At 33.6% G+C, this 72089-nt stretch overlaps 2 protein-coding genes and 1 pseudogene across 4 annotated transcripts in view; 1 reads left to right on the forward strand and 2 right to left on the reverse strand.

Annotated features, from left to right (window-relative positions):
- Window positions 1-19506: 19506 nt before the first annotated feature.
- LOC117907308 lies at window positions 19507-52829 on the reverse strand (annotated as a pseudogene).
- A 1018-nt stretch (window positions 52830-53847) lies between these two features.
- LOC117905703 (SKP1-like protein 1B) lies at window positions 53848-54303 on the reverse strand. Its single transcript, XM_034818589.1, has one exon. The coding sequence runs from the start codon at window positions 54301-54303 to the stop codon at window positions 53848-53850; it is 456 nt and encodes a 151-aa protein (XP_034674480.1).
- A 15261-nt stretch (window positions 54304-69564) lies between these two features.
- LOC117906228 (TMV resistance protein N-like) overlaps window positions 69565-72089 on the forward strand; it is a 10339-nt gene continuing 7814 nt past the window's right edge. For 2 of the 3 annotated variants that reach the window (XM_034819203.1, XM_034819201.1), the window contains exons 1-2: window positions 69565-70101; window positions 71326-72089. The exon at window positions 71326-72089 is cut by the window's right edge and continues 329 nt beyond it. In XM_034819203.1, coding sequence (XP_034675094.1) covers window positions 69596-70101; window positions 71326-72089 — 1270 coding nt within the window. In that variant the 5' untranslated portion in view covers window positions 69565-69595. The remainder of the gene's footprint in view (window positions 70102-71325) is intronic. The other variant, XM_034819202.1, reaches the window with a different exon arrangement.

A 72089-nucleotide genomic window follows, 5' to 3' on the forward strand; every position in this document is an offset into this window, starting at 1 on the left:
TTTTTTCTTAGAAAAGAATAAGGTAGGCTTGCAAAAGTGGAAAATATTCAGGGAAAATTGAGAGTGCATTTAGGAGATTTATTTTTTAGATTAGCAGAGGTCTTTTAGGAAGGTCCAACAACATCTTTAAGGAGTAAAAGGAAAAATTTGATGGCATTCTGAAAAAGAGGAAGGAGTTTCAGATGAGAGATCATGACTTAGATATGAATGTTGATGCATTTTGGGTAAGAAGAAGGCGGTTTTTGGAAAGAAATTAAAGGGGAAGATTCTGGAAGAAAAACATTCAACATTATTATGGGAAAGGGATCAACATTTTTAGAGAATATCTTTTGCTTGATTTTAGGCTGGATTGAGCATGAAGAAAAATTCAACATTTTGAGGAAGGGAATAATATTCAGGCTGTGTCCGGATATGGGAGAGAGGAAAAGAGAAAATGAGAGATTTTTGGAAAGACTAAGAGGCCATATGGAAGAGGGTTCAGGTGTTTTTTTGAGGAGTTTGGATTGGTGAAAGTGGAGTAGAGTCTAGAGGTTTTTCAATAAATCCTTTTTTTTTAATATTTGATTATTTGTCATTCTCTTTAAAGATTAATAAATTCCCATTGTAACAAGGGAGAAAAAGGAAACATCATATGATATTGATCATTTGAAGATAAAAATTTGCAAATATTAAACAAAGGTCCTCAACAATTAATATAGCAGACACATTGGTAGCCCTCTTTCCGATTAGCCAAACAGACTCCATTTCCATTTTTTTGTTGAAGGCAACGTTGCTTGCATGATGACAGATTACATCCATTTGGGTCCATCACTGCCATGCACCTCCCTCCATTGCCATTCTCTGCCTTAATATGCTTCATCTCCACTCCTTTTTTTTTCAAACAATACAAAAATAAAAATAAAAATAGGTATTATAAACAATATAGAACTAATCCAAAAATAATTAAGGCATGATATTGTGCATATACATACATTATATCAAATCATAAAAAAAATAGAAACAGTTATTTATATTTTCTATATTTTTATATAATTATGCAAATACAAGATAAAATATGATTATTAATTTATTTTACTTTATTTTTTTCCTTTAAGTTGAGTTTAGTTCCCAAAAAGTTTGAAGAAAAATGTAAGGGAAAGAAAATAAAAAAGAGAAATAAAAGGAAAGAAAAATCGAAAGAAAATTAAAAATAGATTTAAAGTCAATAAATTATTTTAATATATTACTTTAAACTTTTTTCATTTGTTTAACTTTTTTATATAAAAATTAAATAATTTAAATATATAAAAAATTCTTAATAATTTTAATTATATTTGACTTTCTTTCCCATTTTCCATAGCAAAACCAAACATTAAAAAATCATTTTTTTTAACATTTTTTTTCTTTCCTAATATTTTTTGGAAGCCAAACATAATCTTTCCTCTCCTTTTTCCTTTTTACTTTCTTTTGTTGGTACTTTTCTTCAAATTTATTATAATTCCAACAGGGCAAAAATGTTGAACAAATCGCCAAAATTCAATATAATTTGCAATAGAAAAGTTGGAAAGAAAAATAATTAGAATTTAGAGGAAAAAACCTAGTTAAAAAGAAACAATTTAAACTAATATTGAAAAAGAGTCATATTTGATTATCTTATAAGATACCATATATAACATATGGAGCACACATTTCCTTAATTTAAAAGAAAAAATTACATTACATGCATTTTGTATTAAAAAAAAATGCATTCAATTAAATTCAATATAGTAATGATACCTGAAGAGACCAAGAGAAACATAGCTAAGATGCAACAATAAAGGTTCATCCTTCAAAAAATCAGTCTGCTTCATCTATCTACCTATCTGTTAATATATATACATATAAATTTTGTTAGAGAAAAAAGCATGAAAAAGGATGTTTGAGTCTGCAAAAAAACGTATATGCTATTAAAATTAAAATAATTAAGGTGGGATTTCACTAAATTTTGTCTTTATTTCCAAAAATTTTGCTTTATCAAAATATATAGCAAGTGGGGTTGGAGAAACATATCTTGGAGCCAAGTTGAAATTGTTAAAGCAGTAAGCATGATTAGTGGGAGTTGCATAATTGAATTAAGATAAAATTGGTTTAGTTGGATTTCCACTATACACGGCTGGCGGTGTCTACTACCCACCACAGCTGAACCAAGCACGATTATGAGACGAGCTTTTTTGTCATACATGTCTAATGCCAAATAGAGATCATCCCATAACAAAGTACTTTAAGGTAAGCTAATCATTAGAGGAACATATGCACAAGCAAACAATTTATTTAGTAGTCATATTCTATATATCAATTTTTTTTTTCTTTTCAGCCACCATAAGGGCATGGACATATGGATGCAAAGTCAGAAATGTATGGAAGGTGAGGAGTGGAAAAGAAGGGAGAAGGGTTGAGATCAAGCCCCTGATTGATTTATTTATTTATTTATTTATTATTATTATTATTACTTTGCCTTTTTTCTTCTTCTTTTTAAAGTTTATTTTATTTTTAGATATTTTATAAATTTAAATATAAAACATTAAAACTTTCAACTTTTATCTTAAATTTAAAATTCGAATGATGTTCTTACATCAACTTCTATTTAAATTCAAACAAATTTATTCATATTTATATTTTAATTAGATTAAAAACAAATATCGTGTGGTGTCTTATGTCATCTGAAGATTAAGTAGTGAAGAGTCATATATAGAAGGCTTTTAAAATGCAATATTGAGGTTTTTTCTTGAGAGTATAAGCCCAATAAAAAAGCAGAGCCAATTGGAAAGCCTTATGTACACCATTATAACCCTAAACCAAACAACATCAGGTGAAAAGTGGAAAGATGATTAAATAATATCATAGCCTAATTTCTCATAAAAAAACGTGCAAATGAGGCTGCTAGGTCCCCAAGGGGGTGGAATGTGGTGTCCCACATTGCCTAGGGAGTGAGGTTGTGACATGTCATCTAAGCATAACACTAGTATGATACACCAATATTATATATTTATGTATCCAACAATTTGCTATTTATGATTTGTACATTTTTATTTTAAATAGGCCTAAGAGGGACTAAGGGGGTCTATGATAAGATTAAAAATTAAGTATTAAGTACTTTATTACTATACTATAAGTGTTGCATTTATATAACTTGAGATATTTCTTCCAAATACTAAATAAATAATATATTAATTATTAAGAATATGAATTGATATTTTCTTTCAAATCTATATAAATAATATATTATTATTAAGAATATAAGCTAACATAAAATATTATATGGATCATTTTCTAAAAAATAGTTAAAACAAGGAGGTAATAAAAAATAACTATGATACCTCAAAAAAATCTTATAAATACTTCATAATGAAAAATAAAATAAAATAAAATTGTGGAATAATGGGATATTCTACAAAATACTCTAGATTGGGTAGCTTGGAGATGGAGGAGTTGTTTATTTTATTTTATTTTATTTAAGTCTTAAAATCAAATTACTATAAAATTTAATATTAAAAAATAATTTTTCATTAAAATTTTGTCTTAAAAAATAATTAATTGAAAATAATTAATTTTAAAAATAATTGAAGTCTTAAAAAAAGTTACTTTAAATAATTTAAATTTCTCCGATAACAAATTTCCAACACGTTTTTAGATTTCCTAGATTGAACTCGAACTTTTAATGTTTGGGCTGGGCTCTAGCCCAAAACTCTTAAGTGGGCCTATGTTGGGTTTCAATCCATGGGCCAAATTTTACACCCTTAAGCAGATGGATGACTATAGATATTTTAGAATTATTTCCCTGTTGAGGAAGTCTTCAGTTAAATTTGAGTATTTATTTTTTTTTAAAGCACTATTTTTGGATCACACCCACTTCATTTATATTAGGCTTTTGTATATATTAATTTTTTTTTATATTGGTATATTACAATATTTCAAGGTTATAATCTTTTAAATTAAACTTAAAATGTGAAATGACTTCCAAATTGAGTTTATGGTCATGACATGGCACAATTAGTGCCAAATAATGAGAAATTAAGTTACTTTTTTAAATACACTTTTTGTTTTTTTATTAATTAAAAAATAAAAAATAGTAATAACTTTAATATAATATATAAGATTTTTTAAAAGACTTATCTTAAAAAAAAAATAGTGATTTTTAAAAACTATTTAAAAAATTAGGATATTAAAAAAAAAATTGCCATTTTAAAATTTTTAAAAGTTATTTTAAGAAGATAAGGGTAAGTTCATAATTTTTTTTATATATAAGAATTAATTACTACCATTTTCTCTTTTTAAAAACAAAAATAAAAGGTATAGTCAAATAAGTACTAAAAAGTATAACATAAATAATAACTAGCCTAATTTAAAAAGAAAAAATAAAAAATAAAAAATAAAACTTTTAAGATGGATTTCACAATGTTTTTTTAAGGGTTAGAACAATTTTTAAAAATAATTATTTTCAATTATTTTTAGGAATAAAATTATATTTCTGAAATGTTTTCCATCTTTTTAATTATGAAATAAAACATTCTATAAAAAATAATGCATTTTACAACAAATTTCAAAAGAATTTTTCAATGGAAGAAACTGTTTTATTCTCAGCAACATAAGGTGTTTTCATGAATAGGAAGGAGAGAGGGCCCTGAATCTTCTTCCAATTCACCAATCAACTCAGTCTAACGCAACTTGGCATAGCCAATTTACAATGAATAGAATTCTGAAGAGCAAAAACTTAAAGATAAAAAACCATATACACTGACACTAGAATTACTATTAAGTGTTAAGCACGTTTAAATATGCAAAGGGAGCCACAGCTGATTACATTAAGATATTAAGTTGAATATACAAAGAAAAACTTTGGAAAAGGGACCATATATTCTGCAGATCTTAAAAGGAATTTCTCTGTGAATCTTATTATCATCATCATCACCACTCCCACTTCCAAACAAAAAAGAAAGAAAATCAAAACTAAAATCCAAAGAGGCGCCTACAGGCTTTAAGGATCTTGCTCTTCTTCTTCTTAGATCTTCTCTGCTGTGCCCCCAAGCCTCCTCCATCATCACAACCACACTGATGATGAATCCTTGAGTACCCGTCTGAGACTGAAGATGATCTCCTCATTGAAAATGCCCTCTTCACAGCACAACCCTCAGCTGCTGCTGGTACTGCTGCTTCACTGTGCTTCTCACAGCCACTCAGCCCACGAAAAGATGCAGAAGCGGCTGAGTACCTTCTCCCCAGAATCACTCCAAATATCTCACCAACCCCATCCTCAGGGTCCTGGCTCTGATGCAAATCATGGGTGTTGCAGTTGATCATGGCGGGGTTTTGGGTGGGCTGTTGGGACTTGGGGGCCGTGTGGTTTGGGATGAAGACCAGGCCTGAAAATTCCGAGGACCTTGATTTTTGCAGGCCAGTATTGGTGATTCTGGAATACCCATTCATTTTTTTTCTCTGACTTTTCTTCTTTGGTGCGCTAGATATTGGGGTTCTGGACTAGATTTAGAGACATTTCTAGGAGTTAAAAAGGGAGGAAGGTCAATGGAAAAAGCTTATGGAGGGCAATGAAAATCAATAATGTTTGGTTTTCGTAGTGCGTGAATATATAGCCCAATACAAGTCAAAAGAGAAAACAAAAAAAAATTAAGGTAAAAATGAAGTGGTGCAAGAAGCTTTGGAGGCTATCATACATAACAACTAGAAGAGAAAATGCCAAAAACCCTTGCATGCAAAACCACAATTTTACCCCCTTTTTTTTTTTCTTTCTTTCCCTAAACCTCATAAATCACCATGGAAGACACATATCATTTGCATATTCATGCTTTTATTAATTAAGAGATTATTAACTATCATTTTTTATTCTTTTCTAATTTGGGTCAAGATATAGTATCAAAATATACTTCTTTTATATCCATAAAAAATGTCTCAATAATCAAACGGTATCATATACATACTTTTTTATCATATTTTTTATAATTTAATTTTATTTATTTAAATTGTCATAATTAATTCTTATTTATTTATATCCTTATTTCAAGTTTCATAATGTATATTCACCTATTCGAATTCTTATTCTATAGCTATCATAAAGGTACTATAATATTTTCCTTTTATAGCTACCATAAGGGTATTATAATTTTTTTTATAAATAAAATTACATTATAAATCATGTATTTTTATATAATTATAATATAAATATATATATATATATATATATATATATATATATATATATATATTTTTTTTTTTTTTTTTTTTTTTTTTTGGGGTATAAAGATGAGAGTAAATATATTGAAGATAAGATTTGACGTTTTGTCATGGAGCTGACAGAACAATTATGAATGGGTTGCAATTTGAAAAAGGATTGTGATTGAATTGGGGGACTGGAGCGGGTTTCCAATGGGTAGAGTAAATAGGGAGGCCACATGGGTCAGTGTCAGTGTCAGAATAGGTTTAGGATTTATGTCAAGTCTAGACAACCTTCACTCCTACGCTGGGGTTCCCCGAAAGGATTCCTTTTCCAAATTCCCTTACAAATATAAAGTTATAATAATTTTTTTTGTCGTATTATTTTTTGTGGGGGCATTTGTATCGTTTTTTCCCCTTTTTTGATGTACATGAACTTCAACTTAAAGTGCCTTTTTTATATATTACACAAAAATATTATTTAAATTTTATTTTTATATATTATTTTAAAAGTAATTTCTATAAATAAAAAAATGTATACAAAGATGAAAAAGTTAGAATTTGAAATTTTATATGTATTATGTAGAAGTTTATACCTCAAAATTTTAGTCTCAATGCCCTTTACCCATGAATCATGATGGCATCAAAGACTCCTACACACCATTTTTCCTGTCACTCTGCTGTGAAAATGGTTTCCAACCCAAAAAGCGTGGATGAATTCAAAGGCAACACTATAGTGGTATAGTGGTAAGTGAAGAAAATTTAAAATTTTCAGGGTTGACTAAGGAGGATGAAACTCAATGTGGGGAGGTGGGTTGGTGGCTTTTAGTGGTGTGGAACATTAAATTTCCTTTTATTCTCCACTTTTGATGTTGATATGATAATGACAATGGTTTTCCAAACCCTATAAAATATGTAAATGGGCAAGAACTTTCAAAAAAATTAATCTAAAGGAGAAAATAAAATTATTTTGTTAATGATGCAAGTTTAAAATATATTAAAACCATTTTTTTTTAAGAGATGGTCTTAAATCAAATGCTAAAATCCTTTTATATCAGGCTTGCAAATCGTGTTGATGGATTGTATTTGTATTATATCAAAACTTATATATCATATATAGCTCAATCCGGTCCAACACAAATAATAATCGTATAAAAAATATAAACTCAAATACCATCGATCTAATTATTAAACAAGTAATACGATGTGTAACCTATTTAATTTATTTAATAATCATATATTCTAGGTAATTAATAAGATTATTAAATATGTCAATTCAAATCGAATTTGTGTTATATAAATTGACTCAAAAAATATTTATTTATTAATCAAAATTTATACAAATCAACACAAATTTTATCAAACTCATTATATTCAATTTAAACCCATAAAAAACATATCAGGTTTTGTGCCGTGTTAATGGCAAATTGTAACAAACTTTGTCATCCATGGTGTTTATTATGAGATGTTATTTTCTATGTATGGTAATATAAGTATTGTGTTTCTTTAATATTTTTTTTGTGTTATTATTATTATTATTTGCAAATTTTACTTTAAAGTGATCGTACAAATATTAAACATGCCCAAATTAATGGGCCTTTTCTCATGTTGAGAGTCAATGATTTTAGTAATGGAATTGTAAAGTCTCTTAGAAGTCATTGTCCTTCAGTTTGAAATCTAGATATGGAAGTGAGGTTGATTGATGTTGCTACTTAATTCAAAGCCCAAATAGTAAAATCCCACTTTCCCATCAAGTCACATGTTATTGTATGTGGTTTATATTATTATTAAAATTTCGTCCATGATTTTCAATCAACTCTTTTAACTTTTATTTTTTATTTTTTTTAGAATTTTTTTGAGCAGAAGCATATGCATAAATATTATTTGATAATAAAAAGGAAAAACCATTTCCATTTTTGAAACAATAAAAATGAATACATTGGAGATAATTAAAAATTTCTTGGATAGTGAAATGAGAATTGATTTCTACTTTTGAAACAATAAAAAATGAATACAACATATGTTTTAGAATATTCTTGAACTATTTTAACAAACATTTCTAGAATTGAATTATTTTCCCAAAAATATTAGGGCATTATTTATTTATTTATTTATTTATTTATTTATTTATTTTTGTAGTAATAGACTTCAAATGTTTAATTATAATTTGTTTTGAGGATTAATTTCATTCATATTCCTTAGATTTAATATAAATATATCAAATCATTATTAGTTTCAAAATTTTTTTATTAGCATCTTTAATGATGTATTTTATATATAAATTTTACTTTTTAGAGAATAAAATTTATTTTTAAACAATAAAATTTAATTTTAGAGAATTCTTAAACATACTTGCTTAAAACTTTTTTACCTAAAATTTCTCTCAAATATAAAGTTTACAAATAGAATTAATTTATAGGATGCTGACATTCGAAATTTGACACCAACAATGATTAAATATATTTACACAAATGTTAGAGGTTTGAATTGAATATTCTTATTATAAGGTACTTTAGCTAAATAAATAAATTAAAAAATTTTAAATTTCATAAAAAAATCTGAAATCAAAATTAATGACTTTTTTATTAATTTCTTTTTAAGTTCAAGACAAATTCAAACTTATTCTAAAGAGAGAGAAACAAAACAAATTTTGGTCAAATGTTTTAGGAATTTAAAGATAAAACTACTTTAATAAATTAAAACAACTCACTAAATATCTCTTTATTTTGAAAAAAAATTACTTTTACTTGAAAGATTTCCAAAGCTAACAATCAAAATAATTAATTTCATTTTTTAACCATGCTAAAAGTTGATTGATAGACATAAGTAGTGAGTGTATGAGGGCAAATTAATATTAAAGTGGATAGAAAAATATAATCAAAATTACAAAAATAAAATAAAATAAAATAAAAAATTGTGATTTGAAACTTTTGAATTGGTTCCTTTGTGGGAATATTCTCTATAATAATGTCTTGGACACATACAATTGGAATAGCATATTTTATATTCAAGCAATACAACAAACACTATGCCCTAATATCATCAAATGTGGTTTAAATACATACACATATATAAACCTCTACACCTAGCTAAATATAATGAAATTAATAATTCCTTTACAGCATATTGGCCATAATAATATTCAAAAATAGTATTAATAATTGATTATTTTTATATAGCATATAAGCTATAATAGTTACATTTTTATCATCATTATATTAATACTTATCCTAGGAGCTAAAAAAATTCCCCTCATAATAAATAAAATATCAAATAAATAAAACAAAATATGACTCTCTATGGGAGGCTAAAGGTGTGCTGTTCTTTCAACCCTTTATTGTATTTATACTAATGAGGTGGTTACAAATATATGGAATTTTAAAAAACATATATCCTTAATTTTCAAGTATAGAAAGGTACCCTATGACAATTACGAGATCAATGACAGATTTTTTATCTACAATTAAAAATTTGTTACTAATGATAAACTTACACAAAATAATGGAGATTTTATCATAAAATATTTTACCATAAGTTTTTTTTTCTATGAACTCTTTCTTCACTAAAATTTATCACTAGAGAGTTTACCATAAAAAATGCCGTTTCTACCTTACAAAGGGAATTTTTTTTATGAAAAAATACGTATATTTATGATGAAATTGATTATCATTATATTTTTCAATGAGGAATGATTTTGGTCACTACTTCAATTGTTGGAAAATATATTTACTATTCATAATTTTGTTGCAATACTAATGTTCCATTAAAAAAATGAATTTTTAAATTATAAAAGTATTCTTTTGTGATAAAATACTTTGTCAATAAAGTATTTATTTATTTATTTTTGTGACAATAATACTTACTCACAAAAAAGTAGTAATATTTTAAATTTCGTCTTCTTTTATATATATAGGTTATTAATTTATCAATAAATGAATATTTATTAATTTATAAATAATATTAGGGCCCATTTGGATGTTTTTTAAAAATTGTTTTTAAAATAAAGAGTAAAAAATTATTTTAATTTTTTTTTTTTTTTAAAAAAACAAGAGTGTTTAGCAAGATGTTTTAAAAAATAATTTTTTAAAAGAAAAAACAAAAAGTTGTTTAGATGAAAGAATTTATATTATTTTAAAAAACAATGTCTTATTTTTATTTTAGAAATTTAATTTATATTAATATAAAATCAAATTCAAGTTAAGTTTTATTTAAAAAATATAAAAAATAAAGATACAATTATGTATAAGTTAAAGATAAATAATTTTTTTATTCTAATAAAAAAAAATTACTATAAGATAAAAATAATTTTAGTATTCATTTTTAATACAACTCAAATAAGTAATTTAATTAATTTTTTTTTTTAACATTCCCATTTGATTATGGTTTTTAATTCTTTAAAAATCTATTTTCAAATTAAAGAACAAAAAATAGTTTCTTTAGTGTTTTATAAAAATAAAAGCATTTGGCAAGTTGTTTTTTAAAAGAAGATTTTAAAAATAACAAACAAAAATCCTTGTTTGCATAAGTTGTTTTTAAAAATAATTTTTCTCTTTTGATTTTGTAAAAATATTGTAAATGCAAATTATGTAATATTAATTAAATTTAATTGATATAATTGGATCAATTTGTTTATTACAAATTATTCTTAAAAAATAAAGGATTATTAATGAATTTAAATTATTAAGTATATCTTACTTAATTTATCATCCATTTACTTAGTGAGAAAATTTTAAAAAGAAAAGAAGAAAAATAGTTGTGTACTTAGGAAAAATAGTAAAGTCATCGCCTACAATATATGATTTTTACTCTATTATTTTTTTAATGATTAGAATTTTCCAAATTATCTTAAAAAATATTTAAACTCATTAATAAATTCAATAAAAAGCATCACTTTTTTTTGAAGTTCATTTTTCTTAGTGAAAAAATTTATAAAAATATAATTATATGCAAAAAGGAAATCATTGGGTTATTGTAAACCAATTTTTTCCCATAAATTTATGGTATTAACGAGTTCATTATTTGAATTTTAAATTATTTTTAAAAATTACTAGACTTATTAATGAATCCAACTCATTAAGTCTTATTTAATTTGGAATTTATTTGCATATTAAAAAAAATCCGGAAATTATGATTTTATGTAAAAGCAAAAATAATAGAATTATTCTAAACCAATTTTTGTTCATAAATTTTAATACTAATGAGTTTATTATTTAAGTTTTAATTTTTTTTTAAATTAATAGATTTATTAACAAATCCAATGGATAAAAGTAAAAAAATAATATATATATATATATATATATATATATATATATATATATATATATATATATTTGTCTCTAAAAATTATTATCTATTTCACTTTATTTTTAAAAATGAAAAACAAAGAATAACAACCAAACAAATTCTATTTTTCTCAATATTTCATTCATTCTTGGAATCATCACATACTCCAAATATCTTTATCTTTTATGGCATTAAGTTTTGACATTAAATTTATTGTATTTAGGAGTCTTTCTATCTTTTACAATTAATAAGTATGAGTATATATATATATATATATATATATATATATATATATATATATATAATGTATTTAACAAGATTATTAATTTAATACATTGACCCAAGTTGGGACTAGAAAATTTTATTTTTTAAGGCAGGTTATTAATTTATTAAACATTCATTTATTAAGATTTTATTGTATATATTTTATCATAAAGAATTTTTTAATAAATATATTTGGTCATATATACATTTACCATTATATACTATAATATTTAACCACAAAAAATTAAATAAATAAATAAAAATGAGATTGAAGATTTACATATATATTTTATAATGAGTAAATATTATTATAATAGCATTTATTATTTTGCACTAATAAGGAAAAACGTATAAAATTTTAAAATTTATTTCTTACTTTTTACATAAATAGGTTTTTTTTCAATTTTAATTTTTCTTTTCTTTCATTTGCATAATAAGTATCATATTTTTACAAAGATTCTTTAATTTAATATTTTAGTTTTCTTTCATATCACATAACTACTACATTTTTCCATAGATTTTTTTTACTTGAAAATCTCTCTACCTCTCTTTATCTCTCTCTCTCTCTCTCTCTCTCTCTCTCTCTCTCTCTCTCTCTCTCTCTCTCTCTCTCTCTCTCTCTCTCTCTCTCTCTTTTAAATATACTTTTAAGAGATGATAATTTTCATAAACAGATAAGAATTGATAATTTTATGAAGTTTGTTTGAAATGTTTAATTTTTTTCAAAATTTTTAATCTTCGTGGATACAACTATAGAAAATATCTTTGTTTGAGATAAAGGGATTAGCATACCTTTTTAACCATTAATTAGTTTATAAATTGGATGGTAAAACAAAATGGTCAAGAGTTCAAATAAAAAGAATTACAAGTTAATAGCATAATTATTAAAAGGTTCAAATGTCTTACCTATAAACCAAGATGAGTGTGGAGGTTTTACAATGACTTTAGAAATGGACCTAAGCTAATATAATATATATATATATATATATATATATATATATATATATATATTCTAAAAGGTTAAAAAAATAAATTATCATTATAAAATATTTTGCTTCAAAACTAGCTTCTTTGTTAAAGATATCTCCTTGGTGATGAAATTTTTCATAAAAATATATATTAAGTTGGCCAATTTTTTTTTTTCCACAAAAATATCTCTTTAGCAACAGAATGGTAGGATCTAGCAACAAAAATTTGTTATTTTTTATGTTAATTTCTTTTTTCATAAAATGTTATTTCAATGATGCTTCAAATTTTGTCATCGATCACTTAATTTTCCATGATGAAATAAGATATTCGTAGCACATGACTATCGGTATGCAACAAACTTTTGTCTATAAACCTCGTGACAAAAAAATTGTCACATCGCACAAATTCTAATGAATTGTTGTCTATTTTTGATGAATACTTTTGTAGTAAAAATTGATATATGTTGTAGTGATAAGACTTTCTATAAAATTTTACATGTTCCATATTTTTACTAAACAGTTGCTAACTTGTGCTAGAATTTTGACTATTGTTATTTTTCCTTCAAACTTTTCGGATAGTCATTTAGGAATCTTTGTCAATTACAAATTACAATTGCTTAATTTTTGTAATACCTCATCTCAATCATTATTTAACAAATATGAAATTAGATATAAATAATATAATGCATGATAGAAAGAGTAATAATAATTAAAATCTCAATAATGTAAAAAGTAATGATAATAAATTGTTATCATTATGCAATGTTTAATATTTTTACTATCATAACCTCATCAAAGCAGTACAAGCACTTAAATGTCCGAAGACTTTGCAGAGCAAACTTGGCATATTACTCCATCCAACAACTTGGTCAAGTCCTTGGCCTGTGGATGATCATGAAGATCAAAAGCAAAGTAGAGAAAAATGTGTAGTAGTAGGTCCAAGCTTATCTTTGCTTGTTTTAGGACATGGGACACATGGCCTTTGTGTCACATTTAGTAGGACCATAATTGATTCCATGCTCTATGTAATTATTCTTATGTAAATTTATAAGTAATAAAAACATAAAGAAGAAGAGATCATCTTTTTAGATCTCAATTCTTTAGCACTATATGTAGGAGAAACAACTTATAAATTAATCAAGAATGCTAGTTTCAATTATGGAAGAGATGGCATAAGAAAAGGGGATCTCACTTTACAGTAATTAAGAAAGTGAGTGGAAAAGTTGCACAAACAATTAGATCAATGAATCAAGATCCTAACATAGCATAATGATATGCTAACTTAAGACAACAAGGAACTAAGAGCTCAACTATTAGGGCAACATTCCCTTATGTATGACTTTTGTCACACCTATACCACTACTTCTTGTGGGATCATAACAAGCATATCCACCCCCCTCAAATGAAGAAGATAAGTTTGTCAAGAATAGTTCAATGTGTTCCTATCGAGAGAAAGGTGCCTTAGAGTTATGATTAGATGAGCTAAATTCTTGAAATGACTTAATGAAGAAAAGACCTTGTCACAAAATGCTAATAGAATGATTCAAGGGCTCATAGGCACTTTATTTACTCCTCATATCTTACTGGCTAACACTTTACCATGATTTATTTTCCAAAATTTCATGTTTATGATGGGATAGGTGACCCAATGGATCACTTGATGTATTCTCAATAATTTATGATTCTCATACAAGACAATGATGCACTCTTGTGCAAAACTTTTCCATCAAGCTTGCAAGGGTCAATGCTTATGTGGTTCCACAACTTATCCAATGGCTCCATCCATTTTTTTTTATCTAATATCTATACAAAATTCATTTTATATCACAAGACAAAACTTTGTTTAATGTTAGGATAGAAGATGGAGAGAGTTGTAGAAAGTATGTGTGTCACTTTGGTGTTGTCTTAACTCAATCGGAGTGTTATAATGATGCTACTCTAAGAATAGCCTTTAAAAGAGGGTTGTTGGCTAATTTTGTTCTCTAAAAATGTTTGCATAAGAAGAAGCCAACAAGTAAAAAGGATCCCTTTACAAAGGTATACAAGTATGCAACTTTAGAGGGTGATCAATGTTCTTATAAAAACTCTGTTCATTGTTGCTAGTGAATAAAAGAGGAAGCAACCTTTCAAGGAGAGGGATCATAGTCTAATAAGAAATACTATCAAGAAAGGGGATCTTAAGCTTCTTTTTTTGAAGACCAAAAACCCAAGAGATGGGTTTCTAAAACAACCTTTACAAAGGTTATTGCTCCATATGCCCCAATATAATGAATGTTGTCTTGTCTACATCACCTAGATCCATTGTGATTTGGTTATGACTAAAGTACACATGTCAAAAAGATAATCGTTGACACTTCGTTGTTGAATCAACACGTTGGTCAATTCGTGGAATCGTGAAGTAATCTTTTGGCCATGATTTTTTTACACCCCTTATGCATAAACTTTACAAAGTTATAACCCTTTATGCAAAGTGATGTGAAGAAGAAAACTTTCCTATTCCTAGATGCCCAAAAAAATGTTTTTTCTTGTAACAACATCTAGACTTATATAATGCAAGTGCAACCTATCAAAAGATGGTTTCCATAATGTTTTCAAATTTGTTGGAGAAAAATAAAGGCTTATATCGATGAAAAATTGGTTAAAACTAGAGGACCCTATCGAGATCTCCAAAAGAGTTTTGATGTAGCGATGAAATTTAGGATGAAGTTTAATCCAAATAAGTGTGCCGATTAATTGTCTAGATTGTAGCTCAAGAAAGGTTTATATCAAAATGTATGAATCGATGTTTTCCATTTTATAAGTTACAAAAAAAATAAAAATAAATAAATTGTATGGATCATGGATGGAAGAAGAATAAAGGCTTTTTGACATGTGAAATATTACTTGAGATCTTTGCTAACTCTATCTTTCTCTAGAGTTGAAGATGAAATAATCTTATGCTTAGAGGCATCAAAGACTACTATCAACACCCCTTTAATGAAGGATCAAAGCCAAACATACATGCCAATGTATTATGTCAATCAATTTAGCAACTCTAAAACAAGATATTTTCCCATAGAAAAATTAGTATTTCCCTTAATAATCATCTTGAGAAAGTTAAGACTATATTGTTATGCTTATGATATAATTGTGTTATCAGATTATTCATTTAGGGTAGTTGTTGGTGTTGAGCTAATTGGATTCAGGTTCGTCCTTCTTCACTAGAGTCAGGCGGACTTCTTCTCTACATAGAAGGATGTTCGGACAGGTGGTCTGGGCACACCCCATTGAAGCTTAAGTCATAAATCACTAAGGATAACTCTAACTATTTTTTGTGGGAGAGAATGGGCATGTGTACCTTATTTGTGCTTCTTGAGGGGTTTATATAGAGTTGATAACACCATCATTATAGCGGTGATTATGCACTCTAGTCTTTCTTGTAATGATGTTTGCCCTTAAGGTGGAAATCGAGTCTTAATAGGACAGTCAACGTCGTCACTGCTGCGTGGACTGGGCAATCACATCAAGTAAGGGTTGCTGACTGGTTCCATTTGCTGATTGTCGTGCCAAAATCTTGGACCATGTAGTTGACTGTCTATTTAGCTTGCTAATGTCTGGGATTATGCATAACAATTAATTGACATTGACTTTTGAGTGTAAATGGTGTCTAGTCTGTCGCTTAAACATTAGGCGTCTAGGCCGACGCTCAAACATCAGGCGTGATTAACCACACATGTCAGAAATCCTAAGGACTTGACTGAATTGATTTGCTCCTCTGAAATGCCCAGTTGACTTGGTTTGTCCATTCCATCAAGCATCATGAAAGAAAGAAAACTTCTCACTTCTAGTGTCAGACGGAGTTTATCTTAGTCTAGACGGAGTGATCCCAGACAGGTTATATGTTTGCCCTAGTCAGCCAAAGGGTATTGAGTCTGAGAAGGACATGTGGAGGAAAGCTCCCCACAATAGTGATTCAAATCTCTAACACTTTAGGGTAGTGATTCAAATCTCTAACACATTGGCAGACCCGACTAAGGCTTGGGGTATGTGCACCCCTCAATTTCCACCACCCGGCCCAAAAAAAAAAAATAAAAAAATAAAAATCCCTTACATGTAAAAGTTTTTTGGGAAAATAAAAACCAAAATAGAAAATTTGCTCCCACTAAAAATTATAAATTTAATTTTAAAATTTTTAAACATAAAAAATAATGGTAACATAATATTATTGCCAAAAAATTACTATTACCATTAATTACTAATAGTATATTAAGATTGAACTAAAATTAAAAAAAAAAAAAATCTTATTTAATATTGTTGATACTTTTTTTTTTTCTTGTTCATTCAATCCCTTTCCTTCTTATACTTACTTTTTATGATTGATTTAACTAAATCATAAAAATAATATTTGTTAAATTATTAACTACTTATATTTTTACTTGCAAGTAAGACTATAATGTGAGTTCATCTAAATCTAATCATTAGGCTACTAGTGTTTTAGTGATTTATTATATGAAATATAAGTTTTAAGTTAAAGATTTTATATTTGATTATCTTATATTTAGTTATTAGAAAAAGAAAAAAATTTAAAATATTGATTTGATATCTATGAAAATCTTAATCTCTACTTTTGAAAGCACATAGAAAAATATAGGCTTTTGAATGTGAGTACAAAGAATTAGATAAGTAGCATAATAATAAGATCTAAAAAAGCGCACACCTCTTCCGTTTGAAAAATATCAAAATTTTAATTCTTTAAAATAATTTTAAAAGTTTTTACTACAAATTGATTAAAATTATTGAAAATTTCTAATGATTTTTCTTTCTATTTTTTTTAATTCTTTTGAAAATTTCCTTTAAATATTCTTGATAACTTATATATATAAAATCTAAAACTCTTTTTGAAGTGTTTTTAGTACCATGATTGTTTAATTTAATATATTTTCATAATTAATATTTAAATTTTTTAATAATAATATAAAATACCATTGATTTCGTTATAACTAATAATTGACGATTATAATAAAATATTCTTCTCAATGCTCCCCTTAACAAAAGTCTTTAGCAAGTGATCAATAGAATTAAGAAATTTGATATACGATACAGCCACCAAAAAAAAAAAAAAAAACTTTATTTTATATTATAAATTATTTAAGTACTGTTAAGGCAAATTTATTTAATTATTTTATTAACTAATAATTTACATATTTATAATATGATGGGAGGCATTGTAGACTATATCCGACAGACAAATAATTAATTCAGGTAGTGCTTCATTTCTATGAAAAGATTGTCCCAAAAACTCAGGACAAAGGTAGGGTACTTTAATTCATTGGCAGTACGTTACCTTTGAATGTGGTAAGTAGATGTAAGGTCTGTGTCAAAGACTCAGAAAATGGGTAGTTGGGGTTGGTTTCTGGTCTGCAAAATAATTGCCGACCAGAACTTGCATCATTGAATTCTAATTCATCTTTGGTTTCCCTCTCTTCAAGGTTTTCAGGGCTTGGAAAAATGGTTCTCAACGAAGAAAAGAGGGGTGAGGAAAAGACAAAGATGGATGGAACATTCAAAAGTGTTGATTAATGTGGGTTGATAGTTAACTTTTATAAAAATTAAATTAATTCATAATTTAAAATATTTCAGAGTTTTTATTTTTGATGAAGGTGACAAATAATGAAAAGACCAATGATGAATATTAATTAATGTAGATATATACTTGTTTATGTTAGAAGGTCATATTTGTTTATAGATTGTATTTTTAATTTAAATTTTATTTTAAATAATTTTACCCTTTTTCTTTCTCAAATTTCCTTTCTATTTTTAAAAGAAAAATATAAAAAATTTAGGTCTTATTGATAACTATTTTAAAAAACAATTCTAAGAAATAATATTTGAGAACAGCCTTTCCAACACTAGTCCCCATTTTATTATTTCTTTTTTCTAAGTCAAGCATTTGGGAAATGGGGTTGTAGGGTCTCTTAATTGGAGGTCATTTTCCTTCTCAACCGTCCACCAAACACTTGGAAATTTAGACATAGGACTGAGGTTGACTAATATTGGTATTTAATCCAAAGGCTAAGGAATAGAGTATATCTTTTCCACAAAGTTTAGAAGGATGTGATTTGTATTATATTAAGAATTCCCTCTTTTTCACTCAAGTCTTTTTTAATTGTTTATTTATTCAACTTAAAGTGGGACTTATATTCCAATGTCAAGAATTCAGGATTGGGTTGATGGGAAAATCAAAATTGTTTTTGATTATTAAGAAATATAAATTAGGGAAAAAATATTTATATAATTTTTTAGAAACTATTTTAACAAACCTTTACTAAAAATGAATCAATCTTACAAGAACATTAAAATTTTTTAGTGAAATCATCTTAAAATAGCGTCATCCAAACATATTGATTACTACTAAAAAAGAACCTATTTTAGATAGTAATTGTCATAAATTTCACATCTTTTGAGTAGTAATTATGTCTAAAATGCTCAATTGATATGTTTTTACAAAGGGTTACCAACAATTTTTGCGAAAATGTTATTCCTCATACAAAATTGTTGTTCTTGGTGTCAATTCTCAAAATTTTAAATTGGAAATTCCGGAAACCCAATGAGATTGATGCTAAGTGTCCATTTATTTGATTTATAGATAAAAGATTTGAAATGATTTTTTAACATAATGTTTTTTTAAGAGTTCAAGCCCATTAAGTATTCTAGTTGTTTCCTAGAATCACCTTTGCCTTTTCCAAGTCTATACTATGAATCTCTTGGTCTCACAAACAAGTTCTGGATTAATCTAAAAAACTTAACATGATATCCATATATGACCATATGGAATTAAGCCTACCGCTAATACAATAGCCTGGCTCAATTACCATCAAACAATAAGGTAAAATCTCCCAGAGATTTCTGGTTTTCCATTTTAAACAAAAGCCCATTTACAGAACACCCTATATACATGCTAGGAGAAGAAGATGGATGAGCAAAACCTCCCAGAATTGAATGATCATGCATTTTATAACCTCTTTTTCAGCACATTAACAAAGCGATTAAGTGGTCGATAGAGAAGCAAATCAAACTGCATGCTGAACTAGGTGGTGCCAAGATACTAGTCCATAGTCGCTTTGATTTCTCTAATAAGGTTGATCAGAACTGTTTCAATTAACATCTTTCAAAGATCTTGTAAAGCTTCTCCAGTGAAGCTACCTACAGAGAGTGGGGAGCAGTCTCATGGTCACAAGCAAGGATATGATAATGTAACTCAAAAGAAAAAGGAAGGAAAATCAAACCATATAAGAAACCATGTATCTTTTACAGAAAATGCTGCTGTGGACCAAACATGTTTCTAAACAAGACGAGTCAATATAGATTTCTTCATGCACTTAAACAATAATATAGTAGAAAGATATAGTTTATGTTTGTTTTCTGGAGAAATCTAAGGAAAAAAACTGTTAAGGGAAATGGTCTTCCCATGTTTGGATATCATGGACAAAGGTAAGCAAAAAAATTACTATGGAAAAGAGGAGCAAAATGCTAAAAGATTTTTCTCCTCAATTTCCTTCAACAAAAAAGGTGAGGAAAGTACCCTAAAAAAATTTAGAGCCTGTTTGGTTGCTATTTCCAAAAACTGTTTTCTGTTTTTGAAAACAGAAAACACTCAAAAACACATTTGACAATTTTTACTTGATTTACATTCTCAACTTTTCTATGTACAGACAAATAAGAGAAAAAAATTACAATTTTTACTTTCCCTTCTATTATTCTTGTCTATCTTCCTTCTCTCAGACCTTCAGAGAGCTAAACATAGTTATAATGTAACTGCTAGTCAAACAAGCAGATTTCTATTTTCTGGGAATTCTTAACCATCAGTACTATCCAGACCCATAATGAGCAACATAGACTGTAGGGCAACGAGCTCCAAGGAGGGAACTTTTCAGATCTGTCCCTGAACAAGCTTTTTTGGAACTAATTAAAACTTCTAGGAGGTAGTTCTAGAGTGTCTTAATGATAACTAGGCACTAATACATCCCAGAAATATTTAACAGAATATTTTAACAGGTACCTGGACAAATGTTCCATCTGTAGCCATTGAAGTTGGTGGCTTGAAGAAGAGTCTCACAGCTGGAAATAAGACATGCTGGATAGACCACTCACGCTGGGCCCATGCATTTTCTGCCTCCGCAAGCAGTTCATGATCAATTTCTTCTTCAATTACAACATCATCCACTGAGAACAAATAAAAAGCATGCTAAGGATAGGGGATTTGATGTAGCATTGTAGAGAGAAAAAGAATATGGGGGAAAGAAATTGAAGTAGAAGAGAGAAATTTCAAAGAAATTATGAATATTATTAGTCAAAATGTCTAAAGTATTTAGCATCACTGTGCCTATATATAGATAGATAATCTTAACTCTACCAGGAACCTAGTTTTAATAATCCTAATGTAGGAAAAGGATAATTTTTATCCCATTTCATTTTTGAGAAAATGATACAGTGGTTATAGTGTATGATCCTACCAAGTTAGGAAACTAAATTATGATTAGAGGCACATGCAAATGCCAAGAGAGACCACTAACTAGCATGATCTGTTTGTTCTATTTCAGTTTTTACAGGCTGTTATAAAGGTTCTAGTTATTTTCAGACTTAAAAGTGCTGTTAAGCGCTGAGATTAAAAGGTCTTGAGACTACTCAACAGATTAATTGCAATCAGTTTTGACATCAAATTTTAGAAAATCAGATTGTGAATCCTTATTGGCTCTCATAAACCCTCAGACCTCATTTTCCATGTTGTAACTTCTCAATTGTTATCTACTTTAGGTTTTATTTTATTTCTGGAATTCCTTCTAAGAAGCAGATTGCAACAAGACAGCAGATCTCATGCATTTTTCTGCATCGACCTTGATTTGCCACACCTCACACATGCATCTCTCATATACCACACATTATAAGACAACCATCTTTCTGTACCACATCAAAATGCTTTTCTTAAGGAAAAAAAAAACATGAGACTATCGTATAACGTCTAAAGCAAAGAGAGAGAACAGCAAACACCCTTGTCCAACATTTTCAATAGACAGAATAAGAATTACCAGTTATTTATAATAATAATAATAATGAAATAACAACAGCAACAACACAACCAGTACTTAAATAAGAATATTGGACATGTACTATCAAGTATAACCATCAGTATGAATGCTTGGTATTAACCCATCTGAAATTGAATATAAAATCGTGGGGGTTATAAAAATTCCAGCAGGTAAATTTCCATACCAAATAAGACAAGATGCAAAATAGAAGAAAGTCATCCCACAAAAAACACATAATACCACAGAGAAGCAATGAAGAACTAATTTTGTTCAAGTTATGAGGAAGAATGTATGACATGGGGGTTATAAAAATTCCAGCAGGTAAATTTCCATACCTAAACTATTGGAGGAATTTCCCTCATCCTGAGGATTCCTAGAGGATTGTCTCTTCTTGTAAAACTGAAAATTATCACCTGATGGGTTGGGCAATGTTGGAGGATGCAGAGCAAAAAAGTTTGCAAGAGCTGATGAAATTCCTTGAAAACAACTTTTTTCATTCTCCCAATCAATCTGCAACAATGAGCAAAAATAACAATTAGTAGAAAAATAATAAACGTCCACCAAAAGGAAGATAATAGAATTGGCATCCACTCACTTTGAGGATTTAGATTTGTAGGATAGTTCCATTATTTCAAAATATCATATGATGGCAATTTCAGCTATCATGACTTTAGAAAGCAAATAACCAGAATATTCAGCTATCACCATTTTAAAGGTGATGAATGACTCACATCATAAGACTGATAGTGACAACCCATTTTGTTGGAATTAAATGACTACCAACAAGCATATTAGTAACATGTATACCCATTATTTGACTTGTTTTCTAGAGGTTTCAACCACTGTAAAATTGATGAGGTTTTACATGGTTTCATCAGAAAATGAGATTAAAATCTAATCTAGAAAATGATTAAATCATTATGTTGCATTTAGTATGTTGCATATCACAATACTATCTAGTGGGCAATACATTGGATTGCCACAGCCCAGTCAACAGGTTATACCTTAATCCCAACAAAATTCCACTAATATTGGGTCTCCAATCACCAGGATCAGATAGAAGACTACAAAAGCACTGTGTTACACCATTAACCTTAATCCTAGCTAAAAAATTTCTTCTTCTGAGAGCATTGCCATTTTATGAAAGAATTTAGTGTTCCTATCCCCTTCCCTCAACAAAATTTCTCTGAACTTCTGTCTCCAAGATGCCACTTCCAACAAGGCCCACTGCTGGAAACTCTTCCCCACCAGCCCTTCTAGCTTCAATTTCCTCCGCATTCAGAACTACTACCCTTTCTTCAGCATCCCAAAAGCCCACCTTATTCAAGGCCACCTCCTTTCTAATAGAAACATTATCAAACACATCATCTTTCCACACCTTTAAATTAGCATTCAGAGCCTTCAACTTGGCTGCAGGGATATAGCTATAAGTCCCATTGAACCTGTAGCCTATCCACCAACTCCTTAGCAAGTCTCCAAAACCATCCACTTTAAATTATATATTTTCAAGTCTAAAAGGTGATTTACCCCTCCTATCCCTCCCTGTCAAGCAGAACTAACGAGTGGTCTGACATTGGCTTAGGTAAAACACTTTGCAAAAGACTGTTGAAACGACGTTCCCATTTTTCAAACACTAAGAAGCAGTCTAGACACGAATGAGATCGATTATTCTCACCTTCACACAAAGTAAAGGAGCGCCCCCCCCCCCCCCCCCCCCCCCCCCCCCCCCCTTCCCCCCCCCCCGCGTTAACAGAATATCACGCAAGTGCAACTGCTCAATTATATATGGAAAGTGTCTTATGGTTGCTGTTATTCTGTCACTATATCTTCTTTCCCCGGTAAATCTGACTACATTAAAGTCACCTCCAAAACACCAAGGATCATCCCACACACCCCTAATGTCCCCCAATTCAGCCTCACAGCATCTGAATCAACAACAAATTGAAAACACACCCTCTTCCATTTCCACCAACTCCAGAAGTCTATTATCCCAGAAAACTGGACATCTTCCTCCTCCCAAGCTCCCCACTAGCTCCATAGATATCCTATTAACTTTTGTTTCATAAAGACACACCAAGTCCGCCTTTTGAGTCCTAATTAAGGACTTGATGACAATCCATTTTTCCTTGCTGTTGACCCCCCTTACATTCAAGGATAGGATTCTCACTTTCATTGGTCCACCAGCACTAAGTCCCAGCTCCTCCTTCCACAACTACCTTCCTTCCTTCTTACTCCCCTGTAATTTATAGAGCCTTCTAGTTGTCAAAGCTCTCTTTTTGTTTTTTGAAAACCTTGCCCTTATTTTTTGCCTTTTCCTCAGTTTTCTTTCTTTTTCGTCCATCTAACTTCCTTTTGAGGGCTAAGATCTCCTTCTCGAAACCATCAATTGACATGCCCAAAAATCTACTGAAGCCAACTAGCTTGGAAGAACATCACTCCTCCCTGGAACAAAGCTCACTTGGTCCTTCTCCCGTAGACGACTTCTCCCGCATCTCCTTTCCCAAACTTCCTACAGAAGCTCATCTGGTATCAGGGAAATCCACTATCCACAAAGCCAAGAGGTGAGGACCTCTCAACCTCAACCGAAATAACAACTCCACCCACTAAGCAAAGAGAAGAAGAAGAGCAAGGCCCCAACCTCGGAGGAGATTCAAAGCTTTGAAACACACTCAAGCCAAAAACCCTCTTGGGAGCAAAGTGCGCCGGATCTGCCAAGGGGGACACCCACCATCTTGAAGGGACACACTGTCACCCAACCCAATAAGACAGATCCTTTGCCACAACACTTTCCGAGAGACACCCCATGCTGAGAGGCCTCAGCACATCTACCAATGACCTTGGCCACTTTAACAGCTATACCATCAACTGGGTCTAAAGAGAGCCTACATTGCACTCTAAAGCCCAGCCCAATCATCTTCCTTTTCACCTTTTTTCACTACAGCTAATATTGCCTTTCCCATGATACATGATCTGTTGATAAGTGATAGTGGAACTTGTTTCTTCTTTTTATCAACAGATATTTTATCTTGAAGTTCCTCAGATTCTCCATTCAGGAAACTAAAGTTCATGTAACTCAAGAGGAGAGAAAGCTAAAAAGAAGTGTGTTGGTGTGTTTGACAAACCTGATTTTCAATGTAGAAACATGATCATGGATCACAAGTTCATAACATGATAAGTGAAAAACATACAGAGAGGTAAAAAAAAAAAAAGAACATAAGAATCATCAATAGAGTTCAAAACCTACATCATTGCCCAAACATAGTATAAATTCTGGGACGCGGTCCATGTCAGGTGTGTACTGGTCAAGTACGACAGGAAGCCTAGATAAATTCCCATCTAGATCAATGCTAAGGCTGAAATACTCATTTAGCATTTCTGATTTTTGCTTGAGTAGTTCCATGTTCATCTGGGGGAAAAAAAGAACAATTATATTAGTTGAAAAGAAAAAGTTATTTGAAGGCATCTTACACTTATCTAATTTAATATAATGCCATTTGTTTAAGAGAAATGAAGATTTATGGTGTGAATAATAAAGAGATCAAAGAATATTGACACTCAAAAAAAAAAAAAAGTGTCATAATCAATAGATATCAGGAAAGAAGAGCTTTTCATTTTTGAATGCTGAAGAGGACATGAGAGAGACCCTTTTGAGAAGCATGTATTAAAAGAATGTCATATTGAGGTTATAGTTGTCAATATCTCAAAAGAGACAATATTACACACACACACATGCATCCATGTGAAAAGAATTCATAATATTGCATTTTGATTAGCATCCTACAATACCTATGTTATAGATACAATAGCTAAGATGCGACATTGTTGTTAAGGCACTTTAAAATAAAGAACTGACAGGCTCTCTTATATTTGGTTTTGCACCTTTTGCAGTTAATCATATTTTAGGTCTTTCTTTTTCTTTTGAAAAAAAAGGTAAAAAACAGCCATTATTTCTCAGCACATGGCACAACTAACTTTCAATTGTCATGAGTCATGAAAATATGAGAATGAACATTCAAAATGGTTCCGTAAACTCAATAGAAAAATAAAATAAAATGAAAGATACAATATACACCAAACATAAACCAATCTAAAGTAAAGACATTTTACTTCTGCAATCTTCTCTTTCAAGTCATCATTCTCATCGCATTGTTGATCTAAATCCTCCTCTTTCAGAGCCAGCATAATTAATTCTTTCAAGGGAACAGGATTGCTTATTTGTATAGCATTAAAATGGGCAAACCGGCACAGAACTTGCTGATACATGAGCTCTTTGCTGTGAAGACATGAAAAAATGGGAAAAGAAAAAATCAAATAGCTGACACAAGTAATCATTTAACTCAGGGAAGAAAAAACTGCAAGATCAACCAGCCCGTGCTTCCAAGATCAACCATAACCAGTTAACAAAGAAAGAAAGATTGACTTTAGTTAATTTTTTAGAATTACTAGTGTAAAATATTTTGCAGAAAAGAATCCCATTGTGACTTATTGAAGGGAGAAGCTAATCCTCAGGAATTAGTAATTTCAATGGGTCAGTTTTACAAAGAAGTATCCCATTATGAGAGAGAGAGAGAGAGAGAGAGAGGGAAATACATGCAGAAACACAGACACTATCAGAAACAAGTAAATCAAAAGCAAGCCAACTAAAGAAATATTAAAAGGCGCTCAGAACATTAATTGCAAAGTTTTAATAGAACTATTACCTCAAGTTTACCACATTTACAAGATATAGGTGAGTATTATGCTGAAGCAATGCAAAAACATCATCTGCCATTCCAATATATGTGCAGTATTTTATAATGTCCTGCAGACCTACACAAGAATATGTCATTAGAAGCATTTGACACATTTATATAACTCTAAGAATTGGTTTCACTATCAAGAAGTTTTATGGAAAAAAAAAAAACCATTTACCAGAATGAGAATTTCCTTCAATCTCTGAAACAAGCTCCTGAATGCTAGTAAGATCAGCAGTTTCCTTTGGGTTCCTTCTTTGTCTAACAGAAGACCTGCACCATGAGTTTTTGTGTAAGAATAGAGAGCAACAAAAAAATGTGCACATACAAATCAAGAATGGACAAAAAAAATATCAGGGAGCCTCAAGCTCAATTAAACAAATTCACAACTAAATAGAAAATTTCCCAAAAGAAATAACGGGGGTGAACTAACCCAACATCCAAATGTTACAAGAATGAAGAAATACCAAGAATAAGATCAAGTCCAGAAAAACACAACACACAGATCATCTCTCCAATACAACAAATACTTGCTCACAGGTATAATCTCACTAGCATACAAGATCACTTTTAATCTGGAGATAGCTTCAAAAGACAGGAGCATGTAACTAAGGAATGACAACTGAGCATCACTTGCACCAAAGGATGTGTCATCAGCAAACAAGTTGAAAATCTGAATAGCTAAGCCCTCCCTTCTCCCAATCTTAAAGACTTGGAATATAACCTCTTTCCATAGCCCTAGTTAACAGTAGCACTCAGATTCAACCGCTAGAAGAAAGGATAAGGAGAAAGCAATTTCCCTACTGGAGACCTCTACAGCTTTGTCCATTCACTAACAGTGAGGACTTGACCACAGGGGTACAGAACTTAATCCAACAATGCACTTCTTGTAAGGTAGAATGCTCAAGGTCTTTGCTGCCAACTCATTTCCTCAAAATCTGCTACTCACCTGAATTTCTCCAAAGCTAGATTTCTCAAAACCAGCTCCTCTTCAACTAAAGCCCCATCTCCTTCCTTCAAATTTGGTTGTTTAATTTGATCTTGTTGAAAGAGAGAGAGAGAAAACCTTAATTCTCATTCATATGATTAACTTCTTGTTGAATATCATTCGTGTATAATCCTTTAGCCTGAGTCCAAAATTTAAAGCAAGTTTTGTAGGCACGAAGATGATGTAAAATTTTGGGATCAACAAATTGCCATAATACGCTACATAATTGTGCATCGATTTTCTTCCATTGCACTTTGTCAACATCGGGTATAGCATCCTCAGGTGTAACAAGATGATCCTCATAATCATGTCCCATAAACCAGAGTTCCACGGACGTTGACCAGGAGAGATAATTCTCACTACCAATCAATTTTTCCGATGTGATAGTAGGAGATCCAGAGATGACGGATGTAAAAATAGGATTTTTAGTCGCCATATCCACTTCACCTGAGATTGAATCAGGTTTGGATCGAAGAGAGCCCTAAAGGGAGGACGGATCACAGCTGTGGAAGAAGAACCTGATATGTCGGGACCCAAACAAAGGAGAAAAGTGACTGGAGATGAAGAAGAGGTCTTCCCAAGGCACACACAGGTCTCGGCCAAGGAAGGAAGCTGCCGTCGGGGGTCGGAGAGCTGCCGTTGGAGGCTGAAATGCCAAAAAAATGGAGAAGCAGGGTTCGGAGAGGACTGACGAAGGCGTAGAAGTGCAAGATGGCATTGGACTAGCCTACTGGTAGAAGCTCGGCACTAGAAAGTGGGCCACGCGCCCTCACGCGCCAGCACGTGGGATTCAGGCCGCCGGAGAAAAACGGCACGTGGGAGGTGCGTGGATCGGATTTTGGCTCCGGTGCTTTGAGAAAAGTTGTGGATCTCCTCTTTGCGCTCTGGTCAATGTCGGAAAATATCGCCTGAAAAAAGTCGCCGGAAAAATGTTGACGGCGATGAGGGTTTTCTGACCACGATATGGCTGACCGAAAAGCTTTGGGAGATGGGAAAGGTGACCGGAATGAAACACGGTCACTGGACGGATTCCCGGAATTAATTACACGGGTAAACCAGAAAGAATAAAGTTTTCTCCCTTAGCTTTGATACCATGTTGAAAGAGAGAGAGAGAGAAAACCTTAATTCTCATTCATATGATTAACTTCGTACAATAGAGAAATATATATACAAGGTTAGGTTGAACTAACTACCATATATGTGACCTATATTAAGAAAGGAAAGAAAGATTGTACACTATAAATACATTATATTCAACAGATCCAAATCATCCACTACAGAAAGATAACTCCAAACAATTCTCTACACTTTCTAAAGATACTCTTTTATAGCCCTCAATTTACTAGCCAAAATAGAAGTAGCTCCCTTCTCTCCCCCACCCCTCCCCTTCCCCACTGGAGTAATAAAAAATTCATCTAGCTGACAAACTAAGAACCACATTTGAAAATGGTCTTCCCAAGCAAAAGAGGAAGGAACCAGTAGACTTGCAACCCACACTCTTGACCCTTTATCTAGGGTGCTTAACCCAAATCTCACTACTCAGGCCCAAATTAGATCCTAGGCAAGAACCTGCCACCCCTGCACTTGGAGCAAAGCCACCTCAATGTTACAAGGACATGCCACACCACCTTGGGCTGAAAGTCACCAATCTCTAAAACCAATCCTTTAAATTCATGTCCAAGGAAAGACCAGTTTGAACCTCTACCTTTCTTGTGGGCTAGGTCACCCCACCATAGGCCTAGAACCACTAAATCCCACACTCTCCTTTTTCAAATTAAAAGAAGAATTCTCAGTTGGTAGGCTCTACTGCAACAGGCAACCATACCCCTTTAATGGATGACGACCACATATCCCCAACCAGCCCTCCTCACTCTCCTTCCCAGTGCATACCTCCATACCTGTCATCTTCAACCTCTAGCCCCCCTAACCAAAGACTAAAAACAACTGCTTCCTAAGTAGTTTAAGGGAAGAGGAGGAGCAAACCCATTCAAGGCACTGTTTCCCACCACAAAGCAACTGGAGGATTGCACCTGCCTGACCATGATACCAATGAATCCCAGTACAGAACAACCATCAAACTTCACCAACACTCTTGCCTATGACAGATGTTCTGTGTTGTGGTGTTTTCATCCACTGCAATAAACCCCCCACATATTTTGTACCCCCTTAAACCAATCCTCTAAATATGAACTGGGAGCCTATTAATCTAATCCTCATTTTTTGAGATCAAGCTTCTTTTCTGAAATATCTTACAGCAGGAAACCACCAATTCAAGGAAATCATTTTCTTCTAGAAAGCTTGGCAACCAGACTTAGGGACCCATCCAGCAGCCCCATGCAACCTAAATACAAAAGGAATAAATCATCATTCAGAGCTTATACCCTGACCCTCCTCACCTGCCATTATTGGCCTAACTAATTTTCATTGACATTATTGTATTTGGCAATCGGCTTTTGACAGAAAATAGCAAACATTATTCAACGAGGGAAATGAAAAGCAGAGAGTTGACACAATCATTCTCTGAGTCCAGGCAATAAATCTATCCTCATCAGTATAGTCATGATTCAGTATGAAAATAAGGGGAAGGATTCTCAAATTTTGAGAATGAGGCTTGAAGAAATCATTTTTTTGAGAGGAAGGAAATATTAAATATAGTTATTGTCATAATTGTGAAAGAAGAAAAGGTAATCTCAGATATTGACAGTGTGACTTGCAACAAACACCATTTGGAGGATAGGGAGATCCCGGATCTCATTGCCATTGCCATCATTGTGAGAGAAGAGAAGGGGATCTTATATTTTGAAGGTCTGACTTGCAGCAATCTTTGTTTCAGTCAAGAAAGGTCTTGAATCTTCATGCCCTTATCATCATTGCAAGAAAAGTAAACAGGAAATCAGATTTTCAAGGTGTGAGAAGCTGTTTCACTGAAGTTTGGGCAGTTGTTCTTGAGGAAAAGAAAGGAAAGCACAGACATATTGATGATTATTCCTTAGTGTTTGAATTCCAACAGAAAAACCCTGTGATTTGGTCATAAGAATAAAAAGTTTTTGTTATTCCTAAAATTTAATTTTTCCAAGACATGGGAGGACAAAAACATCAACGGAGCTTCCTATTATAGTTAGAAAACTCAGGTAGTTAGTGTGATCTACCTAAATTCTTCAAATAATTACACAAGTGATTACATTATAATCACTTAATCTGGTATCCAAAGCACCAACAACTCCCAACTGCTGTGCAAACAGCCTTAATTGCCTAACCAGTGATTTTCAGAAAAAGAAATTGAGAAAAAAGCCCACAAGTATAGATAGTAAAAGCACACAAATGGATAACATTTTATTTTACTGCCCAGACAAGCAGTAATCTCAATCAGATTGAACCCAATACTTCACAGAACAAATATGAAAAATCGCCACCAGTCAGTATTTATGCACAGTGCAATTCTTTGACTAGCTCCAGATCCATTAAATAGTAGCAATTTAGGCTTTGGGAAAAGAAAGGTCAATGGTAAAGAGCACAAAATGTAACATCATGTAACTTTGGACTAGATCACTAAATTGCTAATACCATGTCATTGGAGAAAGGTTAGAAATTATAGAAAAGAAACTAACAGATAAGAAAAGTGGGTTAGCATTTGATTAAAAAAAAAAAAAAAAGACCAATTTTATAATATATTATATCAATCATAAAACATGTTTTTGTTATAGCACCAATCAGCGTCCATGAATTAAAAGATGAATTGCATTGTTCAAACAAGCTTGTTGATTAACAAAGCAAGTGCATTTTTCACATCAGTATGAAATAGAATATGCAAGCGCTTTGGTTTGAGTAATAAAAGTAAAATGAAGATGGTTGCACTGCCACTAAATATGGATTCTACCTCACAACAGTTAAATCAGATTCTTTTCCAAGATGACTCTGAGGCTTAACTTGCAAGTAAGCATGCAGCCTTCCAGCAGGATCCTGTGAATCAGTCCTAACTATTTTATGCACAGGGACTTTTTGTGACCTTGAACCTATAACAGACCAGGAAAAACAGGAAACCATTTAAAAGAAGACATTCCAAAATAGAGAACAAATGTACCATACTTAATCTGCAAATGATATGAGGCCAACCAAGGGGCAAGTGACACAATCAAAATAAGACACTCCCATACCAGATAGTTTGGGGCTACAATCGGAATCCTTGCGTGTATCCTTAGGACCAGATGAAGAGGGTTCCATCGTCTATCTCATGCATGCAACCAAACAAAGCCCAAGCAAAAAGCACAAGTCAGCAGGCAAGATCCATCTGATGTGCAGATAGCTGAAGCAATAGTGATTAGATTGCGAACACAAAGGTTGTAATTGGAACTGACAAGAGAATTGAGAGGGGCAATGGTCAGTAGAACTGCTTCCCTACAAAAAGTGGGAACAAAGACAGGGAAGATCTGAAGAACCGGTATTTCTGTGTTTCACAAGTCACAGCAAACTGCAAGTATATATATAAATAAATTGATTTATCATATATTTTAAAGGAATACTTATCAAAAAAAAATCATATATTTTAAAGGAACCTCTCCAAGGCCCAATGGTGACAGTAGCTTTTGGATGACCTCAAAGTTTAAATGAAAATTCTACCACAATCAGTGTTCCCCTGAGAAATCCAGAATTCAATTGTCACTCCACTTTATTCCACATTGAACACTCCCCCAATCCATCTACTTCTAGGCAGAGCATCCTGTATTTCCATAGCTGTTCTCATGGAATGGAACCTCATGCTTACCTAGCCTAGAGTGAACCACCTAAAATATCATTATCAAATGTTTAGCATCCCACTAATAATAGGCAAAGTTAGAAAGACCAACCTCAATTTTTTCCCCTAATTAAATTTAGTCCAGTCAGCCTCTTGCATCAACAAATGCCCACGTAGATGGCAACCCCTCTCCCAAGTATTAGTAATTTGAATGCTCAGACTCCCAGGAGATGGGAAGCCACCAAAACTACTTCATTAAATCCAAGAATTCTAAACCACAATGTCCTGGAATGCTGAATAACATCAAGCATTTGCCAAATATCTTATGTGCAACTGATTTAACATAATAAAAGAGCACAAAACAATGAGTAATCACCCCTTGAATGAGCTAGTTGAAGGCTATGTGCACACTAGCAAAATGGACCAAGACAAAACAATGAACATCTGTCCCAGAAAATAAAACTCCAGGAGCTTATAACCTCAAGGGATCAATCCACCACATTACATCTCAACATAGTGCCATTGCTCTTATAGTTGTCATAAAGATTCTCTCCATAAGGTTAAACATCACACCCAGAACTCAAGACCTAGAAAATTGTGGTCACAATAGTAACACAAGTAGGGCAACAGTACAATAAACACCATCAATGATCAGGCTTATCAATTAAGAACCCAAGAAAAGACTAAAAAAGGTTTCATGGAAGATATCCAACTTTCCTGATCAACCTAAGACCTAAAGAAAGTAAAACTTTCCATTCTCCAAATTTAGAACAAACTAAAATCTTATTTAGTAAATTCCCCCTCTTTTCTTCTCATCCTCCTTAATTCCCCTTTCTCCACCTCTAAAATTTCATCACTTTTACATGTGTGCGGACAATATGCCAACCTAAATCGTCCTCACTCACCATTATGATGGTTGATCATGCTACTTCATCTCTTGTCGCACTTGTGATTTAAAAGAAACTAGTCAAGAAAAAATGGTTCCATACACATCATGTTGATGAGTACCAACACTACAGAAGTGATCATCCTATCATATATTTCTCTTTTCACTTTTGTATTAAATTAATCTCAAATTGATGAGGATGAATTTCCAAGATCTCCTCAAGAAAGGAATGAAAGGAAATAAAAAATTCCTAAATACTCTATCAAGCTTATTTAGGTAATTTTACAGTTTCTAGGCTCTCTAAAGTCAGTTAGCAGTTGTTATAATAGTTGCATTTACAATTTTGAATTTTTTTTTTTTTTTCTGAAATTTGTCCTTAAAAGAAGTTTCTAAACTTTCTATTTTCTCAAAAAACAAAAGCCTTTTTTTTTTTTTCCTAAATTTTCCAGTTGAGTCCTTATAATCTAGAAAATTTCTTTATAAGAAACTCTTATTGCAAAATACTTCTATGAAGTTAATTTTCTAGTCTAAATATTTCCTTTTAATGATTTTATTTTAGATGATTTAATAGTTTTAGGAAAGGAATAAGATTCCTAATAAGTTACGATATAGATTAGAGTTTTTTTCATGGTTTAATCCAGTTTAGAAGATTTTATAAACTCTATAAAATAAGTTAATTAATGTAAAACAATTTTTTTTTCTCACATATCTTACTATTTTCAAATAATGTAGTAAAAAATAATGAATGTTTGGAGGAGGAGACTATTTGGTTGCAGATTGGAGAAGGAGCTGTGCAAGGCCGAGAAGAAAAGCTTAGGAGGTGTTTGGTTAGGAAGATGGAGGAGGGACCTTTTTTAGTTTCAGAGGTTCAGGTGTTGGAGTTGTGGGCAAGGAGCACTTGGCAGTTGAGAAGTGGCATGCAGGTGCATGTTTTTGGGGGGTCTTTAATTCTCTTTGAGTTTGAGGATGTCTTGGAGGCAGAAAGGGTGTTGATGAGTGGAGATAGAAGATTCAGGGAGAGACTCATCAGTTTGGATAGATGGCATCATGAGACTGGGTGCATGGTACAGGAGGAGACTTACAAGGAGTTGTGGGTGAGAGTATTGGGTCTCCCTTTGCATTTGTGGAGCCGTGAAGTCCTCATTAAAATCGGGGACTGCTGTGGGGGATTCGTAGAGGTGGACGAAGGGTCGGAGAATCCGGTTCAAATGCAGTGGGCTAGGATCCTCGTGAGATCGAGCGGGAGAAGACTTCCTGGCTCTTTGCAGCTAGTGATCGGGTCTATGAGCTACTCAATCCAGCTGTGGTGGGAAGTTCTCCCGAAATTTTCAGTGGTTGTTCCGAGAAGTTTCAGTGAAGGGTCGCCTGAGTCGAAGGTTAGAGGTGACGGTGGTGGTGATCCACGCGCGAGCAAGGGAGTGGAGAAAGACCTTGGCCAGGAGCAGACTGGTAGAGAAGACGTGTCAAGCTCTGGAGGGAAGAATGGCTGTTTCGGTGAAAGAGTGGACAGCCAACTCCAAAAGGGAGTTGCAGGAGGGGTCGTTTTGGAGGCGGTGGCAGGAGGGCCTGTTTGGAGATGACAGGGGACTCTAAGGGGGCATGCGGGCCGGTGGGGGAAAGCCCAATTGAGAGGCAACAGGACAAAAGGGAGATGGGCCTGTGTTTGAAGTAAAAAAAGGAGGTTTGGGCCGGGCCCATTTCAGGGGCCCTTCTCTTTTAAGTCAGGGGGGCAGCGTGGGGGTGGAGAACCCGCTAGGGCACTTCGCGGGGGACGATCGCGCAGCAGCGATTGTCCCGCTGGAATGGTTCGAGCCGCCGGATGCTTGGAACTCAGGCGCCGACGAGGTTCTCCAGGCTGAAGCGTCAAGGTACTCCTCTTTTCCCTCTCCTTTGGTGTCTCGGGGGGTGCGGGCATTCTCTTCTTCTTCTATTTCTTGTCGGAAAAGAGCGGCGAAAGGGCTTAGGGGGGTGCGGGCCTTCTCTTCCTCTTCTCTTTCTTGTCGGAAAAGGGCGGCGAATGGGGCTCGAAGACGCGGCTGTGGATCGGTGACGGAAATGGGTGGTGTGGAGGGGGACATTAGCCCCCTGAACATGGTAGTGGCTAACGGAAGGGATGAGGCAGGCTGTTCCGGGGAGGAAATGGCCATGGTTTTGGTCGGAGAGACGAGTTTTGATGAAAGAAACTCTTTGAGGCAGACTGTGGGTGGAACGGAGTCAGTTGAGGAATGGAAATCCTCTTGTCTTGCTCAGTTTAGTGAATTTCTGGGCATGCCAACCATGGGATGTGAAGAGGAAATTTTAAATATGCTCAAGAAATGGATCATGAGGAAAGACCAGAAGAATCAGAGGAATGGGGCTAAAAGGGTCAAGGTTGAAACCTCAAAGTCTGTAAGGGAACTTAAAAGGTTGGAGTGCTCCATTAATTTTAAAAGTTCCGGGCATGGAAGAGCTCTATTTAGAGAAAGTGGGGGGTCAGTCTCTGAGGGTAAATGAAGTTAAAAATTATCTCCTGGAACGTGAGAGGGGCAAATGATAGAGATAAACGAAGGCTCATCAAATCTCTAATCAAGACTCAGAAAGCGGATTTGGTTTGTTTGCAGGAGACCAAAATCCAAAGAATGTCGTCTAGTCTGGTTCGGTCCTTGGGGGTGGGAAGATCATTGGAGTGGGGAGCTCTTGATTCTCGGGGTATGGCAGGGGGTGTGTTAGTTTTTTGGGATACTAGAGTTCTAGAGCTGCTGGAAATGGAAATTGGGAATTTTTCGGTTTCTTGCCGATTTAAAATGTGGAGGATGGTTTTTGTTGGGTTTTTACAGGGGTGTATGGCCCTGCTATTGGGAGGTTGAGGGAGGATTTCTGGGAGGAATTGGGGACAATCAGGGGATTGTGGCAGGACCCGTGGTGTTTTGGGGGTGATTTTAATGTTATAAGATTTTTGGAGAAAGAAACAGGATATCAAGACTGTCGTCTGCAATGAGAAGATTTTCGGAGATCATTGACGATTTGGAATTAAGGGATTTCCCTCTGCAAGGGGGTTTTTCACGTGGAGGGTGGATTGAACAATCAGTCTCAGTCAAGGCTGGACAGATTTTTAGTTTCAGAGGATTGGGAATGTCATTTCAGTGGGGCAATTCAAAGTCTTTTACCTAGAATTGTCTCTGACCACTGCCCAATTCTGCTGGACTGTGGAGGAAGGAGAAGGGGCCTTCCCCATTTAGGTTGAGAATATGTGGCTGAAGGAAGAAGGTTTTAAGGAGTTACTCAGGAATTGGTGGGTGGGATTCAGATTCAGAGGTTCCTTTAGTTTCACGCTGTCTGAAAAGCTGAAAGCGCTTAAGGCCTGTTTGAAGGTGTGGAATAGAGAAGTATTTGGGAACGTGAATGCTAGAAAAGAATCAGCCTTGAAGCAGATGATGTTTTGGGATTCAATAGAAGGGGATAGGTGTTGAATACTGAAGAGCAAAATTCCAGAAAGCAGGCTTTGGAGGAATATGAAAAGTGGGTGTTAATGGAAGAGACAGCTTGGAGGCAAAAGTCAAGAGAGCTATGGCTGAGGGAGGGAGACAAAAACACTGGATACTTTCATAAAATGGCCAATGCTCACAAGAGGGTCAATTCCATGGTGAAGATCAAGATAAATGGGACGTGGGTTTCTGAAGAGAATGACATTAAGGAGGGTGTGGTTCAGGCTTTCCACTCTCTATTGTCAGAAACAGCTGAGTGGAGGCCTAGGTGCAATGGGCTGCAGGTTGGGGTCTTGGAAGGGGAAACTGCAACTATGTTAGAAGCTCCTTTTCTGAGGAAGAGGTTTTGGTGCTCTATCGGACCTCCATGGGGATAAAGCCCCTGGTCCTGATGGTTTCACAATGGCGTTTTGGCAATTCAGTTGGAGCTTTTTGGAGGAAGTGATGGGGTTTTTCAGGGAATTTCATGTTCAAGGAAAGTTCGTCAAGAGCATAAATGCATCTTTTCTGGTCTTAATTCCTAAGAAAGGAGGAGCCGAAGACCTCAAGGACTTTAGGCCTATAAGCTTGGTGGGAAGTCTTTATAAGTTGTTAGCAAAGGTGTTAGCTAATAGGCTTAAAAAGGTGATGGGTAAGTTAGTGTCCAAGTTCCAAAATGCTTTTGTGGAGGGAAGGCAGATCTTGGATGCCTCGTTGATTGCGAATGAGGCAATACATTCAATGCAGAAAAGTGGGGGAGGGGGCATCCTTTGCAAGCTAGATATTGAAAAAGCATACGACCATGTGAATTGGAGTTTTCTCTTTTGGTTGATGGAAAGGATGGGATTTGGAGCTAAGTGGATCAGCTGGATTCAGTGGTGTATTGGGACTGTCAGTTTCTCTGTCCTGATTAATGGAACTTCCTCAGGTTTTTTCAAAAGTTCTAGGGGTTTGAGACAGGGGATCCCCTTTCCCCCTACTTGTTCGTGCTTGTCATGGAGGCTCTTAGTTGCTTGTTGAAGAGGGCAAAGGAGGGGGGGTTTTTGTCGGGGTGGAAACTCAGTGGTAGAGGAGGGGGAGGAGTGGAGATCACTCACTTGTTGTTTGCGGATGACACCTTAGTTTTTTGTGAGCCTTCCACTGATCAAGTGTCCTATTTAAGTTGGCTACTTATGTGGTTGAAGCAATGTCAGGGTTGAAGGTGAATTTAGACAAAAGTGAGATCATCGCGGTGGGAAGAGTGGAGAATGTAGAGGAGGTGGCCCTTGAGTTTGGATGCAAGGTCAGCAAGCTTCCTTCGACCTATTTGGGTCTTCCTTTGGGGGCTCGCTTCAAGGAGGTGGCTACTTGGACGGAGTTGAGGAAAGGTGAGGAAGAGGCTTTCTATCTGGAAAGGCAGTATATCTCCAAGGGGGCAGAATGACCTGATCAGGAGCACTCTGTCCAGCATGCCTATATATTGTATGTCCCTGGTTCAAATGCCAGAAGCGTGAGTTCGAGATTGGAGCGAATCCAAAGGGATTTTCTTTGGGGTGGTGGGGCATTGGAAAGGAAGCCTCATTTAGTGGAATGGTCTATTATTTGCTCAGATAAACGAAAGGGCGGTTTGGGTATGAGAAGCTTGGCGTTGCTAATAAGGCTCTCCTATGTAAGTGGAATTGGCGTTTTGCGGTGGAAGGGGAAGCTTTATGGAGGCAAGTCATAAGTGCAAAGTACGGGGAAGAGAGGGGGGTTGGAGGTCTTGTGTTGTGAGAGGAAGTTATGGGGTTGGGTGTGGAAAGCGATTAGGAGAGGGTGGGAAGCGGTAGGTAACAATTTGGTGTATTCTGTGGGAAATGGTAGGAGGATTAGATTCTGGGAGGAAAAGTGGTGTGGAGATGATAAGTTGTGTTCTCTTTTTCCTTCTCTATATGCTATATCCTTGGATAAGGAGGCTTGGGTAGCGGATTGTATGGAGTCATTCTGGAGGGGGGGTGTGGCTCCTAGGTTCTCTAGGAGAATTAATGATGGGAGGTGATCGAGGTGGAACGTCTTCTCTTGAGTTGCAAAGGAGGAGGGTTTTCAGTGATGTGGAAGATGAAGTAATTTGGACTAAGGCAAAGGACGGAAGATTCTCAGTTAAGTCTCTTTACAAGGATTGGATCCGGAAAGAAGTGTAGAATTTCCTGCAAACATCATTTGGAATTCTTGGGTGCCTCCAAGGGTAAGTTTTTTTGCTTGGGAGGCCATATGGAAAAAGTCCGTAACATTGGATCGTCTTCAGAAAAGAGGGTTCTCCTTGGCTAATAGATGCTTTTGTGTTTGGTAGAGGAAGAATCTATGATCACATCCTCTTGCATTGTGGGATGCCAGAATTTTATGGAGCTTACTTTCTCTCTCTTTGGAGTTTCGTGGGTGCTCCCCTCCTTCAACAAGAGAGCGTTATTGGGGTGGTTAGGCCCTTGTGTGGGAAAGGAAAGGAGAAAGTGTGGCGTGCAGCACCCTTGTGCCTTTTTTGGACTGTTTGGAAGGAAAGAAACAGTAGGCTTTTGATAATGTAGAGCATTCGATTTAGGGGTGTAAATCGGTTTTACTTTGTAATCTGTGGGCGTGGTCTAGGGGTTTTTTTGTTTCTGGCCCCAATTCCGTTGTAGATTTGTTGATTGGTTAGGCCATGGGTAAAGGTTTTTCTTTGTATACTTCCTGTATACGGTGGGGTGCTTCTTTGAAGTGCCTCTTTTTATTAATATACTCTCACTTTATTCATAAAAAAAAAATAACAAAAAAAACATGCATTGAAATCTTTTTCCTACCTTCTATTCTTTTCTGTGTAGTTTAAACAATAATATAGGAGGCAAGAACCAAACTTGATTCAATAACTTGAAAGGGCTGATAGTTCTCTTAGAGCACCGAAAAACATCAAGTTCTGAGCTTATATGCTCAGTTTGCCACATACCTGTTCCTGAAATGTCCTTTCCTCATTAGAGTTTCTCAATTTTGATTCAAATGCAGACGTATCTTCTCAATAATGGCTCCTGATTAAGAGGCTTACCTGCAAATAGATATACGGAATTCTAAAGCAGCCAAAAAGGTACAGTTTCAGTACAGAAGAAACAACTAAGAAGACAGAACAGCTCATAAGTTGTTTCCATTTCAACAATCAGATAGGAACCCCTGGTGTTCCATTACAAGGTACATCAGCACCTAAGAAACACCTAGGCAATGGATCTCCCTTGGTATCACATGGTCCAGGCAATGCATAGGTGAAATTCATACCTTTCAAATATTTAAACCTCACAAAACTTTTGAACATTCACTCAAATAGTTTAAATTGGTACACATAAATATGAGGTCCACATATCTGTGTAAACAATAGTCAAATTCAGAAAAAAATTATAAAAATATCCCTACCTCTCGCTTGGTGGGGTGTATATTTACATCAACATGTTCAGATGGCAATACAATTGACATATATATGAACGGCTTTGATGCTTTGGGCAAGGTTGCAGCATAAACAATTTCAATGGCCCTCTTTAGTGCGGTGCACTCAACCAATCTATCTGGAGAAAAGGGAAATATTGTATGAGAATCCAAACTCCACTGTTCCTCAGTCAATTTCCTAAAAGTTATAACCATAATATAATTTCCGGAAAATCAATAAAGAGACAAAAGTTCAAGTTTTCCATAGTCAATTCCATCTTGTAAATATGAAGGACTTAGAGAGAGAAAGGGAGAGCATCTACACTCGGATGCTTTGATTGCATACAGTAAATGCAGGCTATTTACACATCACTGACTTGAAACATACAAGAAACCATGTAACAGAACCAAAAAAGGATAGATGATTCAACAAACAATCATATTAAGAAGCACAAACTAGACCAAGATATAACATTAATACATCATATTGACAAATAAAATGTCTTTTTTTTTTTTTTTTTGATAGGTTAAGCAAGAGAGTAATATGAAAAAAAAGAAAAGAAAACCCCAACAAAGTGCCACAAAGTATCAGGAAGTATTACAAAGAAAAGTGTGTTTCAGCCTTTGGTAAGATTGCTCATCAATTGCAAACGATCTTTTGTTCCTTTCCTTTTAAACTGTCCAAAAAATGCATAAGGGAGTTGCTCATCATGCCCTTTTCATTTTTTTACCCACAAAAGGTCATGCCAACCTAGGAGGGTCTCTCTAACCAATGAAGATAGCACCCAAGACACAACGAAAAGGGAAACAGAAACTGTCATAAAACCTTGTCTCAACACAGTAAATAAGGATGTGTGATCAATCGATTCAATGGGTCTTCCTTGAAATGACAAAAGAAACATCTATTGTCAAAGACCATCCCCTCCTCCATAATTGATCCAAAGTTAAAACCTTCCCTGAGTGGCCTCCCAAGCAAAGAAACCCACGTTTGGCAGCACCCATGAGTTCCATATAACACCACCGAGAAGAAACTGAACTCCCCGACTTCAAGACAATGTAAAGGCTTTGATGGAAAACTTACCGTCTCTGACTCTACCCAAATCACCTTATCTTCCTCTTCCTTATGCACCCTTTTCCCTTGCAGTCTCAAAATATGTTATGAGGCATGTTTTTGGTTTACTGCTAGAACTTTTCCGGAAACAAACAAGCCCTTATAATTCCTATTCAAATCTCCATGTTTGATTTGTCTATCATTTTCTCAGGCTAATATCTACTTGATAGCAAAAAATTCCGAGCCCGAATAAGTCCTATTTAGAATTTCAAAGCTTAAGGGTTATAACACTTCTTCTAGCAGAGCCAATATATCATCAATGTATGTCTTCAGCATTTCCACAACAAATAGATAACCTGGCAATACAACCCCCTGTGCTAAAGGCAAAACCAAGCACTAACAACTGTTCCCATTTACTATCTGATATTATGAAATTTCTGAGACAAACAGAGCACTTAATTGAGTAGCCAATAGTGCTTTTCCACTAATCAAATTTTTTTTCCTCTATGCCTCAACCAACCAAGGAGTTAAATGTTGACACAAATGCATATGGTAAGATGCCAAAACAATGACAATGGATATAATAATTTCTGATGGACATATTAAGATGCCAAAGCAAATATGATGGCATTAATGATTTCAATTTTAAAAGTTAAATAAAAATAGATTTCAATTTGTGGATATTTTCAAGAAAACTGGGGAAATGTTGAAAGAGCATAAACATACAATAACAATATTATAAAATAAATTCATGCACAAAAAGCATGTCACACCTTTAGTTTCGAAAGTTATCAAGTAAGTAAAATACCATGTATGTGTTGTTTCAACTATATAATATATAATACAATTAAAAGTACAACAGAGTTCTACTCCAAAAGTATAATAACTTTTGCTCGTTATTGTATGAATATTAGGGTAAACTAAAGTCCAAAAAGCCCTCCAATCTTCCAAGCAAATTGATTTGTTCTAATAGTACAAACTGAAGTCATAATATAACCTTTAAGAATGAAGCTTCATAATTTCAATAACAAACATGCATAGCTGAACTCTTTTCTTTTTTCTTTTTTCTTTTTTATCAGAAATGCATAGCTGAACTCATATCTATCTTGTTTGATAACAAGTAGAAGATTTCATCTAGAGAAGACAATGAGCACAAAGGGATCAGAGATCCCTGAAAGACAAAAGCAAAAGGAAAGAATGGGAATCCAACCACCCCAACCAGAGAGAGAAGAGCAAAGAAAAAAAACACAAGAATACAGCCGCATGAAGCCTACCCTATAAAAATTAATTAATGAATAAAAATAATTAAAATAAAATAAAAACCTTCAAGGAGGCTAATAATTCCCTACAAGCCTCACAAGGCAGAGCGCTTCATTGCCAAAAGCTCAACCTCCTGATTTGTAAGCCGTGTTATCCAGTGAAGGAGACCACTTTCTTTGATAAATGCAGAATATGACTCATCCAATGAACATACTCTAAGGACTTCAATTCCTCATAGAAGTCCAGGAGATGAAAACAATGGAATCTCAAATTTTCCAAAAGAAAGGTAAAGCTCTGGTAGCAGTTGTTACAAACTGATATTACTCTGATCCCAAATGTTAAAATCTTTATTATCTCAATCTATTGTTGAAAAATCAATTTTACTAAAAGCTTAAACTTGTAGGATTTGAGCCCACAATGCAAATCATGCACTCCAACACCCTCCCTCACGTGTAGCTTCTATTTTTTGGATTGCACGTGAGCTTAATAAATTGGGGAAACAAACATGCAGTAGTGATGTTCAAACAAGGCTCCAGTACCATGTCGAACTACCAATTTTACTAAAAGCTTAAGCCTGTAGGATTTGGGCCCACAATGCATACCATGCACTCTAACATCTATGGACTCTTATCAAATGATGATCAATTTTCTGATCTATACTTCAATTAACCCATGATCCAACTAATCTGGTTTAATCCATTTCAATATCAATGACTGATTAAGCTATGGACTATGAGCATGCAATGGATCAGATAAATGAGAACAATCACACCATGAGACAAAAGGATTTACATGGAAACATCCATCCCAAGGAAAACCACTACCTATCCTAGTAGCAATATTTTACTATTGAATAATCAATTGCAAAGCCTAGTCCTACTGAAGATTCTACCTGATCAATCTCTGTTACTCCATCCCTGCCTTTACCTTGTAGCTCGATCACCAACTTTGAAGTCCTAACAAGGCACTCTGCACCCTACCAAAATCCCTGGATTGCAAACTTGATCTCTCACCGAGATCCTCAGCCTCCAACAAAGATTTCACAGCCATTTGTGGAGTCACACCACAATTTGAAATCTCATCGAGTACTCAGAGTCTCACTAAGGTTCTTCAACCTTTGATCTTCCTTTGGAGTCCCATTAAAACCAGATTGAACACAATCAAAGACCAAGATTTAACCAAATCAAATAGAAAGTCACTGGAAATTGAATTCACATCCACAAAGAATTCTTGAAACAATTTAGATCCAAAACTTCAACTTCAAATGGACGAATCTTGAACTATTCTTCAATCAATGTGACCTGGAGGAAATCATTTCAATCACACACAAGCTCATAGTGCATCTCACAAACACTTTAGCTTGCAATCTCAACTTGTCTCTCAAAATAATCTCAAGGAAGTTCTACACAATTCTAAGTCAATGCCTTCTCTAATGAGTTACTCAACTATTTATAGGTGAATCAAGTCATAACCAACTCTCTCTCTCTATATATATATAGATAGGTATAACCAACTCTTAATTGAGCACCAAAAGAGGCAAGAACAAGATCACCACTGACTTTGAAAAACAGAGCTCAAAGGCACTCATCTGGCACTAAGTTTATCTGCAGCGAACTAAGGAGTTTGCTAGTATTGAACTAAGCATTAGAAAGGACCCTTCTGGAATTAAGGTCACTGGTAGATAACTGGCAAGTTCGCTAGCGATGAACCTCTGACCAGAAGAATATCCTACCTAACCTACTAGCTGGTAGCAAACCTATGACTTGGCTAGTAGCACAAATCCTTTGAGAGGCAAAAATATAAGTGTTTTTTCACACTTCAAGCCAAATATGTCAAATCTACTTGGAACAACTTGGGACACTTTGAACACACTAAGGTATCAAAAGTTCACTCAAAAGGAATGCTCATTATCTGCAGTCCAGGGGGACTCCCCAATTTCCTTCCTCAGGTAGGGGTGCTTTATGTGGATCACCTACCTCATTTGAGTGCTTATTCAATCCTAAGCTTCAGTTCCCCATTGCAAGGAATGGCTCCAACTTGAGATTGAACCAAATCATCAATGTACAATACCTTTGATTTTCATGATACACTTGAGCTTCATCTGAATGTCAACAATATTGAACATAAAACATTTCATGTCTTGGTGATTAATCATGTCAACTCAAGTCACTTCTAAACCTAGTCTAAAATACAACAATGAAATTTTCACGAAATTGCCAACAAGAACATTACATGTATCTATGTGTTTGCAGAATCCCCTTCAACCATGAGACTTCAAGCATCCCATCAAAAAGACTTCTTTCACAAAATAATGACAGGAAAATTACCAAATCAATAGTTCAAACATATATTGAAGTTTTACCTTAGGAAGAAAGCATTGCTACTGATGTTAAAGTTAAATTTTAAAGCACCCAAAAAGATTCAAGAAGTGTGAACCCTGACAAAATTGGTTCTGAGTGCAATGTCAAATTATCAAAATTAATTAAAAATTTTAATTTTTTTTTCAAAAAAATTGCTTCATATGTTTAGTAGAAGGGGAAAAAATGAAAAGATAAAATAAAACAAGACAAAAAAAAAATACTTAATCAAGTTTTTGAAACAAGGAACACTATATTACTTGGTCAAAGTTGTTTATAAATATCTGGGAAGAGATAGTGATAACATTGTTGGTATGCCAGTAACATTGAGCATAGCATATGAACTGAACTTTTGAAATTTCAAATGTCATTTAGAATAAATCAATAGCTCAAATTTCTGTGTGCCCATGTGAGTATTTCAATTGCTAATTTTGTTCTTTTCTTGGGTGAATCTAATATCAGTTGTTCAAAGATGAATAAATTTTTTGTGTTTACATTTGTTAATTTTTGTTCCACTTTGTTCTTTTAGTGGGGGTGTGGTGGGGTGAGGGCACTTGTTCTTTTTTTGGCAGAAACCATACCAGCTGTCAATAACGCCTCACATCCAAATTCAAGCCACCACATGTACTTCTTTTCAGTTAGAAAACCTCTATCCTCACTTATCATAAAAAATGATACATAGGCATGAATACAACCTTCAAACAAAATCAAACACAGCTTGTATCTTTCTCTCCAGGTAGATTTTTTTTTTAATTTAAAAAAAAAAAAAAAAAAAAAAAAAAAAAAAACCTTTAATGCTCCAATAAGGAGGTGAGCCCTAGTTAACACACAGGAAGTATACAAGGAACACCTAGAATAAAAGAAGGAAGAACAACCACAATAATAAGAAAACCACCAGTCTAGTTACCTCCTCACGGGAAGCCCTTTTTGAGCTTCCCCAAGCTCAAATGAATTAACCCAGACAACACAAAGGCAAAGAATAGGTGGGCAAACTTGAGAGCAAATTGACCAGCCTTAGATATCATCACTTCCACAAAACAAGCTGATTTTGAAGATGCTCCCTCACCGAATCCTAGATCACTCTAGCTTTAAATTACATAATGACAACTTCAAATAAGAAGATTTAAGCTTACCCACTTTGTATCCTATCAAAGATGCAGAGGCCTCCACCTCCCCACCCTCTTTTCAGGAACAAACTCACTCATTCAGATTGACCTTCAGCAAAGCAACAGCTTCAAAGATCAGGACTGTGCACCTTAGATACAGCAGCTGCTCTTTAGAGAACTACAAATTAATGTGTCATTAGTGGATAAAGCAAATGTAATATCTAAATTCCTTGCTACTCCCTTTCCTTGCCTGGGTGCCCTCACCTCCTGACATTTATCAAGATGAAATCAATGAAACACTGCATTGCTAAAACAAAATGATAAGGGGAGAGAAGGTCCCCCTAAAATAAACCTAAGGAAATATAGAGGAATCCCAATGGTATACCATTCACAAGAACTGAAAATGGACAGTTGAAATGAAGAATCTAATCCACTCAATCCACTTCCATCCAAAACTCAACCTATCCATAAAAAGCAACAAAAAGTTCCAATTAACACATTTGTGCTCATTCTCCATACCAGCTTGCATGCTAGGCCGTCTCTAAAGTTGACGACTTTGTTGGTAACAAGGACAGTGTCAAGAACTTGTCTCCCCTCCAAAAATGACATTTCACAAATTTGATACCACAAATGCATCTATTATCTTCAATTTGTTTCCTAATCCTAGAAACTTCTTTTGACCTATGACCCAAATCCTTTTCCATATATTTGATATTTCTTCATGTCAAGAATTAAAACAAATTTAAGATCATAACACTAAAAAAATCAGTCAACTCTAAAAAAACAATTCTAAACCAAACATATGGGAGTAACTATAGCTTTTGAAAGTTTATTCAACAACTTGACATTAGTAAAGATGAAGAATATGCCCTTGAGTCCTGGCTCTAGTGGTAAAGGGATGTGAGGATGTGTGGGAGGTTCCAAGTTCAAGTCCCAATGGGACAAAAATTTACATATCAAAAAAGGATGAAGGATATTCTAAATTTAAGGAAGAAATTTAAGCCTTAATTTTTTTTTATCAGAAATTTAAGCCTTAATTTCCCCACTGCAAAAATCAGAGAACTTCTTGATGAAGATTTGATACTCCAAATTTGAGCAAGTCTAGCGTCAAGTTTCAAATAGAGAAAGGGCAGCTTCCCTAGTTTAAGTAAATTTGTACCAGTTAACGTTCCATAACATGTAACAAGATTTATCCTAAAAGAGTAGTAATCAATGTCATATCAGAAGATAAAAATCATGGAAACCTTTTCAATGTTGGAAAATTCCCATGGTTAATTAATACAAAGAAGTAGAAACCCTGCTCCCCTGCATCATATAAAAGAAAGAATCAAAAGCAACCACTTTACTTTGGCATCTCAATCATGACTCTTGCATTCAGATGATAGATTGAAAGTGTAAAATCAACAGGCAGGATCATAAATCTCAATGAATCATATAACTTTACCAATCAAAAAAAAAAGAATCATATAACCATTTTTCATTCTCCATTACTAATATAGATAATGCATACCATTGATAAAAAGCACCATTGTTGTCTTCTTTGCTATGTAATTTGAATTAGAGATGAAACCATCCATCTCAAAGACTGAACTAGAAACATCATCATCTGCAGCTTCAATTTTCATAAGATTGCGAGCAACTGAGACCCCAAAGACAGATCTAATTGCATCAAGTCTCGAAGATGTGGCAACTGTATGAACATCCGCTCTGGCAGCTCCATGCTGAGTACCATAAAAGAATCAAATTACATGAGTTGCGGAACATAATTCAATAATTCAAATGATAACTCTTACAAACTGGTAAGGAAGAGAAGCAATATCAAGAGACAAGACCTTTCTGCAAGAGAAGTTCACATTAATGTGATGAATGGCAAATCGGCTTAGCAGGTCAACAATCTTTGGATAATCATCAGCTGAATTTTGCAGCGTTTTCCTCCGGGCAGTCATGTTATAAAATAGATTTTCAATCTGATCCACATGCAAAAGAAAATGGAAATTATCATAATTTTAGAAAGAGCAAAAGAACAATAGGAATTGCTAGTTTGATGCATGAGAATATTTTGATCCAATTAATCTCCAATTTGTCAATAAAAAAATGAAACCCAATTAAAGTCCTGTAATTCAGGAGTAACCATATTATAATGAATATCCTAAATATAGCACATAGCTCCATTGTAACCAAAAAATTTTATGATTTATCAGTGACACTAATCGATCTTTTCAAATCTTCCCAGGATAACATTTTCTTTTCCTCAAGCATTACTTCTTTCAGTTTCATATTCATGATTAAGATGTGTTTGGTTCTAAGGAAAAGGAAAGAAAATGCTCAAGATGCCTCCCTTTTGTCAAGCTTTTATTACTTTTAAGCATTTTTTTTCCTTTTCTATTTCTATATCACCAAAGAAGATACTACCAGAAAAAAGACTAATGTTGTCACATGTAAAAGAAAATAGGTTAGTCAAGGGGTTGCCATTGTCACCAAAAAGATGAACCAGTTATCTCAAATAACGCTTTCTCTAGGTTTCACAAAGAAATTACTTGTCAAACCCACATGTCCTAAGAATTGGGACACATGGCATGGTTGCTAGTTTTTAAATTCGTTTACAGAATTTATATTCATCAATCAAGCAAAATCAAGACATTAACTAATTCTTTTTCTGATCATCTCTCTCCTTCAAACTTTTCATGATATCTAAGCTTCAACACTCTTCATATTATTCATTAGGTTTCCTTATTCAAAAATTATATAAACCTTGTTTTAAATAAGGCTAAACAAAATCCCACAGAATCTTTACTTATTCCCTTTCCAAACATTGACATCAGGGTTCCCACCAGGTTCTCTCACTCTAATTATCTTCCATTGGAAAAATATGTTCACCAGGTTATGTGAAGTAAAATAATTTGGGGATTTCTTGCACGATCCATTCCTCCTCCCTCTCCTACACATTCAAGAGGATGACACCTATGGTCAAGGTTTTTGCTTGGCTTGTGGTTAATAAGAAAATCAATACCAATGACTTGCTTCAATTGGGGAAGCCCTACAAAGCACTAAGCCCAGACCAATGTATTATGTTTTTGAAGGTAGAGAATTAGTTGATTATATTTTTCTCCATCATCCCACTGCACTAGAATTATGACATAAAATGTTCAACATAGCCAATGTCAAATATATTCCTCCTAGGGGCATAGCAGAGATAGTAGGCTCCTTTAAAGGCTTTGACAGCCAACCTAGAGGAAAGATTCTTTAGCAGATGGGTGTTTTATCCTTGATATGGTTCATTTGGTTGGAGAGGAGTGCAAGGATATTTGGCGAATAGAGATCTATAGATGCCATCTAGGATCTGAATTACTTTTTTCTCCTCCCTATGGGCCTCAATCATTGAGCTTTTGCAGATATTCCTTTAATATCTCTTATTGCTAGACTGGAAGAGTGCTTGCTGCTTAAACAGGTCGAAGAGGAAAGTAATAATGGATTGGTTGCCCCCTCCAGTGAGTTCGGTAAAGTTAAACTTTGACAGATGTTTCATGGGTAATCCTAGACAATTGGGTATAGTAGAAGTGACTAGAGATCATACAAGTACAGTTTTGAGAGCTTACTCTAAGCATCTAAAAGTGGGGTTGGCTATTAAAGCAGAGATATTAGCATTATTGAAGGGTTTGCAGCAGGCCAAAGCTTTATATCTATCCAATCTATCTGTGGAGGGAGATTCTACTATTGTAATATCTTAGGTGTCCATTAGGGAGAGACTAGAGAGGTTCATGGGAGTTTGATAACTGGATGCGAAAAATCATAAATATTGCTAGTGATTTGAGTTGCTGCTTTTCTTGGGTTCCTCATTAAGCTAATCAAGTCACTAGCTAGTTAGCCAAACAAGAAGCAATGCACTTGGCCTCTTTTGTAAGAGATTTTCTTCCCCTGAGTGTATATTGTTCTTCCATCCAATGTACATGGGTTTTACCCCTTGTGAGGAGGATCTGGTTTTGTTATGGCATTGTATTCTTAGTTATTTCCTGACCAACTTTTGAACATCTTCAAAGAATTGTTTGTCCTTCTTGTATTCATCATTTAATGACTTGAACCAAACTTGACTTTAATGCTTAGGAAGATCATGACCTTCACTCCCTAAGAAAGTCATGGCAGTTGTGGTCTAGGACTTGTATACATTATTTAGTACATGACAAATGAAATCTGTTCACCAAGAACCCAACACAACTTTACAAAGATCTTCAAAAATGCACAAAATCATGTTCCTACTCTATAGGAGATTATATCCACAAAGATAAGCCTATTTGTGACACTTCACACTCAATTAGGTACTCCATTCCAAACGAACAAGGCAAGTTCCTTCGGTTTTAAAATGTAGTTGATCCAAAACATCATACATTTGTTGCTTCCATTCATGCCCAACTACCTTTACACAGTTTACATGAAATTATGGCAAATGGCCTAGGCAAGGAGCATTTATCAAAATTTTAATCCTTTTCATGCAGTTATTCTCAATGTGGTGAGAATGAGGCAGAGGTTGTCCACTATTTTCTCAACCTCGCAAAAATGTTTATAACCATCATTCAATTTCTACAAACAACTATCACAGTTCCAACAACAGCATCAAGTCACCAATTCATAATATTCCTACTCCAATATTAGTTCTTCAAATCAATGCTAACAATTTCTATGTTAGATATGTCATGGTCACAGTGATCTTGAATACGGAAACCATTTTAAGCATTACCAAATAGAAAGTGATAGTCAAGCCTTAACTACTTTGATCATTAAAAAATCTTCATGATCCTAAGTGGTATCATGATACCGATGCTTTAGCTCACATGAACAAATAATCCAGGTAACAGTTTATCATGATAGAAATGGTCATGTAATTCTTGGAGACAGAACATTAAAATCTGTTTCACATACTGGTTCCATCTTTTTTTCCATCTTCCACTACTCCAATCTCCAGGAGTCAATTTTCACTTGACAGTAATAACATCTTCTAAGATTTTTCATGCAGTTTTGTAATAAAAGAGCAGACAATGGGAAAAAGGTTGGGAACTGTGAGTAGATGCAATGGCTTTGCAATATCAAATCAACCCATTACTGCTTTCATTTCTTGAATGTTTTCTTCAATCCAAGCATCTCCTTCTCTATGGCATCAACAGCTTGGTCGTTCTTCAAATCGTGTTCTACATACACTCAAAAGTAGTAGTCCTATTCAAATGTTTGAGTTGGATCCAAATGACTTATGTCTCGAATGCCACTTTGGCACAAACCATAGACTTCCCTTTTTCTATCAACAAAACATGTACTTCTCTATTTATCAGTGTGCATATTGATTTATGGGACCTTAACCCATTAAATCTATTTCAAATTGTAATATTGTTTATTTTCATTGACAATTATATTGATTCATTATATTTAGCTTTATCCACTTAAGAAAATCTATGACTTTTTCTTTACTTTCAAAATTTCCAAACCCTGATTCATACTGAATTTAATGCAATAACCAATGTTCATGCACCAAATTCTTAAATACTGTTTTAATGTGGTAAACTTCAAATTTCTTGTCCAAGTACTCAATCACAAAATGGTTGTGTGACTTGTGTTGAATGGATGTCATATTACTGAAGTGTGCTCTTGTGCTTTTATTCCATAGTCCATCCCTGCCCTGATTCTCATGGCAAAAATGAAATAATTTAGTGGCTGAAGGTACCACTTGTCACAAAATGGATGAAATAATTATCTCAAAAGATATTTGTCCTAGATTTCAAATAGAAGTGACTTGATAAATCCACATGTAATATGCATTAGGACAAATATCACAATTATTTATCTTTAAACTCTTGCATTTAATACATATTCAATCAATGACAAATGGTGAAAACTAAAGTACTCCCTTTCTTACATGTTCTCTCCTTAAAAGTTAAACTTTTCAACTCTCAATTTTCATGTTCTTTCTTAGAATTAAATTGGGAGTGACTGATGTTCTATGTTATCAATAAATTTCCCAAGTAACTCCTAAATTCCAAATTACCCAAACCCAAACAATTCCTAAATAATGCCTTTATCACTTTAAATGAAAAAATTAGCCAAAGTCAATTGAAATATCCAGCACATACCATTATCTGAGTTCCCTTTACAGCAGCACAAGCCTTTGGTTCATGCTCCATGACACCATCTCGATAAGATACCCTAGATGATAAATTCATCTAGTCAAAACTCAAAAGAATAAATGGGTAAGCTTTCCCATTGCTACTCATTCTAACTTCTGATCGCGTTCTATTACCACTGATCACCTCAGATGGATGATACAAAGTCACTCAACTAGCAATTTTGTTTTCCAAAATGAAATAACCCAAAATTCACATGCCCCTTTCTTTCGAAATCCAATGGAAAAATAAAAGAGAAACACTGCCAACAAGACCCCAAATAAATCAATAGACACAACAGAACTTAACCAAACATTTGGTGTGCACACACCTGTAACCATGCAACTGACCCGCAGTAATGGTGGTGACTGTAACATGACCCACATAGGTCATGCTCGCCAGCGCCTCTCCTCTGAACCCCATCGACTTTATCGACTGTAAATCTTCAAATTCTGACAACTTCGATGTAGTGTGCCTCTCGCAGAGTATGGGCAAGTCCTCGTACTAATAACAAACAAAAATGAAAACATCATTCTTTTATCTTGAATTCCAAAATGCAATACACAGATCTCTTCACTCACAAAGCTTCTATTGAATTAGTTAGCAGAGTTCTTATGATTAGGAAAAAAAACATTCATTGAGGTGAGAAATGAAGATAGCCGAGAGAACAGACTCTGATGCCGTGGCCGTCGTCGGAGACTTGAATGAGCTTGAGGCCGCCGTCTTTTACGACGACATTTATGGACGTGGAGTGGGCGTCGAGGCTGTTCTCGACGAGCTCCTTCACGGCGGAGACCGGCCGCTGGATGACCTCTCCGGCGGCGATGCGGTTGACGACCGACTGGTCTAGACGGTGGATCCTTGGAGGCTCCTTTGCTACGGGAATGGCTTCTGCTTCTTCCTCTTCCATCATTGTTGGAGGAGGCTCCTCACAAGGCTCTCTTTCCACTTCCATTGCGTATGCTCTTAGTTTTACTCTGTTTCGAAGGATTGAGAGGAGGATGAACAAGGCCCGAAAATATGGGCCAAAGTTGTAATTTGGAGCTCCGACGGGCCCAAGCTCGAACGTTCGGTCTTTGGGCCTGAGACAGGGCTGAGTTTAGCTTACCCATGTTTTATTTTAATATTAAATTATAAATTTTAAAATTAAATTATAAGAAATTAAGGTTGTTGATGGCACAGTTACAACCATTGTTGAACATGTTATTATCATGTTCTTAGATTTTTTTTTATTTTTTTAAAAAGAAAATGGAGAAACATTACCTAAATCTAGTTTTTATTGAATGAATTAATGGATAAAGTGAATATTAATAGGATAACAAGAAAAGAAGAGCTAAGTGGGTAAGTGGATATCAAACTAATTTTAGAAGAAAAAAAGTCTAAAATAATAAATATATAAATACATGGAAAATTTATTAAATAGATTAGTTATAAAATATTATTACTTTTTAAAATAAATTAGTATAATTTTTATAAAGAGAAATATTATTTGAATTAATTAAATAAAATAATAATAGAATGAAAGAAACATATAAGTGAGATGATAAGAATATTTTCGTCAAAAAAATTGATAAAAAATTTGATAAATACTTTATTATTGATAGTATAAAATAGAAAAGGGCGATTTATTGTTTTATGCTTTGGCAATCAAAATTACAATAGAATTTTCTCTAACTACAAGAAAAAAAGATTGGATGAAAAGCCCTAAACCCTAAACTCATCCCCTGAAACTTTCCATTGGAAAAATTAAACCCTGTAAAACCCTAGAAAACTGAACTCTTCTTCAGAAATTTTTTTTAATATCATCAATTCACCCAAAAATCTAAATCATAGATTGAAGACCCCAAAAGACTAAAACACTCTCAAATATTCAATCTTTCATCGTGAAAGTTGAAAAAAGCTGCATGCAAAACCCTCAAATATTCAATCTTTCACTGTGAAAGTTGAAAAGGCTGCATGCAAAAACCAGAATCGAATATGAAGCCATCATTTGAAAGCCCATCCACTCTTCTTCTTAAAGTCTTCGTCTTCCTCTTTGCTAAAATCATTCTCGATGTTAAAAATCTCACGGATCTTCTCCGGTGTCTGTCCTTTGAACATGGATGCAATCTTGTCACAAATTAGATCGATCAAAGGTGGAATATGAAGATAGTCAGCTGCCATGATTAAATCATAAAGCATCCGTACTTCCACGTCCACAAAATCTTTATCCCACTCACTGTAGTCAAAATCGGTGTTGAGATCAATCAAGTGTTTCTTACAATACTCGAGTACCTTCGAGAGTGTTCTCGCATCGACCGCAGGTACTGGAATGATAGCGTCGACTGGATTGGTGTCTTCTAGAACGTACTGGATGGTTCTGGACTGGAGAGCAACAGCACGGTCGATTATAAAGAGTTCGCCATCTGAGCTCCTGAGTGTCACCTTCTTGGTGAAAGCCATTGATGAAATCCTCTTGCCGTGTCGTGTTCCTTCTTGGAACTTTTTTGTTTTTTTTTTTTTTTTTGATGAATTGATCGATGAAGCTTCCGAAGCAAGGATCTTGAATTTAACGGGTCACGATGAAGAAGAATTTCAATTGATGTAGCATTTTTCTTATTTCGGGTTTGACGGAAAGGAACTCTAGATGAGGTTGGAGTACGTGGTATGTATGGAATAAATAATTGTAGCGTAGAACAGATCATATGAAAAATTCTTATTTTATTATTAACTTGATATTGAAGTTTAATTAAAATTTTGGGAACTGTCACAAACTTGAAAATATTAAAAAAAAAAAAAAAGAAAAAGAAATATTATTGAAACAAATGACCTATTAGAATTTATATTGATGGGAATTTCTTGATAATTGGAAATTATTGTATGTAAGGGTGTAAGAAAAATGGAAAAAACCAACAAATTAATCTAAACTAACCAAAATCAGTTTTCAATAATAAAAAAGGTTGGTTCGGTTTTAGATTTGCTTGTCTTCTAAACCATAAAAATCAAATCAAACCATTATTTTAAAACTTATAGATAATTGTTTGATATTGGATAAGGTTTTTTTTTTTAATATATATATATATATATATATTAAGTTCTATTAAAGTAATTTGTGTTTTTATTCAAATAATTTTCTACAAAAATCAAAAAATAATAAATATAGTATTAGAAGGACATAAAAAAAATTTAGGAAGAAAATAAAAATAATATGTAAACTATTTAGAAGAAATTTAAAGAACTCAACAAAGGGCTTTAACAAATTTTAATACAACTCTAGGGCTTAAAAAGGAAGTTTGAAGACTTTAAAAACCATAATTTATTAAGAAATAGCATATATTAAAAAACAACTAGTAAAAGAAGAAAAATTTGTTAACAACTATTATTCTACTGGAAACTGATCCTCTTTTTTATATATCTATGTATATTGTAAATAATATTAACTAGTAAAAATAAAACTACAATTCAAACATTAATGATTATGTTAGTTAAATTCTTATGTCACTTGTTTCCTTCAGAAAATTGTAGTTGGTTGTTCATATCTTTTCTTGTATTGTTTGTAGATTTGTGATGTTGTCGCTGTTGTTAAGATATTAAATGCTACACTTGCGATCCCACATCTTGATTAAGCATGATCATTTTTCCTGATTGATGGATGAATTAAGTGGATGTGTTGTTCTTTTGAAGTAAACATAGATCCTAATTACTTAAGCCTCCATATAAATCTTAAATTGAAATTTAGGTAACGTATACATGAAATCATTTGATTGTTGATATTTTAATCTGAACATAAAATTTAAATCTATATATATTCCATCTTTTTTAAGCCTAATAAGGTGAAATAAAAAAAACGATAGTTTATAGAAATAATTAGAGATGTATAATGGTTGAAAAAATATTTTAAAATTAATAATAATTTATAAAATATCTATTCAAAAGATAATTTTAAAATATATATGCCATATTGAAATTTTCTTTTGAAAAATGGTTTCTTTTTAAAAATATATAATTTTTTATTTGACTCCTCTTAAAATCATGATAAATTAAAATTATTTTTTAACTATTATAGTTATATATATATATATATATATATATATATATATATATATATATATATAGCATTAGAAGTTAAGAAAATAGAAAAATTAGAGATACCGTGTTTGGCACGCTCGGTTAAAGAATGTGGAAGTAGCATCCTCCTTCATCTTAAGATTCCATGAAGATTATCATGACATTTAGACAAGTAGTTTTGCAACAGCTTTGGAACTTTGAATTATTATTGTTTAGACCCGGAGCTATAAGGAATATGGAGGAACTTCAAGACCCAAGAATGGTTTGCTATGCTTCCTCAGTTTACGGCCAAAGTAATCTATATTTAGGCTATGTTTGGTTCCCGAAAAATTTGAGGGAAAATGCGAGGGAAAGAAAATACAAAGGAAAAGTAGAAGGAAAGAAAAAGTGAAGAAAAATAAAAAAATAGATTAAAAGTTGATAAATTATTTTTTTTGTTACTTCAAACTCATTTTATTTATTTTAACTCATCAATATAAAGATTAAATAATTTGAAAATACATAAGTTTTTAATTAGTTTTAATTATATTTGATTTTCTTTGATATTTTTCATAGGATAACCAAACATGAGAAAATCATTTTTCTTAGCATTTTTTTTCTTTCTTTTGTACTTTTCGGAACCAAACATAGCCTTAAAAAAAAAAAGGAACCAAAATAGTGGATATTTGAAGATAATTGCCAAAGTAGTATTTGAATCCATATCATCTTGACTTTTCTACCCACGTAATCATTTATGTGGGTTTTTTTTTAATATAAAAAACCATTAGATGTGGTTTTAAAAGTTTCAATTTTTATTGGTTAATATTATGATTTTAAAATTATTTTTAAAATCTTCTTTATCATAATAATTCTAAAATCACAACTGGACTATGAAAAATCTTTTGAGAGGGACACTATCCTCACTTTTTTTTGGATTTAAACTCCTTCCTTATCTCCTATGCTTCCATGTCTCTATGTTCTTGCCTTACTCTATTGTAATATAGTATTAGTATGTCTGTCCTGCAGGTGACTCATGGCACTGATAGGTTCAGTTCTCTTATGCCTTTCCTATCAGCAGGTTCCTGCATCTTTCTCCTTAAGTTCATCAGATGAATCAGTCATTTTCGTGCTTGCAGAAGTTATCTACATTTCTGCTCTTCAAAGGATACGCATGTTTAGCAGGGGTGTGACATCTTACTTGTACTAAGCTTAGTATGTTAAAGAATGCATAGGCTTTAACTGTTTTCAACGAAGTTCATCTTTTGTTTTCTTGATATTAATTCTAATTCATATCAAGTTAGTGACTGATATCATTTATAATTATAGATTTTAGCATTGAGCCACAACAATGGCAGAATGATTATTAATGCTCTTTAGATGCCAATTTAGTACTAGTAGAAAAAAATTAAACTTTTTTTTTTTATTGAAAATAAACTTTTGCCACAATTTTTTTTATGGAGTTTGCTCATTAATCATAAATATTTTTCTTAATGACCTTTTATCATGAACACAAAATTCACGGAAAATTTAGATTTTTGCTATGAATTAGTTGTGTGAAAAAAATGATATATTGTTACAAATTTAGATTTTTGCTATGAATTAGTTTTGTAAAAAAAAAAAAAGGGATATATTGTTACAAATTTTATTTTAAAAATAATTACTCGCGGATTTATAGAAACAAACTTGCGGCATGGACAAATTTCCTTTTTTTTTTTTTTGCCCATAAAATGCTCTTTTTGAGGCACAAATTAGTTCATGGAAAAAACTCACAGTGTGGAGGTGATATTCAGCCAACCGTGGTTACTGTTAGCATTGGTGGCGTCGGCTTCGCCGTTGAGCAGTGGCTCAAAAGTGACTGGCCTTTCACCCATGCTCCGAAAATAGAAGTGTGAATATCAGAGAGAGAAAATTTCAGGGAAAGAGAAAGGACAGAGGAATCGGTGAGGAAGTTGGGGGGTTTTGACTTTTGACGTTTGGTATGAAGGGCTGTATTGAGGTGTCTTGGGCAGCCAAAAAAGAAGCATGGTTGTAGGTGGGAGTGAGAGCTGATGGGTGAAAGGATATATGTCTTGAGCAGCCCAAGGAGTTTTGACCCAACATAGGATATTTAAAAAAAAAAAAATCAAAAAGTAAACCGATTTTCAAAATAATGCCCAATGTAGTGCGTCCGCACCACGTAGGAGTCCAGGTCAAGAAACCCTAGTCACCAATTATAATTTTGATTTTTTTTTTTAAATCAATCAAAACCGTAGTTACCAACTACGGTTTTTAATCCTTTTCAGTTCCTTTCCCTTTTCGGTTAGGTTTCTTACCTTTAGGGTTTTGCCTTCTTATTCGTCCTTCCCATTGTCTCCCGTTGCATCTAGTTGTCTTTGGTTCATCCTTGGCTCAAATGCAATATTTTTCAAATTTTCATCTTGTTTTGTCATTGGTCAGGTAAGTTTTTCAGGTAAGATTTGATTTGCTGTAACCATAAGTTGGGGACCTTATCTTTAATTCTTTGTTAGGCTCATAATAAGCTAGTGATGTTCATGGGTGGAACATATGAAAATTAGCAAGATTTAGAAGATAAAAGCAACTATGAGACTATTAAATAGATAAAACCTAGTACTGACAAGATTTAGAAGATAAAAACAACTATGAGATTGTATTAAGGCCATTAAACACATCTAAGTGACTAGAAAACCTCCCAAGAAAAAGCAATAAACAATCTTGAAACTGTCATACGAGATTTTCAAGCTTTAGATCAAGGCCATTAGCCCTCCTCTTATATTAACTTTCAACTGTTGCCATTTGTCTCAACCAAAAATAGAAGGTGCCCAATTTATTCTATGTTATTCCACTAACACCACTGTGGACCCATATGGTCTTTACAAAAGAGGAAATAACATCACTCATTATTATGCTCATAGTAACACAAAAAATATGTCCATATAAAAATATCTCCTAGTTTTTATGCAGGGTGAGGCAATGTTACCTCAACCACCTAGTCCTGATTTTGATTGCAAAATTGTTGGCCCATAAATTGATGGATCCATAGGCAAAGATTTTTGAGTTGCACCCAAGTTAACTTCGCCTTTGATGTCCTATAAATTCTAGAAAAAATCACGGATGCATGGTCAAATAAACAAAGAAAATTGAAGCTAAAATAAAATATTGAGCAAAACTATGAGAAGACAAGATAATCAAGTATTTACAGGGGGGGTTAGCTGAGTTCGTGCCTGGATTCGTTGCAAGGCTGTAGACATGCTCCTAGAATTACCTTGTACCAACTGGCTGAATCCACAACAAGAACAAGAGAAATGACTGAGCTGTTTCAGCTAGGTAAAAGGAAAGCACAATTTCACCTCAAGTACACCAATAAGGTTACAAGTCTACCTTTGATGATTGGTGGTTGATTTGAGAAGGGCCATCCTGTTGGCATCAATTAGAGTTGGAGATGTTTCTAAATCCATTGAATGAGGGTGTTTTATACGCTCTTCATACATTTTCATGGCCAATACACTGGCTGATGACTGGCCCATCATTCCTTCAGAATTTATAGCATTCATGGAACCTCCAATGGGAGGATGATTTGGATCCCTTCGCTGTAGCTAAGCAATTCGATATTGCATGAATTGCAACTGTTGTTGTTATTGTTGCTCCCTTGCCTTCATTTGTTGTGCCTAAGTTTCATCCAAGAAAAAAAAAACCCACTGAGCTTACTTAAAAGCTAAGTTATCTTCTAAATCTTGTTAGTACTAGGTTTTATGTATTTATTTCAAAAAATGGAAATACTATTACTATTGCTTAAATGGAGTGTATGCCACTGCCACTTCTCTATATTGTATTCTTGTGTATCTTTATCCTTAAAAATGATTTAGTATCTAAACAATATAATTGAGATATCAATTATTTATGCATTTGATGAGTTTCAAACCATGTTTGAAACTTAAATCTATAGGAGAATTCAAACTAGCATGTTGCTAACAAAGTTAATTTCAAGTAACCTATTACTAAAAATGCTAAAGAAAAGAACAATGCTATCATATTCTACAATTGTTTTAAGTTATTAATTTGCTTCAAGCTATTGCCCATAACTCTGATAGTTAGAAAATCCCTATAAATGCATCTCATAGTGTAAAACCCTAATCAAAGAAGCTATCTTCTCCATGTTTGCAACATTTTTAGATGCCCCAACTTGAAGATCCTTTTAATCATTTTCCTTTTTTGGTGCTTGGTCTTGCCTTCTTGGTTCCCAATACCATTCATATGATATTTACTCTCACTCAGGTTAAAAAGGTAATATCTTCAGCATAGATTTGTTCAAAAGCAAGTAATTTCTTGTGTTCATATACTTATAGTTGTATGGCTTATTAATAATGTGTATTCCAGTCCCCTCAATTAATGAAAGCTTTACTCTATACGAACTCCAAGTGGCATCAATTGGGTTAAGCAACAATTTGCTTTACTTATATTTGAGCATGGTAGATGAATGTTTTGGTGGAATGATGATTTCCTCATATACCACTTGGTGCTTAAAGCATTCAGACTCGAATTGCTTATTGTAGTTTCAATAAACATGCTTTTATAAAAAATAAAATATGATCACACACACACACTTCTCATCCTTCTTTATATATTCCTTCTTTATATATATATATATATATATATATAAAGAAGGAATATATAAAGAAGGATGAGAAAATATTCAAAGGAGAACTAAAAGTTTTCTTAATTGCTTTATATATGAATTAAAATAAAAAGAATTGTTAATATTAAATAGATTTATTACATGTTTATTTGTTTTCATTTTTAATATTCAAATAATGTTTATATATATATATATATATATATATATATATATATAAATGATTTTTTTTTCTATAATTGTGTATTTGATATTTTATTAATATATTTTTTTGGTGAGTTATCTTTTATTTGATTTTGAGATTTAATTTTTTTTTTTCGAATTTTATTTTTAATCAAATATCAAGTGATTTATGAATAACAACATAATTATTTAAATTATATATTATTTAATGGTTGATAAAATTTAATTTAATTTTAATATAAGATATTTTATCAAAAAAAATATATATTGGTGGATTATTTTTTATTTAATTTTGAGATTCTTGTAATTGTTTAGCCTTTTAGGTTTAACTAAACATTTATTGATTTATAACCCACTATCTAAGTTTTAAATAAAAATTTTATCAAACATTTATCTATGAATATATTTTTATCATAGATAACTATTTAAATAAAAAATTTATTATTATGAAGTGATTTATATTTTTCCCCTAATGTGTAGGACGGTGTTTTATTATATAATTGTGTATTCACATGTTAAAAGATTATATGCAATTTCTGTTGAACATTCTTGTATGTGTGTTTTTGTAATTATTTAATAAACAAGTATGTTAAGTTCAAAACACAAAGACTTGCTATTATTTTCATTGATTATTATACCATTTGATATTGTATTTTTTGTAGGTAAATCATGTTTGAATCTATTGTTCCTATGATTTGCTTTTGTAAAGGAAAAATGTTGAGGATAGAAACAGATGTAAAGTATGTTGGGGATGAAGCTGTAATTATGCCTTTGGATGTGCCTGTTAGTTCAACACATGAACACTTGTTATCTATGATATACTCGAGAACTGGCATTGGCAAAAAACAATTTCAATTAGTCTTCAACTGAAGGTATCCTTCAAAAAGGGAAAATAGGTTCCAACCTTGTCCAATATGGGATGATAATAGTTTATCCCAAATGCTGAAATTGGTTAACACATTTGGAATGGACGAAATTGAATTGTATATTGAACAAGTGCTAGTACAACTACGAGTGAGAGAGCAATTATTGGGTAAATTCACTCATTTATTACTTGGAGAAAATGGTAATGTTGAGGAATTTGAGTATGGTTGTGAACTTAGCGCCCTAGTTGCAATGACTTATGAGTGTAGAGCAGATGAAGTTGAAGAAGAATGTGAATCCTAAGAAGACGATGATCAAAGTGAGAGAGCAGAAGATGTTCAACATGATGGCCATGGGGTATTCGAATTTATGGATGAGGAAAACAATAATGTTAATGTTGTTTCATATTTCTTAGCTCTTCATGAAGCAATGGAAAGTGAACAAGAGAGATATGTCTCCATGGATGGGGAAGGTTGTGATATGTCAAATAACCCAGATCCTGAGGACCTAATGTAGTTTTCCCCTATTCAGTATCACTCAACACCATCTTTGTAGTTTGAAAATGTAGAAAACATTGGTAATGTCGTTTCAAATGACTGGACCCATGGGGGAACACTAATATTGGAAACTCAAGTGGAGAGTTCATGGTTGGCCAAGTTTTTAATTCAAAAGCAGATTTACAATATGCTGCAAAGTTGTACTATATTAGTGCACACCAAGAGTATGTTGTTGTTTCATCAACTGAAAAGTTGTTGATCTTAAGATGCAAGAAGGTTGAGCAATCTCAATGTCCATGGAAACTTCGTGCTATGGTTGTAAAAGGTACAACTTTATTTGCAATCAATAAATACAACGGTCCGTACAAATGTGTAAATCCTCAACAATTAGAATCCAACTTGATTGCTACTCATATCCAAGGAAAGATTATGACACAATTCACATTGTCAATGACCACTATTCAAGCAAGTATTGTGGAGAAATTTGAATACCAAATATCATACAAGAAGGCATCTAAAGCGAAGCTTAAACCACTTACAAACTTATTTGGTGATTTTTATAAGTCATATGCAGAGTTGTCGTATTTTTTCATTGCATTGCCTTAGAGCAGGCAAATCTAGGATGAGTTGTAATTTCAAAAACATTTCCTGGTATTATGGAGAATACAAAGGTATTTCAGCGAGTTTTTTGGACATTTCATCCATCTATTGAAGGATTCAAGCATTGTTGGCTCGTACTTAGTATTGATGGTACACATTTGTATGGGAAGTATAAATGCAGTTTAATGATTGCTATGGGTTGTGATGGAAATAATCAATTATTCCCATTGGCTTTTGCCCTAACAGAGGGTGAGAATATTGATAGTTGGGGATGGTTTTTGGCATGCATTAGAACTATAGTAACTCATAGGAGGGGACTTTGTGTTATATCAGATTGACATCCGAGCATTATAGCTGCAATGAGCAATGTTCATCTTGGTTGATATGAGCCATACGCATATCATAGGGTTTGTATGCGTCATCTTGCCAGCAATTTTATGACTCAATTCAATGATAAAATATTGAAAAATCTGATGTGTAGAGCAGCCTTAGCAACCAAGATTGAAAAATTCAATAAACACATGAACACAATTAGGAGGATTAATGCAGTCGCATAACAATGGTTGAAAGCAATCCCTTTTGAGAAATGGGCACTCTCTCATGACAGAGGTCGAAGTATGACATCATGACTATAAACATGTCGGAGGTGTTCAATAGTGTGCTTAAAGGGGCTCGTAGCTTACTCATAACTACTTTGGTTCAATTGACATTTTTTCGGCTAAATAGTTACTTTGTTGTGAAAAGGGAACAAAGTGCTAATCGACTTGATTCAAATGAGGAATACACTCCATATGTTGATGCTAAGATTAAGGCAAATGTCGTTAAGGTGGGATCTCATGAGATTGTTTTATATAATCACATCCAAGGACGATTCCATGTGAAGACTAGTAGGGGTACTAAGAGTAGCTCAATTGGTGGTCGAACATATCGCGTCAACTAACATGACCATGCATGCATGTGTGGTAAACACTCATATATGGATTACCATGTAGCCATATTCTAGCAACATGTCACTTTCGTTGAGTTGATTTGATTTTAGACCACTTGTTCAACACTACTACAGTACACAATCATACTATAATACTTGGGCACCCTTGTTCCATCCTATTTTCAATGTATATGAGTGGCCTCCTTATGATGGTTCGATTATTGTGCCTTTTGAGTCGATGAAACGTGCATCAAGTGGACGACCTAAATAAAGTTGTTTGCATAATGAAATGGATGGTAGAGAGGGAAAGACTTATATTACATGTGGATTATGCAAACAAAGTGGCCCCAATTGCCGCTCTTGTCAAAACAATAATAAAGTTGATTAGACCATGTGATATATGCATGTAATTTTCTTGGATATTGTGATGTAATCTACTATAATACTACCTTTATGCAATTATTGGTTTTGGTTTGATTATAAATATTGATGTTATTTGCATAATCAGGTTATTTGTATTTGGGATAATGTCCATACTATAGGGGAAACTCTGTCAAAATTTTGAAATTTTCTATTAAAAATGTTAACAAAATGTTCCATTGTATTTGTATTTCTAATTTTAATTTAGACTAGTATGACTTGTTTATTGGTCATAAATGAATTGATCTACTTAAATTTATCAAATTGATATATACTTTTTATAGGGAAAACTACATAAATTTTTTAAACTTTTCCATTATAAATTTTTTTTATTTAAAAGCAAGTATTGTTTATTTATCTTCACAATTTTGTTACAGATATGGAGTATAGAGACATAGTTCTGAACGAGATCCATTAAATACGTCTGTTTTGGTTCTACAGGATAGACACATGTCTTATTTAGCTAACTCTGGCCAGATGTATATGAAAGCACATAATATCTCTTTAAAGAATGAAAAAAATTGGAGTTTATTATCTAAATGATTTATTTGTATTTTTACAGCTTGCTTCAGTCTTGACTTGTCTACAACATATATCTAGGTTTATGCGGGAGTGGGAGAAGGATCCTCATCTTCGACCATATATTATTCGATTTGGATTTTATGGTGTATACCGTATTGGACACATTACACTAGATTGGGGACTAATCACTAGTTTAGTTGAGAGATGACGTCCTGAGACACACACATTTCATCTACCTGTTGGGGAGATGACCATTACTTTACAAAATGTTGCTATCATATTAGGATTGCGTATTCATGGGCTTCCCATCACTGGCAAATGTGACATAGATTGGTCACTGCTATGTTATGAACTTTTAGGTGTGACTCCTCCTACATCTGAGATTAAAGGATCAACGATATCAACATGATGACTATGTCACCAGTTCTCTCATCCACCAATTGATTCAGATGATGCCACATTAGAGCGGTATGCACGAGCTTTCATATTAACACTCATAGGTTCAACGCTATTTACAGACAAGAAGGGTACCCACATCTATATGTGTTATCTCTCACTACTTAGAGACTTGACTCAAACATCTATGTATAGTTGGGGCAGTGTAGTATTAACACACCTATATAGGGAGTTGTGTTAAGCGAGTTTAATGGTGTCCTCGATATTGCTGGATGTGTCACACTATTACAAGTATAATTAGTTATTCACATTAGATTAAAATTTCTAGTTGCTTCAAGTTTATAATTTAAGTAAAATTTTGATGTTACATTTTATCTAGTTGTGGTCTTGGGAGAGACTCCACGTGGGTCGACCCGATTTTGGTCTACCACTAGCCCCTCCAGCAACTCAGTATTTAGATCATGATGCAACTGATGATTTACCAGTTGAGGGTCCTATTGGGGTACACCATGGATTATTGGATGTAGACCAAGGATTATAGGATGAGGCATTGTTAGATGAGGGTTTACCAGCTGATCCGTTAGGATGTAGGTGGAGAGTACCTTTATCATGGGCTCAAAATCCATCACGTGTGTTGACATTTTATCGAGACCAATTAGATGCACAGACCCATGACCAGGTACATATAAGATGTAATGTGCTATTGTTATCTATATAAACATTAACATTATTAATGTCAAATGTTGATCTTAACAGGTTTTATGGGAGCCTTACATGGGAGACTTAGTTGCCCATCTTCCAGCAATATCTCTAGCAGACCAAGAGATTTAATGAACTATGTCACCTTTTATCCGCTTTGACATTGTCGAGTGGCATCGACCGGAACGAGTGTTGCGACAATTTGGCCACCAACAAGGATACCTCCATCTTGTTCCATAGAGCAAGACCTTCATTCCATTGATAGGTTAGGACGACATAAGTATGATTAGGGGGCATTCCATGCACAATATATTACCTTATGGGCTAGTCGTGCGGAGCGTATTGCGACGACACCACTTATGACGGGTGCTATATAGTTTCATGATCCATATATAGAGTGGTACCGATGTATTACACGACGTTTGATCACACCTCCTCTTTATAGAGATTAGATGAGGTATCATAGTACAACAACAACTACTTAGTTGTTGGTAAGATTTTTTAATTTAGAAATGGTTTATTAAATTATAATTAATAAAAAATCATCTTCGTTTGTTTTACTTTTTTTTTTAGATCACTGGTATGGTTGAGATTGCTAGTCGATTTGCTGGGCCTACTTTAGGTGCATTAGGCAACATTCATCAGATTACTATTCATATTTTGCATGTTATTGGAGAGGAGCATAACATACATTCAGTCCGTCAGTCGCCTACATCATCAAATCCATCCATGAGACAACCTGTGTCAGCCATTACAGTTAGGATGCAACCTATTTGAGGCTGAGTGAGAGGTAGTAGGCGAGATGGTGGGCGAGCTAGTTGACAACCTCGATGATCCATGCATCCACCTGAGACCATCTTAGCACTATCCACATCATCTACCCCATTTGCACCTGAGGCTTCCACACTTCCCCCTTTACTCCTACCATCACCTTCACCTAGACCTTTTCCCTTAGAGCATGTTGTATCAGATACCACTCTACTATCACTTGTATTTCCTCCCATAAAGTCCACTATACCTGATGTCACTACACCAAAGACTACCCCGTTGTCTACTAATCTACCATCACCTTTTCCTTATCTCGAGGAGATCACTACACCACATGTCACCTCACCATCATCACTTATATTTCCTCTCCTCGAGCCCACTATATCAAATGTTATTGCACCAGCTACCACTACATTAGATGTCATTATTTTATCTCCTATATCACCTTTCCTAAATGCTACCATATCAGGTATCATTGTACTTGAGATCGCCCAACCATCTACCACCTTACCATCACCTACACCTCTTCCCATAGAGACTACTATGCATCATACCCTTACACATGTTACACAGTTAGATGTATGCCCACCTAGGCGACGCCGTGGTCCACGTAGACGTCGAGTCTTGCCTCCATCAGCTCCATCTCAACCTATGCATACTGAGACATGACAGATTGGACATATAGATTTGACAAAGATGTCTTTGTATCGTAGGTGTCTGCAGAAAAAGAGGAAGACCCCATCATGTGGCACTCATTGAGGACTGTTTTTTAGTTTTTGTGTTTATTTTCATTTGCATTATATTGTTAACTTTTTTATTATGAACAAATTATTATATATTTAAATGAAAATATGATAAATTTTAAACTTAAATTGAACTTATATATATATGTGATATTATATACCACTTACATATAACAATCCGACAATCTAAAAAATTGGTTTGAGGTTTAAATTTAAACTAATTATATTTATAACTAATTAGTTACATACAACAACAACACTATATTGATATAGAAAAAATAATGCATTAAAAAAAATTTACAATCTAAACCTCCAATCAAAATAATTCTTAAACTAATACTACTTACTAACTTGAACATTCACATGATTTGAAATTTAAACTTAAAAAATTGGTTTTAGGTTTAAATTTAAAGTTATGATCACTAACTACTATTTTGACTATTGTTAAAAAAAAATTCAAAAACCGTGATTACCAATTACGGTTTTGTGATGTGAATACCCACATGAATAAGACACACATCACTTTGAAAATTATTTTGAGAGTAAAATTAATTTATGAATTTTTTGTTTTAAAGAAATCATTTTTGCCCAAAACTCCCATTAGTACCCAATAAGGAACATTTTTCTTATTCTCAATGAATTTACAAAAATATTCCAAAAACATTTTCATCTATTTACCAAAACAATTAAACTAAATAGTGAATTGATTGGAAAAAGAAGGTAGTTTCTTTCTAGAATTCTATATTTTAAGAAGTGGAAAAACAAATTCTATTAGGTTGGCATTTTAAGTTTAAAATTTTAAGCCTTTCCATTCCATTTTGATCCAATTTTGAAAGGAAAAAAATGGAAAAAAAAATATTTTTGTTGTATTTAAGTAATTTTCCAATTATTTACCCACTTGAAATCATATTATATTTTGTAGAAATGCATAATTGGCTTTAATTTTTGCACAAAGTTACAAAATAGTATATTTATAACTAATTATATTTATATTGAGTATAATGCCAATTATTTTAATAAAATTAAATAAAAATATTTTTATATCAAATTAAAGACATCCATTATTTAATTTCATATATTGCTATTTTTTAAATAATGAGATTAATTAAAGTTAAATATTTTTATTAAAACACTCACATATTTTTAATAAATATAAAATCAAAATAATATAATATTTTTATTTAAAAAAATTAAGGTAAAATATTTTAAATCAAACAATATAGTTATATATATATATAAATTAATGTTAAAGTTATAATTGGTGACTATGACTTTCATTACTTTTGAAAATAGTCAAAGTCGTAGTCATCAACTACGGTTTTAAACTTAAAGTTAAAACCGTGGTTTGTGATTACGGTTTTGACCGTTTTTAAAAAATGAAATCATAATCACCAACTACGGTTTTATGATATGACAACCTATGTGACACAAACGCACTAGATCGGACATTATTTTGAAAACTGGTTTACTTTATAGAATTTTTTTTTTAAATGTTCCATTTTGGGTCAAAACTCCAGCCAAAGGATGGACTGTATTAGAGGGTGGGACGGCGTATGGGCAAGATCATAGTAACAACCTTGCCACATGGACAATTTTTTTTTTGCCATAAAATGCTCTTTTTTAGGCACAAATTAGTTCATGGAAAAAACTAACGTTTGTTGTAGTGTGTAGGTGACATTCAGCCAACCGTGGTTACTGTTAGCATTGGTGGCGTAGACTTCACCGTTGACCAGTGGTTCAAGAGTGACTGGCCTTTCCATGCTCCGAAAGAGAGAGAAAATTGCAGGGAAAGAGAAAGGACAGAGGAATCGGTGAGGAAGTTGCGGGGTTTTGAGGTCTTTGGTGTGGCCATGACAGCAATGGGGCATGGGTCCTGGCAGCTTAGGATGAGCTGTCTTACTGCTAGATTATGGGCCGGCAGAGGGCTGTTAGGGACGGCTGGTGGCAGCTACACTAAGGTTATGGGTTGATACGAGGGGCTGTGTTGAGGTGTGCCAAAAAAGAAGCATGATTTTGTAGCAGGAGTGATAGCGGATGGGTGAAAGGATATATATCTTGGGCAGCCAAAAGATGGGTGATAGCTGATGAGCTTAAATCAGGGAGCAGCTACTATTATTATGGGCACGTAGCTACTATTGGCATGATCTGTGCATGTGCAGTGATGCGTTCGGTGTGTCCATGTGCACAGTATTCTTTTACTCTCTCTTGTGTTTCTCAATGTCCCTTTTTTCTTTTGGACTTATTCTTTTGTACTTATTGCTTTTGTCTAAGACTAAAAACTTTATGCTGTGGAAAAAGAGAATATCATTTCCTCCATGATAATGAAACTTTGGAATTAATTTATTTTTTTTCAGAGTAGTTTGCTTGTCACGCCATATATATCTTGGTTTAGTTTAGCCTTAATCTATAGGTGCATTTTAGCTACCAATCTTCCAACCATTCTTCTTCCAATTTTGCAATGGCATGGTCTCCAACCAATCTCTCGGCATCTTCTTCTTCGTCTTCTTCCTCCCATCAATGGAAGTATGATGTCTTTCTTAGTTTCAGAGGTGAAGACACCCGCAAAAGCTTTACCGACCATCTTCACCGGGAGCTCTGTCGAAAATGGATCAAGACTTTCAGAGATGACCAACTCAGGAGAGGCGAACAGATATCTCCAGCACTTCTCAAGGCAATCGAAGAGTCAAGGTTTTCCATCATCATTTTCTCAAAAAACTATGCTTCTTCAAGTTGGTGTTTGGATGAACTCACAAAGATTCTTGACTGCGTCGAAGTGATGGGACATACAGCTATACCGGTTTTTTATAACGTGGATCCCTCTCATGTAAGAAAACAAACCGAGAGTTTTGCAGAAGCATTTGCCAAACATGACCATATTTACGGGGACAAGTCGGAGAAAGTGCTCAAGTGGAGAAAAGCTTTAACTGTGGCATCCGGACTGTCTGGGTATGATTCACGAGATAGGTAATTCTACAAACTGCATTTCTTTTGTTTCTACTTGGGTCTTCTTTTCGTTTCTTTCTTTGCTTCTTTTCCTCCTAAGCTCTGCTTAAATCTCATACTGGAAATTGAAATATGTACCAGTCAAATGTTGGTTGCCGGTATATATATAAGGCTAGAATAAAGATTTTGTAAATTTTCATTTCAACAAACTAGGGTGTAGAGATTGATCCAAGAAGATGGATCTAAACTATATATTAAGCTGAGGTGTATTTTACCACATATCAAAGAGGATGGGTGCTCCATGATCTCAGAAATGACATGGAGCATAAATGATCAATGAGTTTTTGCAGGCTCCTAATTAGTAACCTAGGCCAGACTCCCAACAAATCTTATGTTTTCTCTTCATTACAATCTAATTGTAATCTTCAGCATAATGCTTGAAAATTCCTTCATTCCCCATTGGATCAGTGCTTTTCAAGCCTTTCTGAACGCCCACTGGGATATACCTTCTGTTCAAGATTCAAAATCCCGTCTCAGCCGAGTTGTATCCGCCTCATCCATGTCCGATACTGAAAACCAAGTTCGGTGTTTTGTTGAATCACCAAACGGATCAGCCAACTAGGAAAATGAACCTATGGTTTCGGGATGATTCAATGGCTCCGAGATGTTGCAGAGACTAGTGCTGAAGTTGGGCGATGGCAGTGATGCCTGCAAACCCTCTCCTTGCATGCCTTTAGCGATTTGTGCTATATAAGAATGAAAGAAAAGAAATGGAGATCGGAGAGGAGAAAAGTATGAAAATGGAGATGTTTGGAAGGAGAGAGGAGTAGCATGCCGGATCTTCTCTGCTACTGCAACTTCATCCATGGCATCTCACGAAGTGGAAGTGGGTATTCATGGGTAATGGCTAATTGCAATTTGAAGGGATGGCTGCTTAATGGGTAGTTTGTGGAACCATGGGGGAGTGCCTAACCTCATTTCTAAGATGTTGTTATCCAGACTGCTCAATTGGGAGAGTGCCTCATGACTCTCCTTTTATTGGCCACCATGTGTTCCCACCGACGGATTAACAACTCGACCAATTTTAACTTCATCTTGTTAAGTTATATTTACTCTCCCATCTTTTTTCAGTTGTGAATTAGAACAAATCTCAGTATACTGCTCTAATTCTTCTATTTTTTATTTGTTTACTTAGGGCTTTCAAAAAATATGACCATGTGATTGTTCTCAATTTGAATTTTGCAGACATGAAACTGAGGTTATCGATGAGGTCGTTACCATGATTTTTAATAAATTGATTGATGCATCCTCAAGCAACATGGAGGGTCTTGTTGGGATGGGTTCTCGCTTACAGGACATGGCTCAATTATTAGATATTGGGTCAGTTGATGTTCGAATGGTAGGAATTTGGGGCATGGCTGGCATTGGTAAGAGTACTATTGCTTATCAAGTGTATAACAAAATCTATGCTCAATTTGATGAAGGTTATTGCTTTCTTCCAAATGTTAGAGAAGAATCTCAGAGGCATGGTCTAGCTTATTTACAAGAAGAACTCCTTTCACAAATTTCAGGTGGAAATCTAAATAAAGGAAATTTCAACAGGGGGATCAATTTTATAAAAGAAAGGCTTCACTCTAGGAAGGTCTTTATTGTTCTTGACGATGTGGATATGTATGAGCAGTTGGAGGTTTTAGCAGGAAATCATGACTGGTTTGGTGCAGGAAGTCGAATTATCATAACAACCAAAGATAAAACTTTGCTAAATATGCATGGAGTGGATGCAATTTACAATGTTGAGGGATTAAAATACAATGAAGCTCTTAAGCTCTTTTGTTGGTGTGCCTTTAAACATGACCTTCCTACAGCAGATTACATGCAGCTATGCAAGAACTTTGTAAAATATATTGAAGGCCTTCCATTAGCCATTAAAGTGTTAGGTTCTTTTGTAAAAAACAAAACCATAGATGAATGGAAGAGTGCATTGGATAAACTCAAAAGAATTCCACACA

This window comes from Vitis riparia, chromosome 18, assembly GCF_004353265.1.
Source record: "Vitis riparia cultivar Riparia Gloire de Montpellier isolate 1030 chromosome 18, EGFV_Vit.rip_1.0, whole genome shotgun sequence".
In the NCBI taxonomy this organism is placed as follows: Eukaryota; Viridiplantae; Streptophyta; class Magnoliopsida; order Vitales; family Vitaceae; genus Vitis; species Vitis riparia.

Bases quoted from the DNA above. Each gene is read 5' to 3' on its own strand.
- LOC117905703 (XM_034818589.1), bottom strand. From the start codon at position 54,303: ATGGCTTTCACCAAGAAGGTGACACTCAGGAGCTCAGATGGCGAACTC.